This window comes from Limanda limanda, chromosome 17 (assembly GCF_963576545.1).
Source record: "Limanda limanda chromosome 17, fLimLim1.1, whole genome shotgun sequence".
In the NCBI taxonomy this organism is placed as follows: domain Eukaryota; kingdom Metazoa; phylum Chordata; class Actinopteri; order Pleuronectiformes; family Pleuronectidae; genus Limanda; species Limanda limanda.
Window position 1 is genome coordinate 17,374,668 of NC_083652.1, and position 60,948 is coordinate 17,435,615.

At 40.5% G+C, this 60,948-nt stretch overlaps 4 protein-coding genes across 6 annotated transcripts; all 4 read right to left on the reverse strand.

Moving 5' to 3' along the window:
- Window positions 1-17,723: 17,723 nt before the first annotated feature.
- On the reverse strand, window positions 17,724-40,064 carry spag9a (sperm associated antigen 9a). Of its 3 annotated transcripts, none has more exons than XM_061089519.1 (30): window positions 39,597-40,064; window positions 36,699-36,819; window positions 35,087-35,157; window positions 34,900-34,988; window positions 34,175-34,325; window positions 31,517-31,603; window positions 30,218-30,353; window positions 29,919-30,012; window positions 29,702-29,823; window positions 28,337-28,394; window positions 27,911-28,063; window positions 27,746-27,797; window positions 27,517-27,647; window positions 27,345-27,401; window positions 26,306-26,470; window positions 25,976-26,105; window positions 25,051-25,140; window positions 24,867-24,974; window positions 24,532-24,718; window positions 24,197-24,412; window positions 23,879-24,089; window positions 23,491-23,607; window positions 23,268-23,348; window positions 23,117-23,184; window positions 22,848-22,996; window positions 22,158-22,329; window positions 21,815-21,928; window positions 20,689-20,865; window positions 20,168-20,305; window positions 17,724-20,030 (listed from the first exon to the last, which is right to left on the reverse strand). In XM_061089519.1, the coding sequence occupies exons 1-30, from the start codon at window positions 39,894-39,896 to the stop codon at window positions 19,912-19,914; spliced, it is 3,864 nt and encodes a 1,287-aa protein (XP_060945502.1). In that variant the 5' UTR covers window positions 39,897-40,064; the 3' UTR covers window positions 17,724-19,911. The 3 variants fall into 3 exon arrangements, with proteins under 3 accessions (XP_060945502.1, XP_060945500.1, XP_060945503.1); XM_061089517.1 differs by having other exon boundaries at window positions 22,848-22,999; XM_061089520.1 differs by lacking the exon at window positions 31,517-31,603.
- Window positions 40,065-40,858: 794 nt separating this feature from the next.
- LOC133022663 (interferon-induced protein 44-like) lies at window positions 40,859-46,154 on the reverse strand. The gene is made up of 9 exons (XM_061089521.1): window positions 46,065-46,154; window positions 45,528-45,558; window positions 43,940-43,951; window positions 43,810-43,852; window positions 43,419-43,620; window positions 42,849-42,998; window positions 42,316-42,487; window positions 42,100-42,200; window positions 40,859-42,010 (listed from the first exon to the last, which is right to left on the reverse strand). The coding sequence occupies exons 3-9, from the start codon at window positions 43,947-43,949 to the stop codon at window positions 41,849-41,851; spliced, it is 840 nt and encodes a 279-aa protein (XP_060945504.1). The 5' UTR covers window positions 43,950-43,951; window positions 45,528-45,558; window positions 46,065-46,154; the 3' UTR covers window positions 40,859-41,848.
- Window positions 46,155-51,048: 4,894 nt separating this feature from the next.
- On the reverse strand, window positions 51,049-56,005 carry LOC133022664 (interferon-induced protein 44-like). The gene is made up of 9 exons (XM_061089522.1): window positions 55,935-56,005; window positions 55,382-55,412; window positions 54,568-54,579; window positions 54,439-54,472; window positions 54,038-54,239; window positions 53,423-53,572; window positions 52,864-53,035; window positions 52,648-52,748; window positions 51,049-52,541 (listed from the first exon to the last, which is right to left on the reverse strand). The coding sequence occupies exons 3-9, from the start codon at window positions 54,575-54,577 to the stop codon at window positions 52,383-52,385; spliced, it is 828 nt and encodes a 275-aa protein (XP_060945505.1). The 5' UTR covers window positions 54,578-54,579; window positions 55,382-55,412; window positions 55,935-56,005; the 3' UTR covers window positions 51,049-52,382.
- Window positions 56,006-58,107: 2,102 nt separating this feature from the next.
- Window positions 58,108-60,402, reverse strand: LOC133022666 (interferon-induced protein 44-like). Its single transcript, XM_061089523.1, has 5 exons — window positions 60,334-60,402; window positions 59,798-59,947; window positions 59,262-59,433; window positions 59,046-59,146; window positions 58,108-58,940 (listed from the first exon to the last, which is right to left on the reverse strand). The coding sequence occupies exons 2-5, from the start codon at window positions 59,882-59,884 to the stop codon at window positions 58,779-58,781; spliced, it is 522 nt and encodes a 173-aa protein (XP_060945506.1). The 5' UTR covers window positions 59,885-59,947; window positions 60,334-60,402; the 3' UTR covers window positions 58,108-58,778.
- Window positions 60,403-60,948: the final 546 nt, after the last annotated feature.

Sequence of the window (60,948 nt, forward strand, 5' to 3'; positions counted from 1 at the left end):
AGAATATATATTTATCACCCAAAATAGAAATGTTAATGTATGAACTTATTCTTATCTGTAATAGTTCAAATTTTATGAAGTATACAATTATTAAGCTAAAGTCTTTATATGTTTAGCTCTTACATTTTCACCATCCATAAACCCACTGATCTCAGACAGCAGGGGCAGAGTGATGGGCTCGCTGGAGGAGAACCAGGACACATATTACACTCCCTATGCTCTCTGCACCCCAGCTCTGATTGATATTAGTGCCATAAAGCACAGGACCAGGGCACTTTTTGACAGGGGCGACATAAATCCCACAGTATTGAGCTGATGAAAATAATTTAAAAAAAACACTGCTCGCTTAAACACGATCCAAATCTCCACACTGAAAACAGGCTCTTTGTGCTGGTTTAGTCGTTTCTCTCTCAAATAGCAGTTTCCAGCATTATTCTACCAGACTTCTGTTCATTTCTGTTTCTCTTTTACACTAGACTTCTGTATATCGACGCCTGTTTCCAACATGGTGACCTTCAAGGTATTAAGGCGTGTCCATCCAATCTTTCAGCCTCTCCGGAAAAGTCATAAAGCACTGCTCCGACACCTCAGGGTGCAATGTGTAGAGGCGAGAGTTATGTGCCGTAAAACATCTAAACATGACTGACTGTACTGCGAACCCAGCGTGCATGTTTACATTCTATTTCATGCAGGCTCCAGCTCCGACAGTGTTTTAAAGTCGTCAGGCACAGACGTCATCACAGCGGCGTGCACAGACAATTACAGGTCAGTTGAAATCATTATGTTGCAGTATAAACGCTGTGAGGCACAATATTGGTTTAAAGAAAATAATGGGATACCACTCTTTTATTATTATTATCAGCTGTCCACATTTATTAATGCATTCGAGATGGATTCTATGGAATGTGGCCCCTTCGACTGATACACCGCCTGTGTATCTCCAGCTTTTGCTCAGCCATCGATGTAAAACAAGTCATTTCTTTAGTCAAACACGCTGTTTGAGCAGGAATGAGATTGGGCCTGCTTACTCCGTCAAGATGTCCAACAATGTTTACCCAGTAAAGTCAGTCACATTTAAATCCATTTAGCTAACGTTTGCTCAGCATCACTCAGAATACATAGAACGATCTGTGTTTAGATTGGAAGGGACGGTGTCAGCAAAGCGGTGAAACCTGCCGTGCAAAATGAAAATAAATCACTTGCCTTGTTTTTGAGCTGTGTCAAAACAGACAAATATAGGGATTTTATTTGTGCTGGTGAATATTAATGCAATTCAACGGTAAAAACACATTATTAAAAAAATTCGAACAAAACGTTTTTAACCTTTATATCATTGTATTTGGCCCTTATTTACTCATGAGCAGAATAGTCCAGCCGCCTGGGAGGTTATGATTTCATCAGCATCTGTTTGTTATAAAAAACACTTAAACGATTTCCATAGGTGGGGAAGGATGGGGAATGGATCAGGGAAGAATCTATAAAATGGTGACATGGATCCTGATGAGGGGGGCGGATCAAGGAGGTTTTTCAACAATTTTGTAGATTTCTCAGAGAATTCATCAATCTTGATAAATAAATCTAAAAAAATCTGGCCCATTTAGGGAACCAGATTTGTAAGTGTGTTTGGTGCAGATCCAAATAAAAGTCTAGATCTAAGTGGATTTAAATGTGGTTTTTCAAGGGGATTGTTGGGCCTTGGAGGAGGTTTACACTCTACTGAGTTATAGTTTTTCATCAGTGATGGCTTTTATTCGAACCAGAGAAACAGACATAATCACAGCTAATATGAACAGAATCAAGAGTGCAAACTGGTCAGGTGGCATTGACTGATGCGGTGGCCGGCGTCCCTCTCCTGTTTACTTTGTCAACACTGCAGACGGTCTGCAGGGATGAAAACACTGAGTACACAGAGCTGCAGAAGCCAATGTTCTTCATGGTGATTAATCAGCAGTTATTTCTCTGAAAATGTGAGATGCGTACAGTACTTTGCAGATGCATGGTCATGGCTTTGCAGAATTTGTGTTTCACGTTCGTTTGGTGTTTCACAAATGTATTAATTGCTGATAAAATTACTCTCGCGTTCCTCGCTTATTCACAGAACTGCTGCCTGCTTCCATTCAGCATATAACTATAATAAAAAAGGGAGAGAGAGAGTTCACTTCCGGAGGCTGAATAATTGCTTGTTTTGAGAGCAATGGCAGCCTGCAGCTTTCCCGTAAAAGGTTTATAGTGTCCAGAAAGGAAAAGAGGAGAGAATGAAGAGAGACACAGAAAACAGTAACAGTGACTTTTCATGAGCAGTAGTTATACGTCCGCTCTGCTGACGCCTACGGTTGTGTAGTGACACATGCGCAGGTCAAACTGATCCTGTCCAAAACACTGTCGCTATCCTGCAAATAAACCAGGGAGGAATAATATATCAGTGGTTTGCAATGTGTGAGTTGAAATCTTCCACAGCAGAGCAAGAAAATATATTTTTTACTTCCAATTTTTGCTCAGGCTGCATTGGTTGAATATGAATCATAGAAAGTGAATGAATTAGAGGCAGAGCTGAGTGAAACTGGCAGGAGAGCCAACTTGTTTCCACTTTAAACTTGGCTTCAATTTCTCTTCTTTTGTTTTTTTTGTCTTACTCCACTTTCTCTTATTTCAATTCCGGTCAGTTCTCAGATTCACGACCAGCCTCTGAAAAAGAAGAGGCAGCCAGATTTCTGAATTTTTTTTAAACCATGAGGTGTCTCTCATTATTACTTTAAACGACATTTGGTGTTTCGCGAAAGTGCAAAAAGCTTGAGGTACCTTTTATTGCGGGGCTGAGACGATATCCTGCCAAAAATCCTGCCTTCTGAGTTTCTGCAGGGTGTTCTGTGACCTACACACCCTTCATGAATTGTAACAGCCCCTTTTACGTATGAGAAATATTGACAGGGAGAGTCAATACAGAATGAAATATTTATGGACAGTGACCGGGTAGAAGGCTTGAGAGGCAGCGCCACCGTATCAGGTGCAGAATGACAGGATTCAATTAGAGCCAACATGTTTCTCAAGTCGAGAGGTGATCATTGAAGGTCACATGCCGTTAGGATTTCTTCGATCCTGAAGGAACTGAGCACCGACGGGTAACGATTGTTTTACTGCGCGTATTGATATTCACTGCAGGTTCATCGCGAGAGACACTTTTCACTTTGCAGGATCACATTTTGAGTGGTTTTTTTTTTTTTACTTGAAATGAAAGCTGCATTTTGACACAAGAGCCAAGTAGTCACGTGACAGGAAGCTCGCGGTGAAGGTTTGAATCTTTAAACTGTAAACAACACGCAAAAACAGACAGAAATCTAACTTGCCATGTTGTCCTTTGTAGATGAAAGACAATATGATCCTCACCGAGCACAGGAGACTGTCATTCACATTATATCACACACATGATGTACACTATGGAAATGCACTGCAGTGGGTTCCTGAAGGCAGAGGCACAGGAAACAATTACAACAAGGCAGTGCTCTTAATACCAATCCAGGCAATGTTAAAGCTCATCCTTGTGTGTCTCTGGGATTTGGACTGTTCCTGCAGTTTGACCATTATATAAAGTTACACTTTCTGCAAACTCACAATAGGATAATTGAACGACTCGTTTCTCCGTCTGCCTGGTACATGAACTATAATAGCTTCCAGTGCTCCTTATTCCCCTGGTATAAGCTTGAGCTAGCTTTGGTGGCAGAAAGTATCAAGCTGACCTCAATCCCCTCCCACCGTGGGTCACTGTCTTCCCTGGCAGAGCGGCTCTCTGACTTGTAACACGAAGCAGCAATCCGGCATATTATTAGCCCTGCAGCTAGCTGGTTCCCAGGGCCTGGGGCGATTAGCCTTGCTATTCATACCCAACCAAAGCTACTCTCTGGGTCCTTCTCAGTGGCTCTCCTCAAGGATGTGACTGGTCAGATTCTCTGTGCCGCAAATCTAGCTAAGTGGCTGATTAGCACAATTCCGTCAGAGAAGAGTTTACGTGTCCTTATGGGGGTCGACAGTGTACCTGATGTGTTTTTAGTTTGAGTTTTACTGTTGATATAGTAACCAGCCAGTTAGCTTAGCTTAGACTGGAAACAGCTAGCATGGTCCTGTCTAAAGGTTCAACCAGCGAATGAAAATCAAACGTCAGTGGCAGCACAAAAACAGACATAAAAACTGTTTCACACCAAACAGTTTCACAAATATATATTATAATGAAAGATAAGATAGGACTTACATTATTAATTATTAATCCCAAAGGAAATTTTTATTTCAAGATTACAGTACAGAACAGTATATAGTAGAATAAAGACAGTGAAAAGAATATAAAATGCAAATGAAGGTCTCATTGAGTCTATACCAAGTAATGCAGAATCAGTCCCTATTATACAATAGATATCAATACAAATGAGAATAAGCATAAGCAAGGTTGCATTAGACAGAGAAACTAATATTTAACTTAAGTGGCAGTATGTAGAAATGAAATGATAAAGGAGTAAGTGACAAGTGAATCATGCGAGAGCTTTGCCCTATGTCAAAAGAGTTTACACAGCCAGATAGTGATAAGGCTTTTAGCTGTGGGAGGACAAGCAAAGTGACATTGTGTAGATGTGTAGAAATAACCTGTTTCTGTTGTGCAAGATTTGCGTGCTTATGAAAATTCGATTTTCATCAAACTAAACCTGAACTCTCCAGTCCAGGGAGTTTTGCATGATTTCACACGCAAATGTTATACATTTTATCATTTCAATCTTCACCAATTATTATTATGTTTCACACCGTTCATCAAAATTACAACAGATGAAATGAAACCGGACTATTCTCCGCCCCAAACACCCGAACAGCACATCTGACACCATGGTGCATTGATTTTCAATCTATCATCAATCTCTTCCTATATCACATAAAAAGAGGATGCCGCTGCACGCTGAAATCCAATCCTCCCCTCTGGGCTAAGATGTACTGGTTCTTCACCTCAGCTTGTCATGAAGGAGACTGATGCTCCTGCGAGGCATCCCAGAGGTCAGGCAGCCATGTTGCACGGCTGCAGCTCAACCTTGGCAGATAAATTAGTAAATTGAATTCCTCCCTCTGTCCTGCTCTATGTCCTTTATTCGTGCAATTGTATGTGTGTAGGGGGGCTGGGGTCAGCCAGTAAAACCCCAAAAGCCATGATTCTTCCTGCCGTATTTCATGTGTCGGCGAGAGAAAGCAGCAGACACAGATGAGGGCAGTAGCGGCCAGAGATTAATTTAGTTTGACATATATGAAATACAGGTTCACATCCCTGAAGGGAAGGTTTATAAATTGGAGTTTCAGCTACACTGCATCTCAAAAATTGCACTTTTGAAGATGCACGTGGTCTTGCAGGAGTTGTGTGTTAAAAGAAAAACGAATAGGAAATATTCTCAAGATTTTTTAGGCCTGCAAATCATTAACAGATACGTGAGTTTGCACTTCCCTGTATCTGAGATTTGAAGACTGAGTGGGAGCAGCTTGAAAAGTATGGATCAGAGAGGTTCAAGGTAGAGAAAAGTGGTGAGAGTGAGATTGAAAGCAACACCCACAGTGGAGGGGGAGACAGGTAGATACAGACTGTGGGAGGCTTCTTCCACAGACATGTCACAACACGACACATTTCACAAGAAGACATAACACCACCAACTGTGACCTATTTGCTAATCAAACTGTAGATGATAATCTCACTGAGGCAAACGGTCATGTCAGTACGCAAATAACATGTTTTCCTGTTGCTTGGGTAAAATGTTAATTATATTAAGGCTACTGTGAATTCTCAATGATTTCAATGAGGAAATTCTTGTAGCATAGCAACACCTGTAGAAGTCCTTGAAACATTCGGAAATGCTAGGAAAGAAAGGATGGTTATTCATTCGGATTTGTGTTGATGGAGAAATCTGGAATGAATACAAATAATACATATATAGACATAATAATGAGAACTTGTGTACTAAGAACTCTATAGTGGCAATACCAGTGAACACCTTTCACCCGCACACATGTATGTTCAAGTTTCAATTTGCTTTACTGGAAATTACTTCCACTCACATCTCTTTCACACAAACACACTTGGATCTTCCCCGACATCCTGCTAATGCCCGACGGACGTTGTCATGGGAACTCGTCTTTGACAGTTTCCACAGCTCACACTGAGCAGCAAAGACACAGAAACTCACTCAGGAGGCATGGAAGGTGTCAGGCGTCAAAAAGATATATATAAAAAAAATCATGATTAAAGTAGAAGGGCCGAGCGTGACGGGCAGCGGAGCAGGACGGATGAAATCATCGTGACACCGTGACCGAATGATTCATCTGTACGCTTTGTACTGTCGACAGAATTATTGTGGACAGGGACAGATTGCAAATTTTAGGATTTAGCAGATTTCAAATATGTTAAAATAACACTTTCTTTTCATGTTAAACGCACATTTCAAATTACTGTGTTGAGGGACTTTTCCTGCATCGGTGAAAAAACTACAAAAATGACAATCTTAAGGAAACAGTTTAAGATTCCTAAGATTAAGTGAAATATGTCTCATCTCTTTCTTGCTGAGAGCTGAATGAGTAGACTGATACCACACTCGTGATAGTTTAGAAGCCACAGCAGTTATTTAGTTTAGCATAGCTTAGCATATGGAACAGGGCAAACGGTTATAATAAATACCAACTTAGCAAACAAGATAAAACATGCTAACTGGTGAGCTTAATAGATGCTGGTAGGTGGAGTTTGGTGCTGTTGGACAGAGCCCGGCCAGCGGTCTCTTCTTCTGCATCTCGGGTTTATGCTAAGCTATTCACACACATGATTGCTTCACATTTATTGCAGGTGGGCAAGAAACCGAATTTCTCAGTGAGTCAAATTATTCCCTTAAATCTCATTGCCCATATTCTCCCATGTGTTCTTTACGATCCCACGATTATTATCCAATACATCCACTAGAGGGCGGCACAGAGACAACAGTTTCTGACAACAATAACCATGGAAACAGTGAAAGAGATTTGTGATAATGTACTTTCCCATACAGATGCCTGTACTTTCGCACCAACTCCAAAGTCTCTTCCACCATAGCCCGAAATTTCTTCATCTATGGTCGTCTCGCTTGAAATATTGGCTACACTTCCGCCCTGCCACCCATGATTTCTGGTGGTACTGCTCCATTTCATCCATATTCGTTAGCTCCGACTCAAACCTCTGCATTTTGTAGATTTGTTTGCCTGAAAAAAAAACCCTATCTAAAATGGAATGGAAAATCAACACCGAATGTTAACTGCTCCTGTCTAACAGCACATTAAAAATCAACTCACTGCCAAAGGACATGTGGTGTTCTCGCAGTAAAGGTTTTGCAGATTCAGTCTCCCTGCTCCAGATTTATGACTCCATTTCACAACACGCCTGCAACTGCACCTAGAGATGCTCAGTAATCACATCATAGTGAAAGAAGCCAAAACATTTGCCTGCATGTGTGTATTTTGTGTGTGTGTGTGTGTTGTTTGTGTGTGTCTGAGCAATGCACACATTTCTATCTACATCCCAGTTTATACCTGCCACTTCAATGTGTTGTTAATGAAAACCATGAGTGGGCATAATGGAGCTGGCAGAAGTTATTTTTCTAGTCTGGCTTCATCATTATCTTTTTTTTTTATTATTATAATGCATACGGCATGTTGAATTGCTTTTATAGATGAAATATGTTCCTGTCTTATTTTTTTCTGTTCAAAACATGTGCTCAGCAATATTCTAATAGTGTTTCAGGCAGTTTTTCAGAATCACAATGTAGGATATAGTGAAGTGAGGATTTCTTTGCTCAGACTTTTCTTTATCTTTTTATTCCATTCGGTCCCGAGGCGTCCGAGGCACAAACTGTCATAATCTAGTTTTCTCAGCCATCCCAGAGTTCAGGCGCAGCAGCAACTGTGGAGCAGAGCATCTGTGCCTGTGGCCTTCAGGTAAAGACGAACCATAATACACAGGAGGACGTCATAAATAAGTTAACAGGGAGATAGTGGGAGACATGTCTGTATTTCAGAGTCTGTCAGGAGGGAGGGAGGTGAATCCAGGGATACATTGGCATATGATGCTTCACCACAAAATAAACTTCATGTAACATGTGGTGACTTCTTATTGAAAATCATAATTATTTGGATTAGCAAATAAATAACACAGTAAATGAAAAACCTCGTCAAGGGACAAATTGTCTTTTTTCACTTTGGTTTCTGTACAAGACAAAACAAGAGTTAGTAGGCAAATTTCATTACATAGGTAGAACCATGCAATAAGAAAACTGAATACACATCAGAGACACTTTGTGTGCGCATAAAAAGAAAACATTTCAACATCTGAGCTGCACAATAAGATGAGCCCTGGAATCTAAGACCACAATCACAGTAATAATACTGATAAATATTTTTATATTGAAACAGGCGGTATAAAAAATATGAGGCACTGTTCTCCTCACGCCTTTACGTTACCTTGACATTAAAGTCACAACTAACCTTGTCACATCAGGGTTCGCTCATCTCCGTGGTCTGGCAAGGACATGGATGTAGTTTCTGGGGCCACATGTGATTTGCAGAGGATGATTGACTTCAAACGTCAGACAGCAACATGAATCTGTTCTGTAAACCAGACACTACTATTATTATTATTAATTATAACTTGAAGTGCAATTAGCCTGATCCACAGCAGCTCCATGTTTGCCTTTTAAAAGCAGCAGCCAACAAGAGCTGCTGACAGGAAAGGCTCCGTGACAGAAGTCACATTCAAGGACAGACATTATATTAGTTGTTCTTATAAATGAACACATTTGCATTTTAATGGGCCATCCCATAACTGTAACTCATGAAATTGATCTTGTGGACGAATATAGAACATCTATCACATTTCATTTCTCATGTGGCCCCGCAGGAAGACATGTGGGCTGCGTTATGCATTCGTGAGCGGTGTAATTGCAAAAGATTGTTAAATGGCCGGCGCTCGATAATATTCAGTAAACAGCGTGCCATTTTTAATGCTCTCATTTTCACTAGTGACCTATAAATCAGATGCCCTCGTACATGCATGCACTGTAAAACTGTATCTGACTTCCAATATGTTTTGGCTAACAAGCACAAAGTATGATTGTAGACTTTTAGTTGAGGAAAATGTGTGAGTAATCTTTCAGTTGCTCATATGATTGAAGCTTTCCGTTGAAATCAGATTTGAATTCTCTGCTTATTACTGCTTAGTGTTTCTGCATACTCCAATTTAAAAACATTTAATAACCTGAGGTCTAGGAGTATGTTTGAATGGATCTTACAGATAGCGAACAGGAGTCAAGAGAAAGTCAGAGTATAGATTCTTTACTGTTTTCTGCAAAACTGAAATATACAAAAGGTCATAACAACTACTGACTGCTCTAAAACAACACAATATATGCACAAACACTAAGTATATAAATAACAGCTACAACATACAAATACCACATTCAAGTTGTGTGTTAATAGCTGCACATAACATGTGAATAATACACATGAAGTTCACCAACTTATAGAAATAATACATTACAGTAAAAAGCTACCAAAAGACCATTATAAGAGAAAACACCATAATTACTTTAGGCTCAATAACATTAGCAATAATATTATGTATATATGTGTACAAACTACCAACCAAGTACAAGTGTTAATCATACCTAATTGTAAACTGTATATGTACTTACAAACGACAGACACAAACAAAAGATGGAAATGATAAGGTGGCTGGAGCTGCACACTGACCACATGCCACTTGGTAACGACAGGATTTCCTGTTTGGAATCTCTGAACTCCGACCTGGCTGTGTCACGTGACTAAAACAACCAAGGAAAAGAAAGAAGAAACAAAATAATAGTGCTCTACTCACAAACAACCACCAGGGGGAGAATTTGTAAAACTAAATACAAACTTTTTGAAACAGGTTTTAGAGATAATGTTACTATTTTCTCTACGAAGCGACCTCACCTTACCTTCAACTAGAGGGAAGTGTAACCAATCCTGTGACTGCGATCTCTCGTCAGATGTCGTACTTGAAAGAAGTCTTAGATTTTGTCCGTTATGGTCCTTAAAAGTCTTAAATTTCACTTTCGTGATTTCTGTCATTTTGCATGTTGCATCCCAAGCTGAGACACACATGCCATCAATGTACCGGAAATAATAAGTTTTATTTGACTAGTTCAGCCAAATTAGCCCTACAGAGGTTAGTGGCATTAATCCAACTGCCCTCTCGTCCAGAGTGATGATGGATACTCCAGAGTCGAGAGCTTCAGGACCCAGGAGGACAACACCTCACCGAGATCTAGACAGATCAGTATTAACCGACAGACAACTTCAAGACTGGAATGAAGAAAAACAGCAATATAGACAATGACACACAGATTCACAATGCATTTCGTTGATTTTCTGTAGACTTACTCTAAGTGTAACAATAATTACTACTTGCCTTACCCCAACAAAACCTTAAAACATGTCTTCACTTGTCAAATGTCATGATTTTGGCAAAAGGGACATGCTTTTTGTAACTGTGTCACACACACACACACACACACACACACACACACACACACACACACACAGAGAGAGAGAGAGAGAGGGAGAGATGTCAGGTTGTTGCTGCTTTTGATGATGGAAGAGTTCAATATTTCCAGCAGCCTCTCCCCAGAGGTTTCTCCAGATGAACGTGACATGGGAGGGCCCCTGGGAAAGGTCAGCACAGCTCAGGCGCCTGGTGGGGCCACATCAGATAAATGAGTGAGGGATCAGAAGCTATATGTAACCCACCACCACTGAGACTTTGCTGAGGGGCATCAAGGAGGACTGAGCCCTGGAGAGGTGGAGGATGGACAGATGACAAGAAGACGGGAGTAACACAGTAGGAGAGGTTGAGAGGGAAGGTGAGGAGACAGGGGTAAGAGGGAGGAGAGAGGCGGCAGGGTGAGGCTGCAATGGAGCAATGGACGGAGCCCAAGTGTGTCAGCGATCATATCCAGGATGTTTGGGCTTCATGACTGGATATTGGGAGGTAATGGAGAGATAAAGCGTATTTTACAGTAAGATCTCTTGATTTAATGTTAACTAGAGCTGATGAGACATTAACTCTGAAGTTTATGTTAACGGTCACACACTGTGGGAGGGGTCAGATGTCATACTGAGGTGATGAGGTTAAACAAGGGAAGAAATTAGACAATTGAGGGATTGTTGGCTCCGGATTTGACCCATAATGCATCCTTCAAGTTTCATAGTAATCCATGTGGCAGTTTTTGTTGAATGAATCAAAAAAACTGACAAAAAAAAGTAACCTCTATTTTGCAGGTAACAGATATTTCAGTATAAGATTGTCGGTGAACAAATCCTTGAATCCTTCATAAATCCTAAGCAGGACCACAGAAGCCAATAAATCCATTTCCAGACAAGTCACATTGAATTTTCTTGTGTTGTGTTTCAGACAAATTGTGTCGTATAGTTTAGACACCATTTACTTTACTTAAAATAAATATGATTTGAACTTCTTTTTTATTAGCAGCTGTTTTTCACCACGAGACGTTACGAAGCTCAATCGCAGAAGTAGAATGGTAATCAGAAAGAGAGCAGAGCGCCTGAAAGCCTAAAGTGCCTCTTCAGAGAGAAAACAACTGCCGGCTGCATGAATCATAGAATTTCGAAAGGCTGAGAGAGAGAGAGAGAGAGAGAGAGAGAGAGAGAGAGAGAGAGAGAGAGAGAGAGAGAGAGAGAGAGAGAGAGAGAGAGAGAGAGAGAGAGAGAGATTGTGACGCATAAGGCTATAGGCTAAATCCATCCAGCTGAATGCATATAACACACACAATAGTGCGAAATGGAAAGGAGCGAGAAGGAGAGCGATAAGAGCATTATCTCTACGTCATCGGTGAAAGAGTAACCGGACCCGCGGGGCAGGGCGGATAAATAAAGCAGCGAGGAGCGTGGGTAATATTACCCACATTTCCCTGCTGCTTGTGGCCTTGCTGCCTGTCATGCTCTGCTGGTCAGTGATGTCACTGAGACTGCAGAAAGGTTCACTGGCCCTGCCCCTCACTGACATACACAGACATGACAGGAGTATGTAAATACACACACACGCGCACACACACACACACACTGCAGATGCTTGACTATTAAACACGCAGCCTGTAAATTTAAACACACATGCACATGACTCCTGGTCAATATCTGTCTGCTCAATAATTCATTGTACAGTGTCAATGCAGCGCCGGCCGACAGCTCACACACACACACACACACACAAGTTTTTCTTCTTCTCTGGCTGAGCTGTGACTGAAGACCTTTGGAGTCTTGCTTCAACACTTGGGTGGATAGGTATCAAGACTCTGGGCTCTTTTCCACAAACAAGGTTACACCGCACACTTGTGTACTTCAGAGGCTCTCACTAAATATAGGACAGGTGGAGCAGGAGGAGAGAGAAGGAGGATGAGGAGCTGACTGTTTTGCACCCATATATGACCTCCGCCTCACTGCCTGCCAGCACATGGTGTCACACTAAACTCCCAGTCCCCTCAGCCTTTGACTTATTTATAAATAGACGTACACACAGACAATCACCTGAGCCACCAATTCATTACGTCTGTCTACTGTTTTCCCAGTTAAAACAGATTCCAGCTGTTTCACCTGCAGGCTTGTGTTGGGTTCTTGTTGTGCTCTCTACCAATGCTGTGTTGTGTTACTGTACTGGCTCAGAAAATGCTTAGAGCCCATTTCAGTGAAACACTGCGCACCTCCACAGGAGGCCAAGGGCACTCTCAACGGGACCGAGGGAGGCTTCTAAATCACATTGGATCACATATCCACACACACACACACACACATGCACGGGGAGGGACAGACCACAGCACATACGGTCCTGCAGTCAGGGGAACAGGAAACATATACAGTAATAGACTGTAAGTTCTCTCCCTATATGAAATGATTCATTATCTCTTCATGGCAGCTCAACCTGCTGCCTGTGCTATAAACAGCAGAGGACTTCCTCCGAATGTACACACAAGGGAAAAGTGTGTACTCCAGTCAAACTGTGTATGTGTGTATGTGTGGGTGGGGGTGGGGGGGGATTAACTACATATGTGTGACATTGTAGTAATAACATGTGTATTTACTAGTTCTTACTTTCCCCCACACAAGATGTTTAAGTATCCCTTGAAATTTCGGAAAGAACACAAATGCTCTTTGTCGCCACCTGATGGAGCCAAAGAGCGTTGATCTGATTTTCCATCAGATGAGACGAGGCTTGACTTCATCATCGAGAAAATTAAGATACATTGACTAAACTGACAAAATTCCTGGAGGATAAGGTATATAGGCAGAAACAATACAAATAGTCATGCGGTGAACTATCGCTGCAACAATCTATTCAACAGCTAAAATAATTTACCTGAACCTTCTGGTTGTGTCCCTTTGATGCTTATGAGACAACAACGGTTGGCGAGAGAACTCCTGTGATCTCAAGTGTGAGGAAGCCGCCAAAACAGCTGGAAACTTAAAGAAGCGCTCAGGCGGCTGCTCTCAAATCCACGCCTGCATGTGACCTCTCAAATGTGGACTCAGCAGATTGAGTTTAGGGCTCTGAAATCTTTTTTCAACACGAGGCTTCCAGGGCAGAAATTCTTGATTGACTTTATTGATGCCTCAGATGTTTGAAATGAACAGCGGATCCTAAAAGGACAAAATGGTCACTTGTACAGACAGTCTCTCAGGAAACTCTCCTCTGCCCTCGCTCTTCCCTCGCTCTCCCTTCTCTCCCCCATCCTCTCTATCTTGCCAGACTTTGTGGATTTCCTTTCTTTGCTTCCATCCACTTGCATGGCCAAGAACGACCTTAATCTTTTCAGAAGGAGCATCCACTCCCACCTGAACACGCCATCAGAAGAAAGCTTACATTACAGATGTTATTTAGCGGTTGCAAAGATGAGAAATTCAATATTATAAAAGCAGTTACTTGTTGTTTTTTTTCTATTCCACTTTAGGTGCAAGTGTCTTCGCTTGTTTCAAACGAAAGCTGTTGCCATTTTCCTGTCCGACGTCCATGTTTGAATTGCAAATGCACCTGCAGCCATTTGACATCTTGAGCGATGACATGATTGAGCAAAGAGGGGAAGCAGACCGAGACAGGAAGTAAAGCAAGAGAGACACACAAGGAAAGAGGCTTCAAAGTAAAACAGGAAGATTGCAAACCAAGATATAAAAATACAACAATACCAAACCAAAGTCCAAACACAGGACCAAAAGATCTTCACATTCTTCATATGTCTGATCTATTTATTGTGCAAATATTATAAAGAGTTTCAAAGTTTTGTTCAAATGCTCTGAACCCATTAAATAGAACACATTTTGTTTACGATACAACTGGGGAAATGGGACATTTATAGGAGCACGTAAATGCACATGAAGTAAAAACCTTTTGAATCATAGCTGGTTTTGTGACAATGTTAGATGCAATTGCTCCCTGCGCTCTAGACCAAGCACTAAGATCATAAACAGCCCTGAGGTCTCTCTGTGACGTTCTTAAGGGCTTGTTCACACACAACGTGATAACACCATTGATTTCGCAGCCCGTGTGGCCTGTTGTAAGTGAAGGTTTCCACTTTCAGATAAAAAACCGAAACTGCCAATAAAAGAACACAAGAAGGGAACCTATAGCTTTTAGCTAAGGATTGACTTTTTGCCTCGATCGCCAATAAATAGAGAGCTACAGAACAACAGGGTTTAACCTTCGAGGAGAATGACCTTCAAGGGGCAGAGGAGAGAGACGAAGAGGAGGCAGCTGTTATATAACAGAGAAATCATGCATTCTTAATTATTAATCTTTATATGAATCAAGTCAAGCCCAATAATAAGACAACACGTTGGATTTCAGGTGTGCAACAGTTTTAAATGCATCTCTTTCTACTCGGAGCATTTCTTTACTCGTGTGTTGACAGTACATTCTGTCCCTAACCCCTTATACCTAGCATCAAACTCTGACCTTTTTATTTACAGTCTACACGGCTCCGACACAGGAAGTTGAGATCACTTCTCCTTTTGCAGCATCCCATCTGTAATGCAGCACAGCACAAGCCAGGCGTGTCACATCCTCAGAGTTCCCTGTCTGAGACAAACACATGCCGTGACGTCAGAACCCATTTTGTGCGCAGGCCTGGATTTCAGCCCCCGCATGGCTTAAGAGGAGGAGGAGGGGTGGATGAGGTGGGAAGGAGAGAGGGAGAGAGGAGAGCGGGAGATGGAGGCGGGAGGAGGGCTTTCCGCTGTGATGTAATTTCATGGAAATTATTATGTGGTGATGATGATGCGTTGGACAGGAGCTTGGAGCAGGGCGGCCTCCTACTGGCCGAGGAGAACACCACACAGCAGAGACTGTAAACCAGTGGAAGTAACGAAGTAGAAATACTTTGTTACTGTACTTAAGTAGATTTTTCACATATCTGTACTTTACTTGAGTATCTATTTTCCTGACGACTTTTTACTTTTACTCGTTACATTTAATCAAAAATATCTGTACTTTCTACTTGGATTTAGCCTTATGCGTCACAGGCTCTCTCTCTCTCTCTCTCTCTCTCTCTCTGTCTTCAGTCAGTTGAGATAAATCTTGAGGAGAAACATTTTGGGTTGTTTTGTGTCTGTATAGCCCTACTATAAAAAGCACTTTGCATTTTTAATTTTGGTACTTGAACTTTTACTTTTGATACTTAAGTACATTTCAACACTAGATACTTTTGATACTTAAGTACTTTTAATATGAGCGACTTTAAGACTTTTACTCAAGTCATTTTCTGACGGGTGACTTTTACTTTTACCGAAGTCACTTTCAGGTAAGATATCTGTACTTTTACTCAAGTATAGTTTTTAAGTGCTTTATACACTGCTGTAAACACATGATCCTCTTGTTGCCTCCTCACACCCCGAGCATCAGTAGACATTCCCTCTTTGAGACGTCTAGTTCACGTTATCCTGACACCAGTTCTGAGAGTATAGTCATATTTTCATTGTGCTGATTCTTGGGTTGCTTTGTTCTAATCGTTAAACTCACCTGCAGTTTGCAAAGGCAGCAGAAAAGATGATGAAATAAATCTTTTTTCAACGCAAGGCTTCCAGGGCAGAAATTCTTGATTGACTTTATTGATGCCTCAGATGTTTGAAATGAAGAGCGGATCCTAAAAGGACAAAATGGTCACTTGTACAGACAGTCTCTCAGGAAACTCTCCTCTCCCCTCGCTCTTCCCTCGCTCTCCCTTCTCTCCCCCATCCTCTCTATCTTGCCAGACTTTGTGGATTTCCTTTCTTTGCTTCCATCCACTTGCATGGCCAAGAACGACCTTAATCTTTTCAAAAGGAGCATCCACTCCCACCTGAACACGCCATCAGAAGAAAGCTTTCATTACAAATGTTATGAAGCGGTTGCAAAGATGAGAAATTCAATATTATAAAAGCAGTTACTTGTTGTTTTTTTTCTATTCCACTTTAGGTGCAAGTGTCTTCGCTTGTTTCAAACGAAAGCAGTTGCCATTTTCCTGTCTGATGTCCATGTTTGAATTGCAAATGCACCTGCAGCCATTTGACATCTTGAGTGATGACATGATTGAGCAAAGAGGGGAAGCAGACCGAGACAGGAAGTAAAGTAAGAGAGACACACAAGGAAAGAGGCTTCAAAGTAAAACAGGAAGATTGCAAACCAAGATATAAAAATACAACAATACCAAACCAAAGTCCAAACACAGGATCAAAAGATCTTCACATTCTTCATATGTCTAATCTATTTATTGTGCAAATATTATAAATCTGCAGTTTGCAAAGGCAGCAGAAAAGATGATGAAATAAAAACAGTAGGTCACTGACATGTAATGCTGGTTCTAAAGAGTATATTACTGATGTATTTTGAAAACTATGGATTATTATTGTTATTATATGAGACAGTAGAACTGAGAGGATGCTTTTTCAAAAGGACAAACACACAGCACCCTCTGGTGGTACACTGTTTTTCAGTTGTGTCATGTGTTGGTCATTTATAACTTTTGAAAATTGAATATTTTCTTCATTTGACCTTGTTATTATCAAAAGAGACTTTTCATTGCTGCGTCTTAGAAACATTTCTACAGGAGGGAAACAGTTAACAAGTAACGAGGTGCAAAGTGAAATAGTGGAAGATCTGGTTCAAATTAGCAAATGTCAGTGTTTACATGTCAGACCAGTCAACTGCTGGGATATGTTTTATTTTTCTTAAATATCAGTACTCATTATTTATCACTCAAAAACTAAGTTTATCTGCCTGTTCTGATATCTACTGTGTGAGGGTGTGTTATTTAAGAGACTTGATTGACAGTGACAAACTGTTTGTATAGATGGACGACACGTTCCTCATTCTATCCAGTAATGAAGCCAAAATATCCCGGAGATGAAAGATGCTCTTTAGCACGTTAGGGGCCCGAGACAGCGGAGTAGTGATTGGGGTATCGAGGTCCAGGCGTAAGTCAGTCTCAGTTGCCAATCATGATGTTTAAGCAAAATCTTATTAACAGAAAAATTGCACCAGGGGACAATCCAGGGGCTTTGGTTACATACTGTAAATGTAATGAAGCCCCGCCCACCTCAAACCAATGAGAAGATAAATAACACTTAAATACACACAACTCTGATACACAAATAAATCACGTGATAACAGCAACTTCTCCATGAAACTGATTTAATAGATTGTTAAAAATAAGGCTATGATGCTGTCTTAGCAAACACTGACCAGAGGAACCACCGTCATGGTGTCTATTGGGTTTTACAGATGGACACAGAGTGAACACACACATTCACCACACGTTTCAACAATGTCAATACACACACTGACAAATGTCTTTCATTCCTACATGTCCACACACATGTACTGTACACACACACACACACTATAGACATCCATCCCACCCAAAACGGTGGCAATTAACAGAGGTTTAGCCGCTGACTTTGCATTGGTCTCTTTAAAAAAAAAAATCATGCATAGCTTAGAACATAAACGGGTTGTTTGAAAAGTTATTGTTTGCACACTTTGATCTTTGTCAAAAATTCCCAACAGGATAACATTGATTTCTTTTATTTAGCCATTATTAACAATCGTGTAAACGCATTGGACTATTCCGTTTACAATAGCCTCCTATTATACTTATGTAGAAAGTTACATTCTGAACCAAGATAGGCTCCATAACAAAGGAAATAAATACTGGAATGGCAGAAAAGTAAAGCACACCAAAAGTTAATATTTTGAAATAGACTGAAGACCAACAGTGGTCCAAGTTTTCAGATATAAAAACAAATTAAAACACTTGCTCAATATTGGAATCCTTCGGTCATGTCAACAAAATAGCCTTCACTTAATGGAAGTGTCTCACAGATGAATACAAAACACTCACGATGCCCAAAGCAACAGAAAAATAATGGCAAAATTTGCCTTCCAGGCCTCAAAATGTATTTCTAACAACAAAACAAGGAATGATGAGGCAATCAGGAGAGAAACTCTTTAGTGCTGTGTGCATGTCCGTTAGAAGGTGCCACACGGAAATGTTACTTTTAGTCCAATTGCCTTATTCAAGCCTATTTTTCAACAAAACATACATTTAAAACCTTCAAATTATTACTAATGAGACGTTTAAAAGATAAAACAAAAAACAAATAGTTTCACGGTGCATCTTCTTTCGTCCTTTGGTTACTGGGGTGTCACCTCCCTATAAAGACTTGCCGTTATGTTCCCTTTTACAAAAATGTTGATTAATGAGCATTGTTCCTGTTATTTTAAACCGAATAAATAAATAAATGTAGCACATGGCAGTTCTTCTCAATGTCAGGCGGATAACATCTAACATCTTAAAGTGCCGATGAGCGGAAGCAAACAGGAAGCACCGAGATGGTGGCACGGGTGGATTCTTCTCGGGCAAATAGATGAGGGTTGAGCTGTAAAATGGCCCGAGAAGGCGAACACACACACACACACACACACACACGGATACAGGATTCCCTTCATTCCGGTTAATGCTAACCTACAGTACAGTAAGCTGGGTCCCCTATTAACAGGAAACCTTACAGTACCCTAACTGCTCTGATATGATAAACATTCCTAAACATAATCCTGCGGCTCGGTTTCATTGAATTAAATAATGTTTTATTGTACAGCTTTTACTCAATAAAAGTACATTTAGTTTAGAGGAAATGTTTGTTTGTGGATTGCTTGTTTGTGAAAACTGGTTTTCTACTTAGCAGATCGAACAGTAATCAGCCTGTCTGCATGAATGTATTCTGACCTGTAGGTGTCACATTTACACACCCAGTCCTAATAGTATGGATAATAAAAAAATGCTTAACACAGGATAGAATTCATGACTCCATTCTCACTTGTGGTTTACAAATGTAAAAGTCTTATGTGTGTAACATAAAATATATTCCATTCGAATGAAGACTCCCTGGTCCCTTTTCAACGACTTCTCCTGAATCCTTCAAGTACTTTTTCCTTTTTGTCCTTCACATCTAAACCCGTTTCTGACGTTTTGGAGACAAACGATCATACTCACAGTATCTCGCACCTTCTCATGACCTGACTTGAGCTTTTTCCTGCGTGCACCTGCTTTCCAACATGCGCCCCGGCAGAAGGAAACACTCGGACCTTGGACGTTTTCTTTAAGCCGACACAAACCTCACTTTTTTCAAATTCATAAACAATAAACTGTACAAAACATGGACTAAAAATAATTGTTGTTTTTTTACAAAGTAGTCAACTACTCAGGCATTAAGAACAATCAGTAATATCAAATGTAAAACTTAGAGGAGGACATGCGAGGATTGGAGGGAGGCCCTGACAACAGTTTGTCAGTTGTTTTTTTTTCAATCATTAGAAGTTGTGACCTGCCAGACGATGAGGTGGCTCTGCTCAGCCTTGGTGGGGGCCGACTGCTGGTCGGCTGTCGGCTCTGATAAACCATCCGACTCCCCACCTTCATCACCTGAGGAGGAGGAAGACGCAGAGTTAAACCAACAGCAGGTGAATCTCAGAGGAGATGTGGCTTGATTTAACCAGTCAGGACATAATATACAGATGGACTTCTATTACTATTTTGTGTTGGAAACATGATGATCTCACCCATTCTGAAGTCAATGTAGCCTTCACCTCCACTCATGACCAGGTGTGTTTTGGGCTCGGAGGTGGCTGTGTCAGAGGATTCAGACGGGGGGTCATCGGAGCCTGAATCTGCGCTACCTGGAGGAGGCATTGCCTGACCTGTGACAAACGCAATCATATAACCAATACTCTATATCAGACTTTTGTTACCTTATCATCAAAGGCGAATCATATTCTGTCAACTTTCATATAAAGTTTGTCAAAAAATATATCATAATAAAGATTAAACACAAGGCTGCAGGTAAAAAGTTCCACAAAGGCATAGTTTTGTCTGAGCTGCACTTGCGATAGATATTCAATTTAATGATATTAAACCAAGGAATGCAGCTAAACCTCAAATTTGCTGCAAACAACATTTTGCTTCAATAATAATAACTACAACCTATTAGTAATATCGACTACTAAGTCAATATTTATTGAATAAGAGCTGATAATTCTGAAGCATTTTTTCACACCACCACAAATGTCCTGTTGTCGCTTACCTGGAACGGTGACAAAAAACTTGACAGCATCTCGGTGTCCATGGAAACACAGCTGGGCGTGGGCCATGGAGCAGTATGGCACAAAGCTGCCTGGCATGGCACAGTCTGAGGCGTCATCACCGTAAACCCGTACAGCGCTGCCGGGCCGATTTGGCACAATTCCCGTTGTCTTGTTGGCTGCAGATCGAGAAAGACAGACATGAATAAAAGCTGCTGTGGATATAGGTTTGGCGCAACAATGAAGATAGTTTGTGCAAAGAATAAAATTTTCTTGACAAAATGATCAATTAACAAACATGAAAGGGTAAGAAATGAAACAAAATAAAGTAAAAGGACCCAGCTCTCCACCATTTCCACTGCCGTGCAGCATACACTTTACAAACGGTGTTGTGTGAGCCACGCAGTCACTGTGAGACCTGTATCCATGGCAACCCAGTCGTCTTTTCAACAAGTAGCGTCAGGGAGGTAACAATTGCTGTCCTGTCTGAATGGGCCTCGAGAGGAACGTGAGAAATGGCAGAAAAGGAAGTACGGCAGCCAGGACTGAGAGAGAGGTGAAGAGGTGAGGCTGTGTATGGTGTGATGCTGAATCATCCCAGAGGAACAACAGGGAGGCTGAGGTCTGCGGCCTTCGAAAGGCTAAAGGGGAGGTGGGATATGAAGGAGGGCGTGGTAGAGGGCGTCGAGAGGGCAGAAGAGGAGGATACGAGTTTGAGTTGTTTCCACTGTGCTTTGGTTGAGGCATCGATTTTAAGCCACACACTATCAGAAATATAACAGTTTGTCAAAGGCTGAAACTACACATTGTTCAAGATACTTATTGTATCACTAGCCACATGAGATGTATTATCTCTCCAGCACGTTCTAGATCTACCTGGGGGTCTTCTTCTACTTGGACTACCAGAGGTGGAGCAGCCGCTCTACTCTCGCATTAAGTGATCTCATTCTTTTGGTCACACTAGTCACAGGTGAAGGTTGGAATGTTTATTGAAAGTTTAGCCTTCCAACTCGCTCCCTCTTTAACACCAGGGTCCAGGTCTCACATGTTTTCATTTAACTGGGTCCATTACTGTGGTGGTGGCGGTAATACACAGTGGGCTGGTGATGCCGTGCAGGAGTGTGATACCTTCAGACAACGGGATGGAGATGATGACACCGTTTCCTGTCCCCACCCACAGACGACTGCAGGACACCACAAGAGCTGTGATTCTCACGAAGGAGAAGCCCAGTTTACCGGTACCTGCAACACACACACACACACACACACAGTCCATGCTTAAAAATCATCATTTACATCAACATTATACAGGCGATTCCCTAACATTTTTGTATCTTTTGTGCTCAAACCACATAACTTCAGATTGAAGGTATCTCTGGGCAACTTAAGCCAATGAGCATTCCCCATAAAAAGAAATGTGGTCCGGTCAGAGATTAGATTAGGTTTTCCGAGAGAGGGGGGGAAGAGTTACCAAGCATTTTGCTGACGTAGGGCTCGATGTCCACGTCCTGGAGGTGCTGGTAGGTGTGGGCGTGAAACAAGCGTAGGGTTGAATCCAGTCGGATGGACACCCAGATACCATCTCCAACCCAGGCCAGCTGTCGCACCTGGCTCTCCTTGCGAGGATGAACGTCAAAGGACTTCTGCTTTGCCATGACAGGATGAGAGGAGGTGAAGTTAGAATTTTGTGAAAATGTTAAATGAAGACATGTTTTATATAAAAGGCAAGTTTGAACCAGTTTTGATGTTATTTCCCTTTAACCCGTTAAAACCTAATGTGCCAAATAGAAACGCACTCTCGAAGCACTACTTGAAAACAACCACCTAAATCCTGAGAGTTTTCTGAAAGGCTGACAGAGTGTTTGCAACATAAACAAATATACATTTATATATTCTCATCTAGATTTCCTTCATCTTCCTCCTCCTCCTCAAACAAGCCTCTAACCAACTGAGCCTTGGTCCGTGGGTCAGAACGAACATTGTCTAGGTCTGCTGTACTCTGCTTCAATATCACTCCCGTTGCTTTGCTCGTCAGCAGTTGTGTGAAAGGCTACTTTAAAAAACTACTCTAGAAGGGAGAGGCACGCAAATGTGGCACCCGGTCTTAATGAGTTAACAGTAACAACAAGCCGGAGAGGCGTTTGATTGACTGCAGATGTACCTCTATCCTCATGGCCTTGGGCTGGACGACGTAGATCTTGTTCCTGTAGCCGCACCACACCTTGTCATGGACAACGGTCATACAGCGGATGGAGTGGTGGGGCCGGCCCAGATCCAACAGGTGATAGTTAGTGAGGTCCCACTGTCCGTCTGCTGGGGAGAGACAAAGGCATGAACAATATACATATGAGGACAAGATGTATTCATTTATTGCATTAACATTAAATGATTGTAGCAGCCTGTGAGTTGAGTGCTATGCCACACACTTACTAATGCTTCTGTGGAAAATTGCTAATGTCCCATCAGCCAACGCTACCAGGACTCTCCCTTTAACATGCCTGTAACACATCAAGATGCTGGTATAGGTAAAAATAAAACGTATATATATATTCAATCACTACACAACCAACTTTGTACTCACACTATACTGAGGATGGAGTCTTTGAGCTTGATGGCGTGCAGACACTTTCTCCATCGTGCCACGGACGAGTGGACATAAAGACTTGAAAATGAAGAGATGGACAGAGAGGGAAAACGTTACTGGTGAAAGTATATGTGAAACGCTTTGCACAAAATGACAACAACAGAACCACCATGAGGTGAAAACTATAGTAGCTCCCCCCAGTGGTCATTCCCATGCTCACCATCCATTCTGAGCTCCGAGCCACATGGTGGGGAGGGCGCTGCTCATCCTCAGGACATCCCCCTCCGACGGGTCCGAGTCTGGAGGAAAGGAATCCTCTCCATCCTGCCCGGTGCCCCTGGATCACAGGAGACACAAGTTTCATCAGGCAGCAGTCTCACACTCATGATTCATAATGTTGTCTCTCGATTTTGTTGTCTACCAGGGAAAGAAATAATTTAAGACTGACATTTTTTGATTAATGTAGTCTATACACAATACCTGTTTTTGTGAATTTCATGGTGAGAACTTAATAATTAAGCAAAGTAACAAACAATCTTACTTTCACATATCTAAGCGTTAAAGAGTCAACAATTTCATAGGTTAGGATCGAGAGTAACAGTCCTAACCTCTGTGCGTCAGTAGGCGAGGAGTCAGTGGGTCCCACCCCCAGCGGGTCGGTGAACACATGCTCGGTGTAGATTCCCGGCTGGTTTTGTTCCGCCCCCTGGTCCTCCTCTCCCTCTTCACCCACACCAGCGGTAGCTTCTGTTGCTTCTGTTGCCTCCTCCGCCGGAGGAATCCCATCTTCTGCTGGACTCGACTCTCTGGACAGCTCAACTGTGGGTGGTTTAAAATAATAGGGAGACGGAATGATAAAGGAACTGTTTTAGTGAGGGTTCAAACACAAGAGGGAAATGAAAATCATTGAGGTGATTTCCAACTACCTGAGCCAGAGATGGCGCTGTGCTCAGCCGGATGGTCTGTAATACCTAAGCTGGCTATCTGTGGGACTGCAGTGGTCCCTTCTGCTGCCATGGCTCCATCGCTGCCTGTAGACCCCACACTAGCCACACTGCCGGCCAGTGATACCACATCACCCTGGTTAGAGTCCACGTCCTGTGGCACCTCCTCACCTGTCGAAAAATCTGACTCCAACACCCCTGAATAACAGACAATTAACGTCACTGTCAACATTCAATGCTGACTGGGTCGATGTCAAATAGAGAGAAACCCACTAAACCAACGACCACAAAACAAAAAATGTCCCCATTCAGCGTACCAGGCACACTGGCAATGCAGACGACGTGGGTGTTGCAGGCATAGAAGCTGTCAAGTAGGTCAGATGGCTGACTTGCATCCAGCACCATAACCTTGGTGGAGGAGTGGGTGCTGGTGCACACCCACACCCGACTGGATGTCTCATCCTGAAGTATCAGCTCCTTCTCCTGCTCCACTTTCTCCTGATCCTTACAGAGGGAAATCGAAGTCAGTCTACAGCTTTGACAGAATTTAAAGCAAAGCGTGAGAAACTCAACGAACCTACAAAGTGTGGTTCCAGTTCAAACATTTTAATAATACAAAATCCAACCAATTACTTTAAGTACTTAGCCTTACCTTATTCTCTTGCTCCAGCTGGTCCAGGCTACCCTGAGAACCCTTCGTCTGCTTCGTGAGCTCTGATATCCTCCCCCCACACAGGTTGACCCCTGCAGCACACCACAGCTGGGAAACAGAGAGGGATCACACTTAATCTCATGCTTCTAGTTTGCGTTATATAGAAGTTTATTAAATGTACTACCTTCATAGAAGCATCTTTCTGATCGAGAGGTCTCAAGTACACCGGTACAGGTAAGTTCACTTTGTTCTCCACCTGTTCACCATTTGCCACCTGTATGAGTAGAAGATGCAAAAGCCATTCAAAAAAAAGAAAAAGGTAACACAATCAACACCACTTAAAGCCAGCATTCTTGAAACAGACATGGAGTAGAACTACTGAGCTAATGCTGGAATTTGCTGAACCATTTTAAATGTGGTGCTTGGTATATTGTTACTAACTACATAGACATTCCCTTGGAAGAACAGCTCCCATAGATAAACAACACAAATGGAGCAGTAGCACCCATCGACACAGTAGAGAGTAATATCAGTAACCTTTCATACCTAGGTTAAATAAAAATGTAAAATGAATCAAGTCAGTCAGGGCCTGGAAAACTGCTCCTGAACCTTCTGAAAGTTATTTTTATGTCACTGTGGCCTCAGTGTGTGTCCAGCTCCATCTGCTGGATAGTTAAAAAAGTATTTTATATTCAGTTATGGCAGAGGAGCAAGGGGGGGGCTTTTCTGTCAGGGCCCTCACTCTTTGGCAAACTCATTATCATCTTTTAAATCTCTCCTGAAGATACATTTTTATATGTGTGCTTTCCCAGGTCTTGGGGTCTGAATTCACCTTTAACTTACCACTCATTTTTTTATTTACTTCTTATCTTGCTCTGATCTTACAGACGGTTTTAATAGTTTTATAATTTACTTTTTTCTCATCTGTGACATTTTACTCTTGTATTTCTGCTCTAATTCTGCGTGATCTTCAAATTGCTTTTACCTGTTGAATTCTAACTTGTAAAACACTGTGTGAGCGTGTAAGGTGCTAAATCAATAAAGTTTATCATATTATGTAGTTATATGTATCTTATTTGTTTTACTTTAACTCCTTATTCCTTTCTCACCTTGTATTTGCTGGGCAGGCTCCAGCCGTGCGCAGTGACTCGTCCATCCTCCTTCTGCATGTGGGCCTTGACTTGTCTGTACTGGGCTCGTTTCTGCTCTTTACGCGATGGTGAACTACACTGGTCCTTTCTACAGGCAAAGTAAAGACACATATACATTATATTGTACATGTTCATTGTCACAGGGCATTATGGGAAATAAATTCATGCATGTTGCAATGAGTCATGACGGACTTTATGCAAGATTTTACGTCTTTTTCTGAATTTCACTGGGCATTTCCACATTGATAAAATGCACCACACTCGCAGTGACTTGACTCTGTTACTTACTCTTCATTGAGGAAGTCAAAGGTCTTGGACTTCTCTGTGGGGAACTGGGAGAAGGTGCTACTCCTCTTCACCATGCCGCCCGGGGCGTTGTACTTCACGTTGGACTGGGACTCCACCTTCTTCCCAGCGGGGGGACTGGAGGAGGAGCTAAACAGTCTGCTGAAGCTGCAGGTGGTGAAGTAACAGAAAGCCAAGAGGGAGAAACAGAGCAGACAGGAGTGCAGGGAAAAAGCAAGGGAGGGGAGGGGGTCATCAACCAACCAGACAACCAAGGAACTTCCAACAACAATTACTGTACAGTGACATAGAGCATGCTGGGAGTTGTGGTTTAGCTGAGCACTTCCTATCGTGTTCCATTTGTGTCCTCACCAAGTATCAACAGCATCAACTGTAGATGTCATTGTACCAGTGTTAATAAATTGTTAAAGTCCCTATGAGAATCAGCATATATCCATGTATATATATATATATAAAGACATGGAGAAAATAGTTTAAAAACTGATGTGTCACCAGCTATCTATATGATGTAATTTCCCACAACTGACTGGATCTAGCTTATTTTCGAGACGTAAACTAAATCTGAAGATAAAACGAATTACACCACCCGACCTAAGATAGAACATGAACATGTGTCGTGGCTGCTGAGGAAGCTCTGTCCCTCTTTAGCTGCCTATGAGCAGACGGAGCAGGAAAACATCAGAAGGCACACAGCAGGCAGGAGACAGGAGAGCCCAGGGGCACAGGGAGAGTCACTTCTGAGCAGTTTGTGATAACAAGAACTTATACACTGCACGGAGAGTAAACGATTATGGATAAAGACACACATCAGAGTTGGATCCGTTTGTAATGGAGGAGCAGTTCAGGGAGGAAGTTTATCACATCATCTTTACCCAATGCTGCCAAATCAAAAGCACATCGCGGAGGAGATGAGGAAAAAAGTGCGTGTGAATGATTTGAGAAAGCGAGTTAACTTGGTTGTCAAAACTAAAGCCCTGACGAAAAGGTAGATAATGTTGTAGTTCATTTTAAAAGCACTCACAACTGCCAGATGCTCGACTTCTTCTTTTCTGTTAGTGTTGGATTTTCCCTCGAGGCCCTAAGGAAGAGATCACGTTAACTCAGTTTTAAAGTACAGGTGGAAAACAGTAACTCTCATTTGAATGAAGAGGGGATTGTGAACATGTGTGAATTTGCAGCTTCCTGTTCTGCACCTGATCATCTCTGTCCACCGCACCGCTTCCTGTAGCTCCATCAGTCTCTCCTTGTACTGGTTTCTCTCCATCAGCACTCGGGCCATTTCCACTCTGGTGAAACGCTTCCTCTGGGCTGTAGGTACATCACTCTGTGGCAGCACACAATTACACCCACACATGACCTCACAGATTCAGTTTTTAAGGATTGAGCAAGGATCTCAAACATAAAAAGGTGGGGAAGACTCACATCTTCTTCATCTTTAGTTTTGTGTTTCACTTCTTCCATCTCCACTCGCACTCTGGAAGAGACCATTTATAACAAATGTGAGATCACTGGAACCATTCTGGTATTTGACTACTCACGAGAGCTGCAGTTACGCATCTCAAACTTGCTGTTATCACCGTTACTCACTTTTTGAGTTCCTCCTCCAGGTCTTTGTTCTTGTCCTCCAGCTTGGCCTTGGCCTGCATTACAGCATCCATTTCTCCCTGCAACATCTCCTTCTCACAGGTCAACTCGTCCACCTTCAATATTAAGTCTTTATTCACCACGTTCAGGGCGTTCCTAGAGAGACAGAGGACATTTTAGGATAATAATTCAGTACATTTATATTTATTTGTCCTCTGGGGACTGATAAATAAAAGCCATTAAACAATAGAATTTTTATAAAGATGGATGGCATGACTTCTCCCCAAAGTGGAGCCATAAATCCTGCCTCCTCCATGTTAACATTAGGTATAGTGGAGGATACAGGATAGTGGTAGGAAAGGAGACGTGTCGTCCATCTTTACATAAGCTCTATTCACTAAACAAAAACACTATGAATTTTGTTCTTACTTTGTCTCAAGCAGTTGTGAATTCTCCTGAATTAGATTTTCAACTTCCCGGCCCATACCTGACCAAAATGGAACATGACGTTAGAATATTCTTAAACGGAAATCAATCCGACAACAAGCTGGATCAGTGACCACATACTTACTATACAAACACACACTGTTGATTATTTGTACTAAGATCAAATATGGAACAAGGCACTACCAAGGTAAGGTGTGAAATATCTCCTAGTGAGATATTTGTCACTGTAGGTTTCACAGCACAAGAAACTACCACACAACACACAAACCCACAGCACGTCACAGGACAGGAGAAGGATGGATAGAGTGGGTGAGGTCTTACCAATCAAACTAAGGTCTGAGATAACCATGCAATCCAAGTCAGGCGGAAAGAATAAGGGAGAGAGAGAGAGAGAAATGCAGAAACAGTTTGAGACAGTGGAATGACCAAAACGATGGAGGAGCCAGAGCTGAACGTGTAGCTGCTGACTCCACAAGCAAAACAGGAAGGAGATGCTGCCGAATCTCTAAGACTAGTTGAATTCGACAGTCACAACAGTAGAGAGAAAGAAAGGAGGAAAACACAAGGGCAAAAAAATATTTTAAGCTGTAAAAAGAAAAGTTAGGCCAACAAAGGAAGCGTTAAACTTCCATCACTCATGCACCAAACTCTGTCAAAAGCAGTCAATTGTAAAACTATAAACTGTGAACTACTACTAAAAGCTAAGCATTACCAAACATAGGGAGGGGGAGGCTATGAGCTGTATCGATGGCGGATATGGCAGAAAGTGAAAAATGAGTAGGGCTCAAAAGGGACATAACAGAAAAAAAATTGAGCTAAGGAAAGGTTGGAGGTCATACACACCAGAGTACTCCACTGGGATTATGGACAAAAGCCAGGGGATGAGACACGGGGAGAGAGAGAGGTGATGTTACCATGGGCAGATTGCTAACACTATCACATCTGAACCAAAGCAAGCAGGTGTTGGAGGAACAGAGAGTTGTGAACTAGTGCCATCAGTAAGAAAACATGGCAGCAGAGCTTCAGTAAAAACGTTTTGAAAACCCCGGAAAAGCAGTGATACATTGAGAAGAAATATTCAGGGTTGTTATGTATTCATTTGTATGCATTGACCTCAAGAAACACAGTTGCAGTCAACTACAGTAAGAACAAATTATCTGAAAATCACAGCCTGGTGTAAAGTAATCTATGCTTCACAGAGTATTATTTTCTATATATCGGGACTCCTCAATGTGTATTATTCCACCAAAGCCAGTTAGATTACAGCCTACGTCACAACAATACAGATGAAATATATCTAGATTTAATGTCTATTATTGTTCCAATGAAGACAGAGATCTCACTTACCCAGCAGATCTGCCCCTTCATCCACATCCCCTATTATCCCAGTGCCCGCAGATGACAGCTCCTCAAACAGAGAGTCTGTATTGCGGTCGAAGGCCATGTTCTCGATGCCTTTGGTAGGAGTACTGGAACAGTAATAAGAACAGGGGTTGATGTTTTGCACTCCATTTACTTTACAACCGAGTTTGGACTCTGCCCTACAGCAGGTTCTCTGTCGTACCTGCAGAGCTTGTATCCAGCGAGATCCATGTCCAGTTCAGGGGTGGACTCAATGATGTCCTGCACGTCTGAGCTGTCTTTGTTTTCAGGCAAACCTTCAGGAGACACAGAATGAGCCAGATTACTAAAGAGAAGGATGGACAAACAAAATGTGGAAAAAGTGCCCTTCTCTGTGGTGTTTATAGATTAAAGATTATTCTATGACAACCGTACAGAGTTAACACAAACGTTTATATCCACTATGGTAAAGGACAAAAGAGAGAAATGGAGGAAAGTCAGTTTCATGATGCTTGAACGTACCCACTGATATGGATCTGGTCCCTGGAGCCGCCTGCACCTCAGTGCTCTTACTGTTCCCATTTTCCTTCTCCATGTCAGATGCAGTCGTGGACATTGGTGTGGCCGACTTGGAGCCGGTGAAGTCCGACAGCTCATCCTGGAAGCACGGGGGACGGGTTTATGGCAACATTTACAGGTGGCTGCTCAAAGTCAAGGGTGAAGATGACACGTTAAATGAACCAGTGGCGCGATGAAGAAATAACCACATACTGAACATAACAACACAGATGTTACACTTCAGTGGGCTGTTGTAAGAACAGAGAAATTGCTAAGGAACTGCAGATGTAAACTTGCACAATCTTTAAGCTAACTCTGGTACAAGGAAACAAATTGCAACATTTATGTAAAGTATTGTACATGGTCCCTTTATAAATAAAATAATAATAATAATCTTAATTTAAAGGCTGGAGATTCACTAAATATACTACACATGCAGTATCACAGAGGAGAGCTCCAAATGAAGTCAAAGTGAAAGTCTACTTCTAAAATAGATTTTCTGATTTGGCTTTTGGCTCTCTGTAAAAGTAAAATCTTATTGGACCATGAAAAGCTAAATCTGAAATGCTAAACTACTAATTTTGTATAACATCACGGTAAATTAACACAAAAAAAGGAACTTGAAACTCTCAATAAAAGATGTGAACATATTGAGGATAGTCCTATGTCTCAAACATGAGCAACACAAACACAAAGTCCACACAGAGCCACACAGATGCGGGGGGGTGGGGGATTGCGGCGGCGTCACACAACATTGACTGAACATAAATTATGACCACAATGAGAGCTGCCATTCTACCTCTAATACACAACACAAGACAACTGACACAGGATCCAGAAAGAAAGAGTGACATTTAAAATGCACTACGTCTAATGTTACACAACTACAACGTTTAATGTCATGTTATTGTGCAATGAGTGATCAGCAAAGATCTACATGAGTGAAGAAAAGAAGCAGGTGAAATAAAAAACATATATATTTTTAACTGAAATGAAAAGGCCAGATGCAACCATGCTGTTATTGAATCTGACGGATGAATAATTAACCAGTTCCATCTGTGACACAGCTGATTGTCGTGTGCACTTATTTTGAAAGAGCCCGACGTGGCCTACAGACATGGTTGCATGTAGCACACTCTAGCCCGGGTGGTCTATGAAGTGAGGGTCAATAAATGCACAAGGTGAGAGGCGAGGCTTTTGAAAAGATGAAACAGCGGCGTGAAGGGATCTACTGATGCGGGCACACACCGCTCATCCAACTACCTTGCAGTCGTCTGCCAGTGAATTTCCCCAAGTAGAGTCCTGCGCACTCTTACCCTCCCTGTCCCTTGGGGGGTCGACATAGTCCAACTGCTTGTGGGGGGGAGAGTAAGAATGAAGCTCAAATGTGCAGAAGCAGGAAAAGAGAAAACCATACACCTCAAAGTGTGCATGTCTCTGACATGAATGTAAAAGTCGTATTGTGTGTGGCAAAATATAAAGATGCGTGTGCCTGTGGGTTTTTAGCACGTGGCTAATTCATAGCAACAGTGTTTCTTAATCTATTTACTTGCTCTTTTCTTGACAATCATTTTCTGAATATAATGGTTTTAATATCCTTTATAATTATGTTCACCAATTTTACCAAGTATACGAATAAATAAAATGAACGACATGACAGCTCCCCAGAGCACCCCACTGGTGGTCGGCTGCAGTATAGGTAATAATAAGCTGCGTCCTCAGACATCACCGGCGGGTAAGGTCCGGTAAATCGGGTCCGGACTTTGCCTTACATTTCTGTACAGTGAGAGAAGGTGGATACGCATCGTCTGCTTATAAGTTGACAGAAAACTCGTTTTGAGCAGAAATCTGCCTTTCTTTGACTTGTGTGATAGAATTTGTTTGTTGTTTAGAGAAAACAAGACATTTCATGACGTCATCTTGTAATCAACAGTTGCTGCTGCACTTAAACAAGTGACACTATTACTCGATAGGGATGTTATGTGATATTTCAACTTTATATTTATTTAAAGGGTAGGTTCAAACAATAATGACCTGTCCATCTGCATAATAAAGGGGTTATTGGTCCTCGATAATTTTGAAGGCAGACAAAAGGAGCAGTCCTAAAAGTTCTTCAGAATTTCAATATCAAACTTCTTTATTTTTTTTTTTCGGTTTATGTTTAGACAGTGTTTTGCTGCTGAGCCACAGAAACACCAAGAGGGAGTTTGGTATCTTCTTGATCTGACTTATTGACTGAACATCTGAATGCAGCTTTACAAATAAAGATGAGTGTGTGTCGCCACAGCACTTACACTGAAACATTTTTTTTCAGAGTGATCTCTTTGCGGCCAAGAAGAAGAGCCACCAAAAAAATAACACACGGGCATGTAAGTATTGGTTTAAAATAAGGCTTAAAAAATAAGAGCTCATCCTTTGTAGAGCAGTTATTTTGTCAAGGTCCCTTTAATTGAAACAAACTATATGTAATGTGTATATAATAATTATGCCAAATTCATGGGCAATGAGATGGTTTTGCGTTATGACTCATATTGTGGATGGAAATTAGATCATGGCTGCCATGCAAGCTAATGCACGTCATTAACCTGTCGTTTTTTTTCTCACTTGCCAAGGCAACAACACCCACTCCTTAAAATAAATATGACATCTCATGCTCAACTCAGAGAGCTAGTCTGCATATCAAAGCCATTCGTGTTCAAAAGACCTCGGCTCGACAATAAACGTCCTGTGGCAGCTATTACATAAGAACCAATCACATTCCAGCTGGCCCCCTTTCTCCCTCAGTGACTGGCTGCGAGCCATACAGCGGCATCACTCCCATCATGCACTGTGCTGCTGAGCCGATGCCCCAGTTTAAACAAAAACGCAACAGTGGTATGAACAAATATTGTCACCCTCCAGGTCTTAACTGCCACCGACACAAACATGGCTCACATAACAGAGGTGTTTCGGAGAGCGTCACTTACATAGCAGCTGATGGAACAAAGCGTTTTGTGCAGAATTCAACTTGAGCTGAAATCACTTAAAATACACATCATAAGACAAAGCTCAGTATAAAAAATTGCACCTGCATCAAAAAGAAAATTGTCACCATCGTGAATATTCATGAGATACATTTAATGATCTCTTTTGACTGCTACCCTGGTGGAAGTTTGCATATTCATCAATGGGTAAAGAGGAGGATGTCTGAAAACAGAGATTGTCTTGTCAGATGCCTACTGAAATACGCTTGTGCACGCCTGAGCCTTATCAAAGGCTCTCTATTTTTAAATGGACCCACAGCCAAACCTTCAGATCTCATACAGGATAGCTGGAAACACTCAGTCAGGCAGTGCAATTAGAGAGATTATATAATTTTCCAGATTTAGATTTTTTGTATTCTATAGACAAAGAAAATAAATGTTTTGTGAGTTAACTCTGAATATTAACTACTGTTCAATCGATACTACTCTTCATTATTTGTCATAAATTTGGTAACTGCCATATGTCCACTAATACTCCAATTCAGGACAGAATACTCCACATGCCTTAATTTGATTATTATTTATTCTGAGTACGACCTCATTCTGGTTCAGCCAATCAGAAAATGCTGTTTAAATGTCTTACTTGGACTATTGCTTTAATCTGATGATATTGGTATATTGGTGTCCACGTAAACGTGTCTATTTTGTTTGTTTCATTTACAATAAACTGAATTTAGACAAGACAATTAGCATTTGACACTTCACCATATAAGACACGTAACTGATTAACATATTATAAAGAAAAAATGAGAAGGACAAGATCAAAAAAGACAAGTTGGTCTTTGAGTCAGATCATTTCTAAATTCCCTATGTGAGTCATGAGGCTGATTTCATGTAGTCTGACCCTGACATGAGTTTATTTTCTGCAGAAATAAAAAAGGCACACAGACACACCCACCTTGAGGCTAGTGTTGGACCGTGGTTGTGTTGAGTCAGTGAACCTCCAGCGTTCTGTGCCCGGCATCTCCGCCTTGGCCTGCGGGTCTGGGATGAGTGGAGACGCCCCACCAGGCGAGGGGAATATCCCCAAAGAAAGAGGCCGTTCTCTCCTGGAGTGGTAAAGAAAGATTTAAGAAAAAGCTTTCTAATCACGCTTTCTCGAACTTTCTCAGTTGGTTCCGTCGTAACCGCTTAAACCTGCAATATGTAATTCCGCTGCTAGGGGTCACTTAATCAAAACAATAACAAAAGAACTAGTTTGATTCTTTTGTGAAGTAGTGTGGGATCATGGGATTGGATGAAAATGTACCTGACACAACTCACAAACATATTCACTGATGAGGTAATGTATCAAAGCTGGATTCACAATACACAGCAAACGGCAATGAACAATCACGATCTATTACGAGTGACCAATACAAACACAGTGGAAGTTATAGCAGAGATGGACATCCTTACGAGGTGACCAAAATGAAACATCCTGTTACCTTGAATACATTTGGGGATTTGTCTGAGTTTTAACATTGTTGAAAACATTTTTTGGATAATGTAAATAGACAAGTCAACAAAATATATATCATAGGTCTAGTTGTTCTCAGGTTTGGTTCATGATATTTTAGTCAAGCAAGACATTCTTCTTCATGGAGCTCTCCACATTTGTTCCTTAACACAAAAGGACCTTACCTGACTCGGCCGAGTGCGCTCGAATCTGAAGTCTCGTTAATCTGCTGCATTTTGATCCTCTCTACATGCTCCATATAGTTATGGATCATCTGCAGAAGTCAAAGCAAAAAGACGCAGAGGACACCAGTCATGAATATCATGGAGGATCACAAGTCGACAGCATTTCCTTCCTTCCTCCCTCACTTACCTCTGAGTGTCTCTGATGGAGGGAGTTGTATTCCTTCTTGATCTCCAGCTCTCGTTCTTCTAACCTGCCGACTGAAACAGTATCGTGTGTGAATTATTTTCAAAATGCAAATTATTAAAAAAAAAAACAGGAACTAGGAATGAAAGTTTATGATGCAGAGTTATTTCAAATCGTGTTTTGTGAGTTTTGGTGTAATCTCACTCAAATGGGCTTCAGTGTTGGGCTGACTTAGGAAGTGACAAAAACATCTAATCCCCTATTAGTGTGTCAGATTTAGCCTGAGCCACACTGAGAGCTGCTGTGGCAGACGGATATATAAAGCCCGGATATTATCAATTACAGCAGCTAAAGCATCTGCATGCCATGTGATGATGTCTCGTCCATGTGTGTACTTTCACACTACCGGGAGGTTTCATTTTGCTTATTTGTGAGTCATCAGATTCACAGAGACATGTAATGAAGTGAAGTCTGAAGTAATCCCTCCTGTACATTTGATTAAGTGATAAATAACGGAGTGAGGAGGCTGAATGTGCGGCTGAATATCAAAGCTTAAGATTAAATAATGTAACCTTCTTAAGGTATTATTTCTTTAATGAAGTACAGCGGGGGGGGCGGGGTTTTTCTATGTTTGTTAGTTAGTTAATAACAGAAATGATAGAAGTCCTCATTTCTTCAGAAGAACATAACATCATGTTCCCACAAACATCTGCAGACAGTGGTCAAAGATCAATTTGCCCTTATGACACCAGGCGAGTTAGTTTCGTACTTAAATAGGAATACCACAAACAATAGCGCTATCCAGTTTGCAAAAAATGTATAAATCTATATTTTAGCGACGTGTTTTCCACACATTGGATTAATACCACTCATCGGTGCACATGAGTTTCAAAAGTTCATTCTGGGACAGAAATAAGGCAACACAACTTCAGAACAAAATAAACTTGTATTAATTAATGGTAGACTAGTGGAACTAAATCCAACATAAAGCCAGAAGAATCAAATCAATTCTGTCATCATCTTATTTACTCTAAAGTAGCGGTGGACTCTGTCCTTAAAGTCTTGAGATGCAATCCGCTCATCATGTGCTGCCACATATAATAATAAATAAATGATTTACCATTCAATGGGACTGGCAGAAGGACGGCTTGACACATGGACTAGTTAAATGGAAGGTGAAAGCTCAAGGATCTCTTTTTTTTGGGGTGGGGGGGGGGGGTTGACAATACAAACAATCACAAAAAATATATATCTGATTTCCCAGAATGTGCCAAAAACTGAGCTACTAAGAAATGCATGTTTTCATCTCACAGCTTTGTGTAGTTGCATGATGCACATGACAGAAAATCTCAACCAAGAGCATTGCCTCCATTAATCCACCAATATGATGGGCGGTGGAGCACCGCTGCATTAAGAGGGTGGGAATAACAGAAATCCTATAATCCAATTACTGTTAACCCCGCGAAGAGGGAGAAGAGTGTGTATGTATGTGTGTGTGTCTGTGTGTGTGTGTGTGTGTGCAATAAGCCATGAGAAAGAGAGATCAAGTAGTGTAGAAGACGACATTAAGAAAATAAAAAATGACAAAAGCAAAATAGCTTGCGTGCGTGCGTACTTTGGTCTGCATAGTTCTTGATCTTGAGCTCCAGTTGCCGGGAGTGCGATTCCATTCTGTCCACATGGTTCTGCAGGTCCTTCTTCTCCTGTTCGTGAGTGTCCTCAAACTCAATGAACTTCTACTCACAAACACACACACACAGAAAGAGAGAAAGAAAGACTTGGTCAGACTCCCTGAAACTTAATAAAAAATCCATCATTTCAAATGTATAACCTGATGCAGTTTAAAATGGGGATCTGGTCTTTATTTTACATAAGCTTCCACAGCTAATTTCTTCTGTAGTCTTCTGTTAATGTTACTAAATTAATGAAACCATGAAGGCACCACCCAAAAAATGTTTCACTATCTTTATATGCACCATATAAGCACTATAATGCAAGTGTACTTTATTGCAAGTAATTAAGTTTCAACAAAGAAAGCTGCTTTTTTCAATGAGAAATTAATATTTTTAGCTGTTTGTCAAAATCGAGAAAACAAAGCTAAAGATCCTCTGTTTCACAGTTTCTCAAATGAGAGAATGGACTGCAGGTGGGACAAAACTTTTTTATTTCTTTTGAAATATATTGACTTAACAGCAAAGGCTACATGTGAACATACAGTGGCTCTGAATCATGACAACAGAGGCAGGATTTAAAGTTATTGCTTCATCCGGAAATTCCGGTTGCTCCCATTTTCCTCCTGGCCAGACCTCTGAATGGGAGAGTGTGTTTGTGTTTGTGTCAGCGTCCACATCCTGTCCAGCTGAGGCCCTAAAGTGGCTACCCTTCTTCCTCTGGGCACATGAGAGTTACTGTGCTTTGACATACAAACGCACGTTACAGACTGCTTAGCACTAAATGACTGAAAAAGAGACAAATTTTGTATCAAAGTGATCTAACTTCAAATCAAACCTTAAATTTATTCAGAGCTGAAACAACAAAAATCCATTAGGTGATAAATCTGGGACATTGAATTAATCCTTCACATAATTATTTTGGCAAAAATACCAAAGATTCACAGATTTTCTTTTTTTTCTTCCTAAATGTAGCTGGAGGTTTGGGGGTCAGACCAAACCAGGGATGTTTTGAGTCATGATAGGCAGCAAAAAATAGCCACCAATGAGGAACAGTAGTAAAACTGAAAGCGTTTTTAATGGTAGGAACAGCTGGCAAGATGCCTCAGGCTCAATCGTAATCAATGACCTCCACAGTCATGGATATTACAAAAAACTACACAATTTCATTTTGTGTATGTGACCTCAAACGACACCAGAGCTGATTGGAAACTGGACAGCTAAAATAAAGGTTTTTTTTCTGATTGTATACCCAGCCAAAGAATGACTTGTTGTAAAAATCCATATTCAGTTGACAAGTGATGAATGGGTAGGTCCCCTTCTCATCTAGAAGCAGCCCCCCCCCCCAAAATAGAAATGTGACACCCGCTGCTACTCTTGCAAAGTGTGAAGCAGGGTTTAGGTCTGAAATGCAAACATTAAAATTTAAGACCAAACAAGAGGGCTGGGCAGAAATTATAAATGCAAACTGAGGAGCACTCCCTTTCTGTTAGTTTCTGACAAAGGAGCACATGACCTGGAAGTAATCCCTCGCCTCTCCAGCAGGCTGGTTGTACCCCCCTGCTCACTCCTCCTCAGGTCTGTGGACTAAGAGTCTTTGCCAGGACAATCCCACAAACACTGGCTTAATGAGTATATGTATATATATATAAATGACAGTGTGACACCACAAAAGTGCAGGATGCTACTGTCAGTTTCACTATTTGTTTGATTGGTCGCCATTCTGCTTCAATGTCACTTTATGTAGACAGGGGTCCCTGCTGTCCTGTCAGAGAACCGATCTGAGACAGATGGTCTGAGTCACATCACGTCGCCCTTCGTACAGAGGCTGAGGGCCTGGAGGCGGAAAATCTGACACACATGTGCAGCCTGTCATCATCTGAATAACAGACACATTTACATGTACACCAAGGGTCCAATATTAACCTGATCAAGACACAGCCATGTAAACAGTATTTCCTGATTACCTTAACCTGAATAAGGTTTTTGTTTCCCTTCGACAGCAGAATTACGCGAAATCTACGGGACGGATTAGCTGGAAGCTTGGTGCTACATGATGCCTTACAGCCTCTCTATGGAGGCCGCCATGCAACCTCACCTGTAGGTGTCACTAAATTCTACACACTGAATCTTTAAATTGTTTCTTCTCCGCTTTTCAACTGTTTCCTATTGTTTGTCTTCAATTTTAATCTTGAACTAGTCAGGCACCTTGTGACTGTTTAGATGCAATAAACATAAAGTCACAGTGATGGCCCATAATGCTGAGTCACTTCTCCTGCTGGGACTCCACTGTTATCTGATGCAATAGGGATGAATAGATCGACTATAGGTGTGTTTGTTTTGTTTGTCAGGATGAAGCTGCCATTTAGATATATATTTTATTTTCTATTTTAAATTTATAAAATAAAAGATTAAGATAATCTATTTCATTTTTTGTTTGCAATTACTTTAGCATTGCTAGAAGGGGACTGTGACTCAAGCATTTCATTGCCAGCGACTGCTGTTGTGCATTTGATAATACAACTCTTGAATCTTGACTATAGGTGTGTTTGTTTTGTTTGTCAGGATGAAGCTGCTGCTGCTGCTGAGGGGCTCACATGCTCGGAGCAGTGGTTCCAGTGGTCCCAGTCATAGGTCCCAGTGGTGTCATGTCAGTGGGCATCCACAGCCAGCACCAGGGCCCGTGTTCGAGTCTGACGTGAGCCACGACGCTGCCTTGTTTACATCCCCACGTGTGAGGGTAAATTCACCGCGGAGGGCTGCAGGAGGAGGCGGGCAAGCACCTGCAGCCGACGTGTCCCCGCCTCCTCCAGGAGCCCGGAGGAGTCGGAACCATCACTCACCTCCTCCGCCTGCTTCCTCAGCGCCTTCTCCCGCTCGTACTGGGTGATGAGCTGCTCGTTGTCCTCCTTCAGCAGCTCCAGCTCCACCTCGTGCTCCTGGTTCTCCGCGAACACCGAGTCCAGGTTCTCCAGCACGGCCACCACCAGCGGCATCAGCTCCTTCACCACGTCCTCGTCGTACTTCCCGATGAGCCGCTCGAACTCGCGGTAGATGGAGTTGGCCAGGCCCGACACCCGCTCCGACATCACCGCGGACGTCCCCGGGTCGTCCTGGTACACCACGCCGTCTTCCAGCTCCATTTCCCCCGCTGTCCTCTCCCCCCGCTTTCAGCAAACAGCACCGCGTCTCCCCGCCACTATGGACGCGTTTATCCACCAGGAAAGCAGCGTCCCTTCACACGGGCCGGGGCATCGAGGACACACACAACACGACCGGACCCTGCGAGACGAGCTACGTGGATTTCCTCCTCTTCCTCGTCAAATGCTGCGTTCACAGGCGCTTGGAAACCTGCGTCTTCTTAGCTTCACCGATGGACCACGCTGAACAGTGGGGGTGGAATCAGAATCAGGTTTATTATTAAGTAAGTTTGCACAAACAGGGAATTTGACTCGGTAATGTGGCTCTCAGTTTCCTTACACAGAATACACATCACAAAACAAAACAATACAATACAAACAGTCACAAAGACAAAACAAAATACAAACAGTGCGACGGTCTAAGAAAAGAAGTGCAGGGATAAATATTAAACGGTATGTGTATTACGGTTATACAGTGAGGGTGAAATAAAATAAACATAATTAAATACAATTATAATATATATTATACATTATATAATATCATTTTGGGAGTAACTGTACAGTGGTTATAAAGATCCAGGGTTATTGCACAGTGTCACGGGGGGGTGGGGCCTAAATATACATTATTTATATTACTGTATTACCTATTACTGTAGTATAAGTAGAGGTACTTGAAGTCAAAGTATACTAATGTCCTGCACAGAGATGGCAAAAGTCCCCCCATTCATGACTCAAGTAAAAGTAAAGGTTCTTGTGTTACTCAAGTCAAAGTATACATATTGATTCAACCTATTTGCTCAAGTAAAAGTATATAAAGTGCAGGCTGGTAAATGTACTGTAAGTATTAAACTAAAATGTGCCACTCTGAGGGCCACAGGTCACATTTAATTACTTCAATAACTGCCTAAATTAAAACACTCCTGCTTCAAATCCAATAACAATAAAAGTTGTACTACAAACAAGGATTAAAGCAAAATTTTTATTTTTTTACACAAAATAACATTTTTATTTGTGTACTTCATTACTTCCCACGACCAGGAACTCACGATACATGATACAAAGTCAACAATAACCGTATTATTAATCAACGTATATTGCAAGATAATCATATAACAGTACTCGCAGCATGAGATGATTATATTATACAGTGGAAATATAGTGGAAAATTAATTTTTTGCATACCTGTCTGAAACTTGTATGACCTGAACTGTTTGTGACCTGAAACATAAATTACCTTTTTAATACTTAATGACTGTACTAGAATTTAATTCCCGTCTGCATAATCTTCTAAGGAAACCCTACAGAACCAGTCTGAACTGGCTCAGACAATCAGCCTTAGTTCTCCTATATACGATCCTTGCATTTGACTGTTCTCTTCAACACTCTGAGATCCCTGTGACTATCTGTGTTTATCATTTCTGCAGAAAGCCCCTATTAAAATACATATAGTAAAATTTGGTGTTCCAGCCTCTAGTATTTACAGATTTCCATCACAACATAATATATATAACATTTGTCTGTTCGGCACTTTAGCGAAATCATTTGTTTGTCAGATTTTTTTCTTACATAAACGAAATGAAGCAGAGACCAAGCTAGGAATGCAGAATTAATTTGTTAGAGCAGGTGATGTATTAAATACTGGGATTCAACAATAAACACGAAAGCTTTTGAATCACTCCTTTCCGGCGGCACATGAAGGCACCATCACAACAGCTGAGTTGTTGACCAGATCACGTGATGACGTCACACCAAGCTAACGACGTAATGACAGCGCATTGTCCTGCTATTGTGCAAAGTTTCAATGAGAGAAATGAAATACAGACTAATTTGTATGCATTGTTATTCCATATTTCATGCTTCAACCTTGCCTGCTTGACAAAGACAGTAAACATTTACTGAATATTTCCCATTTCCCCTACAAATCACCTGTGTTTTTGCCTCAAGGATACTCATGTTTACAGGTCGTTGAGGAAGTCTTCTCCATACAAAAGCATCTGTTTCAGTGCACACACTATCGCAGCATTCATTTTGTCATTTGACTCAATTTCCGGATTGTAGTTCCTCACAAGGAAGATGCAGTTTATTGGAAGGCCCAGCTGCTGGTGGAATATTTCAACCTAAGAAAAGTGACAACATTTATGTTGATCAGTAATTTACATCGATGAACAAACATGACATATATGCTGAAACATGTACCAAAATGTACCTTTTCCTTCAGGTACTTGCTCTTATAGATATTGCTTGTGTCCTTTTTAACCTCTGGACAGGCTTCATCAACTCTGGTGAGAATAGCCAGTTGGGGAATTCCTGTTAATAAGGACACCTGATCAGTATTTGAAAAATTTGTTTCCTGGTATTTTGACTCATACAATCCAATGTGACACTATTAGTCCACATAGAGAAAAAATTGTTGTGCACTCACCCAGTTCACTGGCTGCCATTCTGACCTCTTTAATTTTCTCCACAACTTTGTCACTTAACAAACACACTGAGTCCACAGGAATAACACACACCAGAACGTGAACTTTGTCTCCCAAAGTGGGATCGGAGTTGTAGCCATCAACACCCTCCTTCAGTTCATGGTCAGGTTTGGACTAGAAATCAATCAAATACAGTCAGATAATGTTTAATGTAACACAATGTTTTCTGTGTTTGACCTCATTTGTTTGTCTAGGGCACATTTACTCATATTGTTAATGTGACACACATTCCTGACATTGTTCACAAGATTTCATTTAATTACATGTGGCTGCCATGTGCCCCAAACTCAGCAATTTGGCAATAGAAAAGTTTGATATTTGGAAAAGAAATGTAAGAACAATTCGCTTTGTTTGATGAGACAGGAATTTTGCATGTTTGGCAAATTTCAATAATAACTAAGATAAATATAAAACAAATATTTTTTTTTAAGTTAAAATTAGACTTGACTTAATGTCAAAGTTCACAGTGTTGTACCTTGTAACCTTCTTTCACGTGTCCTCTCAGGGCCAGTTTGACATCTTCCACAGGGACTCCACTGTCAGAATCGTCCTCAAGGCCCATGATGTCATTGAAAACAAAAGAGTAAGTGGCCTCTGGATTTTTGTGAAATTTGAAGGTCTGGTACTGTAAGGCAAAAGGTGCAATATTTACATAATTTAATCAAAGTATATATCAGCAGTTGTCTGTGGGCCGATCTGAAATGGGGGGGGGCTGGAGAAAGGTGATTTGTATGAACATTAAAACTCTGGGCCTCTTGTTCACACATTAACCTTAAAATGAAATGGTCATGATAAAAGCTAATGATCAACAGACAGATTTAGAAAGATGTAATGTTTCATTTCATTTATCTTGTGCTGACTAGAATTTAGTGATATGAAACATAAAAACAACATTTGTGCAAAACATTTGATATAAATCTGCTGTTTTGAAGTTTCAATATTAATAGAGGTTGCTCTGTATTTTTCATCAGTGAACTACTATTGAAAATGAATTTCTGTCGTTTGTTACCCTCAATGGAGTTTTATCCTTTCCTGTTGTTCATACCTGTTTGGTAAAGCTGCTCCCAGCATAGCTTGCATTTGTTGCAGCTCTACCAGCAGATCTGCCTTTTAAAACAGTGTCGACAGAGTTGATGAAGCTCGACTTTCCAGCACCAACTGGTCCATGAAGCAGAATCCTGAGATGTTTGACTTGTTTGTTTTGAGGTTGGTAAGATTTCACAAACTTAAGATTGTCCTTGTACTTCCTGTAAATTACAATGAATAAAAAAATCTGAATAAAGTGCTGTTTAACTTTTATTAACACTGCAATTGTGATTTTATTTCTTGTCACACACACACAACAACAAGCGGTTTAAGTCATGTGTTGAGCAGCAGAAGCACAAACACTGAGTTGACAGTGGAAACACACTGACTGAATGTTAGATCATACTCACTCTGACACCTCCCTCCATGGCTGCTCAAAGAGTGCTGAAGGAGCTAAAAAGGACCAAACAGTGATTATTTTAGAATGTTTTTTGTTATTGTTCATTTGTCTATTGAAGCTGAAAATGTAACAGGACTTACCTCCTCCCATTGCTGTAAAGTAGAACATTTAGACTAAGTTAATGCAGGAATTCACCCGAGAGGAGGAAGATGCAATCAGATTGTAACTTAAAGGTCCAGTGTGTAAGATGATGGTGAAAGGGATCTATTGGCAGAAAAGGATTATAAAATAATCCTATTGATGTTTTCACTTATGTGTGCTTCATCTAAATTGTAAAAAATATTGTTTATTTACCCTTGAAAGGGCATTTTATATTTAAATTAGGGCTGGGCAAGTTAACTCGTTTTAATCGAGTTAACTCATCACTTATTTAACTCAGTCAGTTATTTTATCTCGCATTAACTCAGGTTTGATTATTTATTGTTTTATTGTGAAAGTCAGGCTTTTATTTTGTGAAAGTCTGTTGCTGACTGCTGCGGAACCGGAAAAAAGAAAATAATTGGCGGATAAACAACCATGGATAAGGGTACGGAGCTTTTACATGGCCATTTTCATTTTAAAGTTCTTCCAGACGGCGGAGTCGACAGAACCAAAGTAATTTGTAGCCACTGCCAAGGTGAATTTTCTTATCACTGGAGTACTTCCAGTCTAAAATATGACCTAAATGCAAAACACACAGTTGATATCAGCAAATCACTCAACGAAACAGCGAGCGGAGCGAGGCTTCGGCAGACTACGTTAGACGCAGGGAGGAGTATACATTTTTCATAACGAAGAGGATAACATTAATGCCCTGGCAGTGGCATTGAGCTTTAATTTTGTATTTGCTTTGATAACATTGTTAAGTTGAGATTTACACTGAATATTTTATTTAACTGCTACTGTATTAAATGCTGATGTTAAAAGTGTTTGCACAACAAATGTTATGGCACTTTCGTTCATATGGCAGAACATTGAAAATAAAATTGCGCTATACACTACTTTTGAATTCATTTTTGGATTTTGCGTATACAAATGCGATTAATCGTGATTAATCAGGGAAATCATGCGATTAATCGCGATTAAACTTTTAATCGTTGCCCATCCCTAATTTAAATACTTTAAATTTACATAAGGAGTGGGTACTCTCTACGGACGCAGCCATGTTTTTTACAGTAGCCCAGACTAGACAAACTAAACTCATTTTAAGTTTGAACCTGTGGAAACTGAAGGCTGCCACAGATTTTCTTTCATGTTGAAAGGGGAGGTAAAGGGTGTTCAGCTGCAAACTACAACTTCAACACTAGATTCTGCTACATATTACACCCTGAACCTTTAAGCATAACTGCCAATACAACAATACAAAATCTAATGTTATATGTATAAGAATTCTTCTTGTCAAATTCCTATTGCACTACTTATTAACAGCAGCATGTACTGGATTTTGTTATGTGATAAAAATGACCCCCATGTGGTTTTGTTGTAAATTGACTTGATGAAGTAAAGAAATTAGCTTTAGCTTGACAGTCACAGTAATAATAATAATAATAATAATAATAACTTGAATCATAACTTTATTTGTATTGCACTTCTAGTAACAAGGTTACAAAGGGCTTCACAAAAATTCACTGCAAAAAATGAATAAACATAAATAAAAGGTATTCCATTTGGACAGATTGAAGTCCTTACCTTTGTTTATGTGGCTCTGGACAGAGTGACTCTGGAACAAGATGGAGAAGATGATTTTATAGGCAACACTTTGACTTTTCTTTTTCAGGTTCAGTCTGTAGTCAACAATGTGACCTGAACAAAGTCCAGACCTTTTCTTTCTTCAGACACCCACTCACTCGCTGGCAGGGACCCAGGTCAAACCAAATCAGACCAAACTAATACAAATGATCGTAACCTTATAATGCGTCTGAAACTCGTAATCATAACTCTGAATTAATAATTTCCAGGTTTGATCTGGCACCACAGTTGTCATTATAATATCTTTAAATAAATGTTGTGTAATTCTATTCGACTATTTGACTTTAGTGTGGCTTCTGTTTTAGGACCATGGACAGACAGGTTCCTTAAAGAGGAGGTTGGGTTGATAAACAGACAGAACATATATCATCATCATAAACGTATTATTATTTATGGGTTCGTTTCAACATATTAATCATTGCACTTCACTGAAATAACTCTTACACACAAGGTTATAATAGCATGAGGAGAACTTACCCAATAGAAAAAAATTACTTAAATGTTTCCCCTTCAGTCCTGTCCTTTGAGTGTGTGGCTCTGCACACTTCCTTTTATAGGACATGAGCAACTTTCACTTTCGTTCTCTCACATGGTTTACCGGAAAGCACGTGACATCAGATACTTTATTACTGACTCACTGATCTCTGCATGGTGGGCGGGACTTTGTTTTCTGTTTGGATATAAGTTAACTAGTAAAAACTCAGTGTCTAGTTTTTTGTGTCATTTGAGACCGTCATTGCCTGTAATGAAAGAAAAGACATGTACCAATTGTTCACAATACAGTAAAATTGTTGATAGCAACAATAATGAATGTATTCTATCATAATTTAAGGTGGGTCTTTTATTGATTATTTGCTAAATTAGATGATTATGGTTTTGATTAATGTTGCGATAGTGAATTGTACCTTGTTCCCTCTTGCTTTCTGCAGATGGAAAGCAGCTGGGAAGTGATGGGTCAGATGAGGAGATGGGGAAACAGCAAGGAAGGAATGAGGGAGACATTGTGCCACAGACCAGAGAAAGAGTGCAGCTGAACTTGTTTAATCAGCAAATATCTCTCCAATGTTTTGTTTTATCTCTAGAGTCTCAGATCAATGCAGCCCTCCAGCAGCAGCACCAACAGCAACTTGTAGCTTTGTCGGCAGATGAGCCTTTTTCCATGTCCCCTACCTTTTATAATGTTTAAAATAACGTGTGTTTAATACAGTATTGGATCAAGTCATTGAAGTAAACCCCTGAGGAAAAAGTTGGAGCTGTAATCAGAAGTGTTAAATCGTTTATGAGTTATGGTTTAACGATTAACTTGCTTTGAATGTGTTTTATCTATTATACATGTCAAAGTGCGATGTGTGATATAACCATGAGGTGCAGGGCCACATCACAAGGTTGGCATGGTGTTGAATACGTGTGATAGAAAGATGCTCGATTTTTACCATGTTAGTTCCTGGTCCAAGAACGTCCATTTCTATAGATACTGGGTCCTTGCATACTGATGACTTTGTAAGCTTTAGAGTTTGAGAGAGAAAAGCTGAATTGTGAGAAGGGTGTTGATCAGTTCTTCTACACAACAGGTTGAATACCCCTCCTCAACCTACAAGCTAAAGAACAGAGAAAGCAGACACTTCTCAACTAAGATAACGTTTCTACAGAGAAATTGAGACATATAGAGACATAACCAACTAGTGTGTGGATTGCAATTGAACTCTGAAGAAACACTGCATCCGACCAGCCTCAAATAAGATTTTTGTACTGACCCTTTACTGGGATACACAGGGATCTAACAACTTAAATTTTCTTTTTACACGACCTGAAAAACCTATGTACAGTCGATGCCTGCACCAAGAACATAGCACGTCCTGGTGGTGGACACAGGAAGATCCAAATAGTGTGGTTCATGGTTAAGACAGTTAACTGAAATATAACCAAACCAAACCAAAAAGTGAATTAGTCTAACAATAACATAATTATTACAAAGTTTTTATTAAGCATTTTGTATGACTTCAACATCACCTTGTGTAGTTTCTGCATGTAACATTGTTGGAATGAAACCAGGAGTCCCAATTCTTTCAATGCTTGACCTTTTATTTTCCACGTCATTATGTCTCATTTAAAACCAGATGGCCTTGACAAAAATAAAACTCGTGATATTGCAGTGAAACATCACAAAGATAGTTTTGATTTCACTTTGTTCCCTTGCAAATAATCCTCTTAAAATAAAACTTAGACCAGAAAAAGCAAATGATATGAAATCAATATAGAAATAACAACAGTGTAAATCTGCAATGCTGCAAACAGCACCAAAGTAACCAACTAAGAGTTTCAAGTCCTTTGTTTAAAAGACAAACATTTACTGTTTATATGACTGGATAGAAATAATTGGCCAAAATTAGAAATGGTCATTTTGAATCGTAATAGATCAACGTTGTAGAGCAAGTCAAACCACTAATAAGCCACTGAATTAGTGGGTTCTGAGTCCTTCTCTTATTCACAGTTAGGATAGTTTCACATTCGCTTGTATAAGTAGATGACTCTGTGGCAGGATGGACAGCAATGCTTCACATCTTTGCAGGAAATTAATGCAGAACGGGATGCAGCTGCATAGAATATATCTATGAGGAAAACAAAGGGAGTTTGGACTTAACAACCGGAACAGGATCTTTTGTACTACCTTTACTTTTTCTTATCCTGAGTTGACACAATTTCAGATTATATTTTAAAGGGGACATATTATGAAAATTCCTCTTTTATAGTGCTTCTACACTTTAATTTGGGTATCTGGCATGTCTACCGTCCCAAAAACTCTGGAAAAACAACTCCCGGGATTTGTTGTGGTTCCTCGATGTCAGAAACGATACGCTAGAGTGCGTCGAATGGGATTACGAGCGAAAAATACGTCATAGTTACACCATGGAGTCTCGCTACATGGCCTTGGACCAACACCACCATCATCACACCAGTGAGATGATGGTGATGATGGCGAGCTCGTGGTTGAGCTCCATCACCCCGGAGCTCGCGAGCTAACGTTAGCTCTGGGGGCTCCGGGGAGAAAGGCGCTCCACCTTGGAGAGCACGTCTCCCCGGGGAGAGAGTGTCCGCGGTCTCTGCCTTGACGATCAGCATGTTTATCGGCCACTTAGATGTCTGACGGGTCACAAGCTAGCGTTGGCTCGCAAGCTATCTGCGCCAGCTCCAGCTCCCACTGCGGGGCTGCGCTGGGGCTCATGCTGCCGGCCCGGTTAGCTCGTGGTTGGTACTCCTCACTGCACTGACTCAACAAGACCAGCAGAGGCTGCACAACAACTGTAATGTGATAAGGAGATTGTTGTCTGTATCACGATAAGCGCTCTGTTTTTCCATCAGCTTTACTTTGTGAGGACTCTACTGAGTCATCCAACTGGGCCATATAATGTTTTATACTGTGTGATTCAGATTGAGAAAATATTAATTTGTCATGTCTGGAGTTCATTGGAAACAGACACCCTGAAAATGGGACTGTGCACATACAGAACACTGAACAATGGTTTGTTGTTGAGCTACAATTAGAGTAATCTTCGGATCAGTTTGGTCGGAAGAGGAGGATTTCACCCTCTGACTTCGCCTCACTGGTTTGTTTCGTCACATATGTGAGTTCACACGTGTCCATGAACCTTTAATACAAGCATATGTGTCATAGACTGTATGTAAAGAGATGAATGTGCATTCACATGTGCTGGGAAATGGACAGCCATCTATACTGTGTTTTACATACGCAGTGTTGGGGAGTAACGGAATACATGTAACGGCGTTACGTATTTAGAATACAAATTATGAGTAACTGTATTCCGTTACAGTTACAAATTAAATAGATGGTATTCAGAATACAGTTACATTGTTGAAATCAGTGGATTACATGACGGTACTTCTCGAGTTTATTCACTCTCTCGTAAATCCACCGGCGGCAAAGCCCCAAGGAAGCAGCTGGAGACCAGGGCTGCCGTAAGAGCGCCCGGGCCCCCGGCGGCGTGAAGAAGAACCGAGGCTCTGAGAGAGTTCCGTCGCTACCAGAAATCTACGGAGCTGCTGATCCGCAAGCTGCCCTTCCAGCACCTGGTGAGAGAAGACCGACCTGCGCTTCCAGAGCTCTGCTGTCATGGCTCTGCAGGAGACCAGCGAGGCACGCCGGGTTCACACCGGACGCTGAAGCGCCGGGCAGCGCTAATAATATCACCCGTTGACCCAGTAGTATAAAAGCATATAGTCACTTGTTGCTCCAACATTAACTGCAACAGCGTCCCAATTTAATTTCATCCATCTTCAAGAACTTCTCCGCTGTTCTCTCCGTTCAATGTCGGGTGTCGAGGGTAAATTACGTATTCTCCGCCGCCCCCCCTCTCTTTTTATCTTTATGACTGCTTGTGTGTCTGTAGTGGATGGGCAGAGGGGGGCATTTAATAATATGATTGGTAAAATTAAAACTCCAGGACAACAGAAGGGGAATACAAACTATTGGATGCATACTTTATCATTTATATCATATAAAATGTCATCAATATCGTTTAAAATCATTTTTCAGTGTGTTTCATGGAGCGATACGCTCGCGTCAAGCTAAAAAAAAAATAGACTCGACGCCGAAACGATCGTAGCACGGCGCGAGGCAGCCTTGGCGCAGGGGGGGGGGGGGTCCTTCAGCCTCCGGTGGGGCCGGCACAGAGGTGGGAGTGGATGCGAGCCGGACATCCAGCTGGCCCGACGCATCGGCGGAGAGAGAGTTTAAACTGCTGCTGCTCCACTGACTATAACAACGCGGCAATCATACACTTAAAAAATGCAATACAAACCGGAAGTATTCCAAGTATTCAGAATACGTTACTCAGATTAGTTAATGTAATGGAATACGTTACAGATTACATTTTTGGGCATGTATTCTGTATTCTGTAACGGAATACGTTTTGAAAGTATCCTTCCCAACACTGTACATACGCATGCATCTCCTCTCCTATGTATTCTGCTCAGTCTGCTCGTGGTGAACAGGCCCAGTCAGTCCCTGTGTCTCGTCATCAATCCATCCTAAATCCATTAAAGCCACATGAGCCACATGCATTTTCATTCACCACAGTATTTGTACCTCGCCATGTTTTGTTTGAACAGCGGGGCTGGAAAATGCATCGTCATGAATATCATAATATAAATTCTATAGAACAAATGCTTTTGACATAAAAACATATATATATATCCAGACAGCATCTGTTACACAGTGGTGGAATATATCATTTGAACTGGGTGTATGACTATGCCTCCCTCACACAAACTCATAACTTTAACAAAATAGCAACAGCATGTCATCGTTATATAGTTTCAAATGTGTTTAATAAGCTTTACTCTACATACCTGTGACTTTCCACTAACAAGAAGGTCTCTTCTAGAGCTGCCTGGTCCTGACTGATGCAGGAAGAACGAGAGTAAAACTGAGAGAGTCCTGGAAGAAGAAATTTATTAAGGACAGTACAGAAAAATAATTAGAGCATGATTGCCGCACTGATTGAAAACTAAGTAGATGAAGGGTTATATGTAAAGCTCCGTCTTCTTAGCTTCACCAATGTTCCACGCTGAACAGTAAAGATTTTTATTTTTTTGCACAGAGTATATTTTTTATATTTTTGCTTCATTACTTCCCACCACCAGAAACTCACAATACATGATACAAAGCCCACAATAACAATATAATGAATCAACTTATATTGCAAGAACATCAAATAACAGTACACCACAATATCTGTCAAACTGAAAAAGAATACAAAGAGTCCCCAGAGAGGGAAAGTGCAGGATAGAGATGATTATATTAAACAGAATAAATCATAGTTGTCTGTTCGTTTTTTTTGCATAAACAAAATGAAGCACAGACCAAGCAAGGGATGCCGAATTAATTTGTTAGAGCAGGTGATATATGAAATACTGGGGGTCAACAACAAAGACGAGAGCTTTTGAAGGCACCATCACAACAGCTGAGTTGTTGACCAGATCACGTGATGACGTCACACCGAGCTAACGACAAAATGACAGAGCATTGTCCTGCTATTGTGCAAAGTCTCAATGACATAAATTATATAAAGACAGTAGGACTTCATTCATTACCTGAAAATGTATTGATTAATAGTTAATTTGTTCCAACTTCATTGATCAACAAATCCTTTGTGGTTAGGAGGCAGCATTAAGGAAGGAAACAGTTGATGTTGAGGAACATTGTGACTGATTTTTGATAAACAAGATTTTGATGGAAATGAATAAAAATGACCTTAAATGAACTTGGTTATTGCAACAGGAAGTTTATCTCAAGACTAAAAACTGCAGGATTATTTTACCCTTCAAAGTTTTTATACTGTAATGTATATTTACTACTACATATAAACTGTAACTTCAAATAGATTTTATTTGTCTATAGCATCAAATCATAAGTAAGCAATTATAGATAATAAAGTAAGATCAAGACCTTAGAAACCCAAAGTTCCCACTGTAACTGTGTAATTTTACTGTAACTGAACATGTTGTGTATTTATTCTTATGAATTTTTATTTCACATTAAGTTTTTTTATTCAAATGTCTGTACTTTCGCATGCAGAGTGTAGGGCGCATTATTTTAACTTTTTATGCAAACCATGATTTATGCTTCAATCGTCTATTTGCAGTAGGGGATTTGTTAATTTTGACATGCAGTGGGTTTATGTGGAATCTTGCCTGTTTGACAAAGAAGGTAAACATTGACTGAATATTTCCTCATTCCCCTACAAATTTCCGATTGTGTATTTGCCTCAGAAGTTTTCAATTTTCCAGGAAGTCTTCTCCAAAGCAAAGCATCTGTCTCAGTGCGCACAGTATTGCAGCATTCATTCCGCGATTTGATGCAATTTCATCACTGTAGTTCTTCACAAGGAAGATGCAGTTCATTGGAAGGCCCAGCCGCTGGTGGTATCTGTCAACCTAAGTCAGAGTAACAACATTTATGTTCAATCAGTAATCGTACAGTGATGAACAAACATGACATATATGCTGAATAACGACATTGTACAATAACTCCAAAATGTACCTGTTCCTTCAGGTATTTGCTCTTATAGATATTGCTTGTGTCCTCTTTAACCTCAGGACAGGCTTCATCAACTCTGGTGAGAATAGCCAGTTGGGGAATTCCTGTCGATAAAGAAACCTGATCAGTATTTCAAAGATTTGTGTCCTGGTATTTTGATTCAAACAATGCAATGTGACACCATCAGTCCACGCAGAGAAACAATTGTTGTGCACTCACCCAGTTCACTGGCTGCAAGTCTGACCTCTCTAATCTTCTTCACCATCTCATCACTTAACCTAGACACAGTGTCCGCAGGAACAACACACACCAGAACGTGAACTTTGTCTTCCAAAGTGGGATCAGAGTTGAAGCCATCATCACCCTCCATCAGCTCTTTGTAAGGGTCGAACTAGAAATCAATCAAATACAATCAAATAATGTTTAAAGTAACTTAAAATGTGTCTATGTTTCACATCATTTGTTTGTCTTGTGCACTTACACACCTGCACGCTCATATTGTTAATGTTACACACATTCCTGACATTATTCACAAGATTTAACTGATGTACATGTGGCTGCCATGTGCCCCAAACTCAGCAATTTGCCAATAGAAAAGTTTGATATTTGGAAAAGAAATGTTAAGAAAATTCACTTTATTTTATGAGACTGGAAATGTGCACATCATGTTTGTCCAATTTCAATGTACATTTTGGTAACTAAGATAAATATAAAACAAAGATTGTTTTTGTAAGTTAAAATTAGACTTAAATTAATGTCAAAGTTCACAGTGTTGTACCTTGTAACCTTCTATCACGTGTCCTCTCAGGGCCAGTTTGATATCCTCCACAGGGACTCCACTGTCAGAATCTTGTTCAAAGCCCATGATGTCATTGAAAACAAAAGAGTATTTGGCCCCTGGACTTTTGGTAAAGTCGAAGGTCTGGTACTGTAAGGCAGAAGGAGCAATTATTTACATCAATTAATCAAAGTAAATATCAGCAGCTATCTCTGGGCCAATCAGGAATGTGTGGGGAGGCTGGTGAAACTGCCTGAGAACCCAAGGAAACTTGAACTTGGAGTGGTCAGGTGATTTGTATCAAGTTCAAGAACTACTTAAGTTGAAATGGGTGGAAAGCTATAAGGAGTTAAAAAACCCTAAGTACTCAGATGATCAACAGACAGATTTAGAAATATGTAATGTTTCATTTCATTTAGCTTGTACTGATTAGAATTTTTTGCTATTAAACATAAAGACAACATTTGAACAAAAACATTTGATATCAATCTGCTGTTTTGACATTTTAATATTAAATGAAGTTGCTCTGTATTTTCATCAGTGAACTACTATTGAAAATAAATTCCTGTGGTTTGTTACCTTCAATGGAGTTTTATCCTTTCCTGTTGTTCATACCTTTTTGGTGAAGCTTCTCCCAGCATAGCTTGCATCTGTCTGAGCTCGACAGGCAGGTCTGCCTTTTAAAACACTGTCGACAGAGTTTATGAAGCACGACTTTCCAGCACAAACTGGTCCATGAAGCAGAATCCTGAGATGTTTGACCTGTTTGTTTTGAGGTTGGTAAGATTTCACAAACTTAAGATTGTCCTTGCCCTTCCTGTAAATTACAGAAAATAAAAAAACCTCAGAATAAAGTGCTGTATTACTTTTATTAAGGATTGCACAACATTGCAATTGTGATCTTTTTTTTGTCACACACACAACAATGAGATGTTTAAGTCATGTGTTGAGCAGCAGAAGCACAAACACTGAGGACACAATGGAAACACACTGACTGAATGTTAGATCATACTCACTCTGACACCTCCCTCCATGGCTTCTTAAAGAGTCCTGAAGGAGTTAAAAAGGACCAAACTGTGATTATTGAGAATGTTTTTTGTTATGATTCATTTGTTTATTGAAACTGGAAATGTAACAGGACATACCTGATCCCATTGCTGTAAAGTAGGACATACAGACCAGATGTTAATACAGGAATTCATCCGAGTGGAGGAAGATGCATTCAGATTGTAACTTAAAGGTCCAGTGTGTAAAATGATGGTGAAAGGGATCTATTGGTAGAAATTGATTATAAAATAATCCTAGTGATGTTTTCACTAGTGTTCTTTTATCAAAATTTTACAGATTATTGCTTGTTTACCCTTGAGTGGTTCCTTTATATTTAAATACTTTAAATTTACATAAGGAGCGGGTCCTCTCTACTGAGGCCGCCATGTTTTTTACAGTAGCCCAGCCTGGACAAACTAAACTCTTTATGAGTTTGAACCTGTTGTAACTGAAGTCTGCCAAAGGTTTTCTTTCATGTTGAAAGGGGAGGTAAGGGGGGTTCAGCTGCAACATGCAAGTTCACCACTAGATGTCACTACTTTCTACACCTGAATGTTAAAGCATAGCTGCCAATACAACAACACAAAATTTAAGTTTTTGTGAATAAGAATTCCTTTGTCAAAATCCTATTGAAGTACTTATTACACCAGCAGCATGTACTGCATTATGTGACGTGAGTAAAATGACTCACGTTGCTGTTTATTCACTTGATGCTGTAAAGTAATTAGCTTTAGCTTGACAGTCACATTAACAGTAATAACACTAACTTTAATCATAACTTTATTTGTATAGCAATTCTATAAACAAGGTTACAAAGCGTATCACAAAAATCCATGACAAAAAATGAATGAACTAAAATAAAAAGTATTCCATGCAGTTCAATAGTAGTAACAGACAGATTGAAGTCCTTACCTTTGCTTATGTGGCGCTGGACAGAGTGACTCTGGAACAAGGAGGAGAAGATGTTTTTATAGGCAACACTTTGACTTTCATTTTCAGGTTCAGTCTGAAGTCAACAATGTGACGTGAACAAAGTCACAACCTTTTCTTTGTTCAGACACCAACTCACTCGCTGGCAGGGACCCAGGTCAAACCAAATCAAACCAAACTAATTAAAATGATCGTAACCCTATAGAGCGTCTGAAACTCATAATCGTAACTCTTAATCAATCATTTCCAGGTTGGATCTGGTACCTCATTTGTCAAAATCTTTAAATCAATGTTGTGTAATTCTTTTGAAAAAGGCTGTTCTTCTACTGTTTTGCTTTTCTTTGACTTTAGTTTGGCTTCTGTTTTATGACCATGGACAGAAAGGTTAATTAAAGAGGAAGTTGATAAAAAGACAGAACATATATCATCATCATAAACATATTACTATTTATGGGTTTGTCTCAACATATTAATCATAACACTACACTGAAATAACACTTACACTTAAGGTTATAATAGCATGAGGAGAACTTACCCAATAGAAAATAACTTGATCCTTTATGGTAACTTAAATGTTTCCCCTTCAGTCCTGTCCTTTGGGTGTGTGGCTCTGGACACTTCCTTTTATAGGACATGAGCAACTTTTACTTTCATTCTCTCTCATGGTTTATCAGAAAGCACGTGCCTTCAGATACTTTATTACTGGCTCACTGATCTCTTTATGGTGGGTTGGACTTTGTTTTCTGTTTGAATATTTGTTAACTAGTAAAAACTCAGTGTCTAGTCATTTGAGACTTTCATTACTGCCTGTAATGAAAGAAAAGACATGTACCAATTGTTCACAATGCAGTAAAATTGTTAGACAGCAACAATAATTAATGTATTCTATCATCATTTAAGGTGGATTCTTTTATTGATTATTTGCTAAGTTAGATGATTATGGTTATGATTAATGTTGCGATAGTAAATTGAGCCTTGTTCCCACTTGCTTTCTGCAGATGGAAAGCAGCTGGGAAGTGATGGGTCAGATGAGGAGATGGGGAAACAGCAAGGAGAGAATGAGGGAGACATTGTGCCACAGCCTAGAGAAAAGAGTGCAGGAGAACTTGTTTAATAAGTGAATATTTCTACCAGGTTTTGTTTTATCTCTAGAGTCTCAGATCAACAAAGCCCTCCAGAAGCAGCATCAACAGCAACTTGTAGCTTTGTTGGCAGATGAGCCTTTTTCTATAGGTAGTGAGCAGTGTTAATTTTGTTGACGATAACGATAACGAAAAATATTCATTAACGCCCCTTTTCCCATGACTAAGACGAGACGAAGACGTAACGAAATGGATCTTTGAAAATAAAAACTATGACGAAATCTATTCTAATTTTCGTTAACGAGACGAGACGAAACGAAAATGTTGGCGGTTGACTAAGTCACAACAATTTTTAAAAACATAATCGTATCAGGCAGTCATGAAGTACCCGGAGCGGCAAGTGTGTGTGTCTGTGTGTGTGTACGTGTGTGTGTGTGTGCTGCCAGACAGCGCACCAGTCCCGAGGCTGCGCCCCCGCGCACTCGCTCAGAGAGACAGTGAGATCAGAGCTCGTTCATGTGAAGCAGGCCGCTCACTGACTCACCGGCTGCTTCTTAACTATGGAAACAGTGAAAACACAGAGTTTCTCTGGTCTCAGCTGCTCTGAGATCAGCGCCGCAGCTTTTGGATCAGAGCACAAACTGCAGCTGGTTTCTACAGAGCGGCAGTTTCACTGTCCGCCTCCAGTCTGATCTGCTTTCACTTTTTGTTTTCACATTTCGCCAACGCCAACTAAAATATATAGGCTGCAGCTATATGTTTTTATTTATATCAAAAAAGGGTACTTCTTATTTCATACATTTCCCACAAATATGGGGATGACTCAAATAACCCTACATAGTTCTGCGTTTAATTTATTTCAAAGTAGGCCTACACTTGCCTGTGTATTTTCTTCTCCTCTTCATAAGCATTTGGTGTTTCCCTTTGTTGTAACAGGTAAAAATAAATAAAATGTCAACAGTTTTCTTTATTGTTGTTCTATAATTTCATAAATGCAATAATCTACAGATTAGTATAGTATAACTTTATATAAAATTTTATCAGCTTTGTTATCAAATATGTTTTGCGGCTCCAGACAAATTTTATTTGGGGGAAGAGGGTGCAAAATGGCTCTTTTGATAGTAAAGGTTGCCGACCCCTGCTATAGACCTATAGGAGGGACATCTAATGGACAACCTAAGTACTGCAAGCTAGACTAGTACGCAGTTGTAGACACAACACAGGGGGTCCCTGGACCTGAGAAGGGAAGATAAGGAGTTTAATGTGGCTATTAAATGTGACTAAAACTAGACTAAAATGTAATTTGTTTTCGTCGACTAAAACTAGACTAAAACTAAGAAGGATAAAAATGACTAAAACTAGACTAAAACTAATATGCATTTTCGTCAAAAGACTAAGACTAAGACTAAGACTAAATCAAAAATAGCTGCCAAAATTAACACTGGTAGTGAGTCATTGCATACTGATGACTTTGTAAGCTTTAGAGTTTGAGAGAGAATAACTGAGATGCGAGAAGGATGTTGATCAGTTCTTCTACACAACAGGTTGAATACCCCTCCTCAACCTACAAGCTAAAGAAAGGAGAAAGCGGACACTTCTCAACTAAGAGAAAGTTTTTTTGCACAGAGTATATTTTTTATATTTTTGCTTCATTACTTCCCACCACCAGGAACTCACACTACATGATACAAAGCCCACAATAACAATATAATTAATCAACTTATATTACAAGACAATAATAAAACAGTACAACACAATATTGGTCAAACTGAAAAAGAATACAAAGAATCTCCAGAGAGGTAAAGCGCAGGATTGAGATAATTATATTAAACAAAATATATCATATTTGTCTGTTCCTCTCTTAAGCAAAATCATTTGTTTGTCTGATTTTTATGTGTTTTTTTAAGATAAACAAAATGAAGCACAGACCAAGCAAGGAATGTAGAATTAATTTGTTAAAGCAGGTGATGTATTAAATACTGGGAGTCAACATAAAGACTTTTGAATCACTCCTTTCAGGCGGCACGTGAACGCACCATCACAACAGCTGAGTTGTTGACCAGATCACGTGATGACGTCACACCAAGCTAACAACGTAATGACAAAGCATTGTCCTGCTATTGTGCAGTCTCAATGAGATAAATGATATAAAGACTTTAGGACCTAATTTGAATGCATTTTTAGTCCATATTTCATGCTTCAAGCTTGCCTGCTTGCAAAGAGCGTAAAATGTACTGAATATTTCCTCATTCCCCTACAAATCACTTACTGTGTTTTTGCCTCAGGGGTATTCATGTTTACTGGTCGTTGAGGTAGTCTTCTCCATACATAACCATCTGTTTCAGTGCACACACTATCGCAGCGCTCACTTCGTCATTTGACTCAATTTCATGACTGTAGTTCTTCAGAAGGAAGATGCAGTTCAGTGGAAGGCCCAGCCGCTGGTGGAATCCTTCAACCTAAGTCAAAGTAACAACATATATGTTGATCAGCAATCGTACAGTGATGAAAAAACATGACTTATATGCAAAAAAATTACATTGTGCAAAAACTCCAAAACGTACCTTTTCCTTCAGGTACTTGCTCTTATAGATATCGCAATTGTCCTTTTTAACCTCAGGACAGGCTTCATCAACTTTGGTGATAATAGCCATTTGGGGAATTCCTGTCGATGAAGAAACTTGATCAGTATTTCAAAGATTTGTGTCCTTGTATTTTGATTCATACAATCCAATGTGACACTATCAGTCCACAAAGTGAAACAAGTGTTGTGCACTCACCCAGTTCACTGGCTGCAAGTCTGACCTCTCTTATCTTCTTCACCATCTCATCACTTATCCTGGACACTGCGTCCGCAGGAACAACACCCACCAGAACATGAACTTTGTCTTCCAAAGTGGGATCGGAGTTGTAGCCATAATCACCCTCCATCAGTGCACTTTTAGAGTTGAACTAGAAATTAATCAAATACAATCAGATAATGTTTAATGTACCTTAAAGTTTTTCTGTGTTTGACCTAATTTGTTTGTCTTCTGCACATACACACATGCAAGCTTATGTTGTTAAAGTGACACACATTTCTGACGTTGATCACATTATTTAACTGATATACATGTGACTGCCATGTGCCCCAAACTCAGCAATTTGCCAATAGAAAATTTTGATATTTGAAAAAGAAATGTAAGAACATTTCACTATGTTTAATGAGACAGGAAATGTGCACATCACATTTTTCAAATTTCAATAATCATTTTGATAACTAGCATAAATATAAAACAAAGATTTTTTTTGTTCGTTAAAAGGAGACTTGTTGTACCTTGTAACCTTCTTTCACGTGTCCTCTCAGGGCCAGTTTGAGGTCAGTCGCAGAGACTCCATTGTCAGATCCTTCCTCAAGGCCCATGATGTCATTGAAAACAAAAGAGTATTTGGCCCCTGGACTTTTGGTAAAGTCGAAGGTCTTGTACTGTAAGGCAGAAGGTGCAATTATTTACATCAATGAATCCAAGTAAATATCAGCAGTTGTCTGTGGGCCGATCAGGAATGTGTGGGGAGGCTGGAGAAAGGTGATTTGTATGAACATCCACAGTGGCATCAGATTAAAACTCTTGGCCTCTAGTTCACATATTAACCTGAAATTTAAATGGGTCGAAAGCTATAAGAAGTAAAAAACATGTTTATGTTTTAGGACCATGTACAGAAAGGTTACTTAAAGAGGAGGCTGATAAACAGACAGAACATACATCATCATAAACTAGGTATTATTTATGGGTTCGTTTCAACATATTAATCATTACACTACATTGAAATAGCACTTACACTTGAGGTTATAATAGCATGAGGAGAACTTACCCAATAGAAAAAAATAACTTGATCCTTTATGGTAACTTATATGTTTCCCCTTCAGTCCTTTCCTTTGAGTGTGTGGTTCTGGACACTTCCTTTTATAGGACATGAGTAACTTTCACTTTCGTTCTCTCACATGGTTTAAAGCACCTGACATCAGCTACATTATCACTGGCTCACTGGCCTCTGCATAGTGGGTGGGACCTTGTTTTCTGTTTCAATGTTAGTGTCTAGGTTTATGTTTAATTTTTCATTTTACAGCCTGTAATGAAAGACAAGACATGTACCAATTGTTCACAATTTAGTAAAATTGTTAGACAGCAACAATAATGAATGTATTCTATCATAATTTAAGGAGGGTCTTTTATTGATTATTTGCTAAATTAGATGATTATGGTTTTGATTAATGTTGCGACAGTAAATTGGGACTTGTCCCCACTTGCTTTCTGCAGATGGAAAGCAGCTGGGAAGTTATTGGTCGGATGAGGAGATGGGGAAACAGCAAGGAGAGAATGAGGGAGACATTGTGCCACAGCCCAGAGAGAGAGTGCAGGAGAACTTGTTTAATCAGCGAATATCTCTCCCATGTTTTGTTTTCTTTCTTGAGTCTCAGATCAATAC

What these genes read in the sequence shown, in the direction of transcription:
- spag9a (XM_061089517.1), bottom strand. Translation starts at nt 39,896, where the DNA reads ATGGAGCTGGAAGACGGCGTGGTGTACCAGGACGACCCGGGGACGTCC. An exon ending in TGAGGAAGCAGGCGGAGGAG is followed by an intron (nt 36,820 to 39,596) that starts GTGAGTGATGGT and finishes GTTTGTGAGTAG; the next exon opens with AAGTTCATTGAGTTTGAGGA. An exon ending in CTGCATTGCCAGTGTGCCTG is followed by an intron (nt 24,413 to 24,531) that starts GTACGCTGAATG and finishes TCTGTTATTCAG; the next exon opens with GGGTGTTGGAGTCAGATTTT.
- LOC133022663 (XM_061089521.1), bottom strand. An exon ending in CCATGGAGGGAGGTGTCAGA is followed by an intron (nt 43,621 to 43,809) that starts GTGAGTATGATC and finishes TGTAATTTACAG; the next exon opens with GAAGTACAAGGACAATCTTA. An exon ending in GGAGCAGCTTTACCAAACAG is followed by an intron (nt 42,999 to 43,418) that starts GTATGAACAACA and finishes TTTGCCTTACAG; the next exon opens with TACCAGACCTTCAAATTTCA.
- LOC133022664 (XM_061089522.1), bottom strand. An exon ending in ACTTGCAGCCAGTGAACTGG is followed by an intron (nt 52,749 to 52,863) that starts GTGAGTGCACAA and finishes CTTTATCGACAG; the next exon opens with GAATTCCCCAACTGGCTATT. An exon ending in GCAAATACCTGAAGGAACAG is followed by an intron (nt 52,542 to 52,647) that starts GTACATTTTGGA and finishes ACTCTGACTTAG; the next exon opens with GTTGACAGATACCACCAGCG.
- LOC133022666 (XM_061089523.1), bottom strand. Translation starts at nt 59,884, where the DNA reads ATGGGCCTTGAGGAAGGATCTGACAATGGAGTCTCTGCGACTGACCTC. An exon ending in ACGTGAAAGAAGGTTACAAG is followed by an intron (nt 59,434 to 59,797) that starts GTACAACAAGTC and finishes ATTAATTTCTAG; the next exon opens with TTCAACTCTAAAAGTGCACT. An exon ending in GCAAGTACCTGAAGGAAAAG is followed by an intron (nt 58,941 to 59,045) that starts GTACGTTTTGGA and finishes ACTTTGACTTAG; the next exon opens with GTTGAAGGATTCCACCAGCG.